Here is a 72,089-nt window from a genome sequence, read left to right as displayed (position 1 = left end):
TTGAGATATTTAATCTTACTTAGACTTCAGTTTTTGCAGTGTGACATGCACCTCAGAAAAATTTTTTACATTGCGTCAATGACAATGTGGACCGCAGAGCTGTGATTGGCCGGCTCATTTCTAGTACAGTGCAGTAGTACCTCATCTAACCAGCTCAATTGGTTCTATGACCAAGTTCATAACTCGTATCTCAGATAAATGTCTCCCATTGATACAAATTGGAATCAAATGAATTGGTGCTTGGCTCCCCCCAAAACAGCACAATTTAAACATGTAACATGCCTTTTTAAAAACATGTAACTTTTAGATAAAACAATCAGATAGAATGTACTACAAACAACTACAGTTGTTTTATGAAATAATATAATAACATTGTTTATGCAGGTGCCTCCTTTCAACTGCTTCTCTGTCATGTGACAACAGGAACTGTTAATGGTGTTTATGTTGCACACAGACGTCTTTAAGTGACGGACTAGGGATCTCAATTGACAACAAGTGATACGTACATCCGTCTACCAGAGGTAGTGCTCAATCGAATAGTTTGTAGAGACAGAATGAACTGAAACACGTCAAACACACCATCTGCAGCTTCTCAATGTCCGCTGTTTGTCATTTTTAGCTGCATGGCGCGGCCAAAATTAGTTTACTCTGTCGGGTGGCGGGGCTTTTCCTTAAAGATGGCGGGAGAAGCTCTGTTATTCAGGAAGAACTCAGAGTAAAGCCGCCGCTCCTTTACATTGAGAGGAGCCAGATGAGGTGGTTCGGGCACCTGGTCAGGATGCCCCCTGAACGCCTCCCTGTGGAGGGGTCTGGGGCACATTCGACTGGTAGGAGGTCAAGGGGAAGACCCAGGACACATTGGGGGAACTTTGTCTCCCGGCTGGCATGGAAACGCCTTGCCGGGAGGAGCTGGACGAAGTGGCTGGGGAGAGGGAAGTCTGGGCTTCTCTGTTTAGGCTGTTGCCCCCGCAACCCGACCTCGGATAAGCTGAAGAAAATGGATGGATGGCTCTTGTTTCATGTGACCAATATTCTTGCTACTCACTTGTGTTTCCAGTTATTTAGACAATAATGGATGTTCATTAGAATGTGTCATGTCATTTTTAGTTGGTAGTAAATCCATACTGCTTTACAAGCTGAGCACTGACCCTTAACTACATTTACAGCACTACATCACTACTGACATGTGAGGGGTGTACTCACTTTTGTGAGAAACCATATTTACAAAAGAGTCCTTCCCACTATGGACAATTTACATTTATGTAATTAACCTAACCTGCGTGGTTTTGGACTGTGGCATCAAACAGGAGAAACAAACACATGACATGTGCTGCCATTCTCGTTCTGATCATGTGTGGTGAGAGTCTTACCACAGAGTTGTGCCTCCATGTGAGGATGCTGACACAGTGTTGGTGCTCACTGAGCAGCTGCTTGATCTGAGGCCTCATGTGCTTCAGCTGACCCTCCAGCATCAGGATGATGATGGGCTGCTTACACAGCTCCAAGAGGTGTAGGAGGCCCTGTCTGAGAACACACACACACACACACACACACAATCAGTGGGACATTTTAGCTGCACTGTAGCCTGCTGCAAGTCTGACCTGAAGTTGTTGGCACACCATTCCTGCTCAAGGTACGCGTGAGACAGCAACACGATGAGACGGCGGGAGCGACTTATGTTCATTAACAGTTCAGCAGAGGGTTCTGGAAGGACATTTAGTTATGTTATTGAATATGATAAATCAATCATTAAAGCAGTACAACGTTTGCTACTGTACTGTCTTTACCAGTGTTTTAATACACATGGCTTTGCTACATTGTGTTAAAAAACCCTGCTAAATAATTTTATTCCCGGTTATGAAGTTATGCAAAATGCGGCCCGGGCACCATTTGCTGCCCACTGCTTGTTTTTTATTGGCTTGTGGCACATTCACAAATTTAAAGACAAAATAAAGTTCACATCCCGGTTTAGAATTCATCCATGCTGGAGCCTATCTCAGCTGCAAGGCGGGATAAACAGTCGCCACCTCATCGCAGGGCCAACACAGATAGACAAGACATTCACACACTAGGGCCAATTTAGTGTCACCAATCAACCTATCCCCAGGAGCATTCCTTTGGAGGTGGGAGGAAGCCGGACTACCCGGGGGGAACCCACGCAGTCATGGAGAGAACATGAAAACTCCACACAGAAAGACCCCGAGCCCGGGGATCGAACCCAGGACCTTCGTATTGTGAGGCACATGCACTAACCCCTGTTTCACCGTGCTGCTCCCGGTTTAGAATATTACAAAACAACAACAAAAAAAGATACTGGCCCAAATACCCCTAAAAAATTAGACCTAAAAACCAAAATGGCTGAAGATCTGTGTGTCTTACTGTATATGGTCTTTGATGATTTCCGTGCATTCTGTCATGATAAACGTGCACGCATTATTTGCAAGATATGCTAAGTATATTGGTACACTGAAGCCCTTAAAAGGTTTTAGTTGGCAGAATTATATTATGAATAATAATATGAAGAGATTAAATATCTCAAGAGGGTTGGATAAGGTATTACACTGATCTGCTCTGTTACCTATAACACAAAGCTGGGATCCCTCTATGACTATCTGTTGGCTTACCGATGGACTGGACTCCCACACTGTCTATTAATTCAATAATTATACCCGTTTAACATCCATTGCAGCCGGGTGGGTCCCTAAATCTGCAGTCCATCCTCAAGGTTTTGTCTTTTTTCACAACTGGGGTCTTTTGAGTTTTTCCTTGCCGATATGGGTTCAGAATGATCACGGGAGGATGTTGTGAGTATGGAAAGCCCTTTTAAACACGTGTTAGGTGCTGTATTAATACATTGTAATTGATTGATTGATTTATGTGGATGTGTTGTTCAGATAGTCTAGCATATATTGAGTGACCTACATTGTACAGTATTTTAATATTTTTTTGTACAAAATGTAGGGGTGCTCAAAAATCAATCAAGATTTTTATTCAATCCGATTCTAAATCCATTCATAACTTTCGAGATGAAATAATTTTTTTTTATTTAAGAATCAATTTTTGGATTAAAAACATCCATCCATCCATTTTCTACCGTTTGTCCCTTTCGGGTCGCGGGGGCTGCTGGAGCCTAACTCAGCTGCATTCGGGCGATAGGCGGAGTACACCCTGGATACCTCATCGCAGGGCCAACACAGATAGACAGACAACATTCACACACTAGGGCCAATTTAGTGTTGCCAATCAACCTATAAAACACAATTAACATCTATTATTATTTCTATTGATACTGTAATATCCGTGATATTTGTGTATGTGTACTGTGCCTTTAAGGGATTGTGACCGCACGTGCGTAAGAGTTGGCTGGGGAGGGGGAGAGTGTGGCTAACAGCAGCTCGTGTATGTATGTGTTTTTTGGGATCTATCATCGACTTACCGCTTGTCTTCTCAATTGTTTTGTCATTTCTGTCCAACGTTTTGTAAAGCTGGGATTAGGGTGGAGTTGCTTCTGAGTTTTGTAAATACAATTTTAAAAATGCATTTCTAAAAAAAAGCATTTTTTAGGCCAACATATAAGTTGTACATCAGTATCCAAGAGTAGCTTTTGTAATCTGTAACCTGTTTTGAAAAGGTTTTATCATAATTTATATACCAAATAATATACAGTATTACCATAATATTGTTGAATTGAGAATACATTTTTAATCGAATGTTCATCCCAAGGTTCGCAATTGAATCGAATCGTGATGTACTTCAAACTAAATGTATCAAATCGTCCCCCGCATTCCTCAACTTTTCTTCTATCTAGCGCTCGATGTAAAAAGCTTTGACACCCCTGCATTAATGCAAAGTTATTGCATTTAAATTTGGGTGAAAATCCACACAAAAATTTAGAAAAAAATGCTAAATCTCCTGTCATAGGTACAAATCTACTGGTAAACGGTATCCAATTATTACATTTATACAAGGTTAGAAGCTGTAAAATCAAATCAGCTCTGATCCAGATTTCCCATACAAGGAACATATTGAAAGCCATATACAGTACGTCTGACATATCTAATGATGGTTGATTGATCTTATCAATCAATCAATCTAACTATTTATAAAGCGCTTTTTTCATACATAAAAGAAATGCAACGCAAAGTGCTTTACAAACTTAAAAGCAATACCCAGATGACCTAGATCCCACATTATCACATACGCACGCACGCACGCACGGACACAAATACCAAACACACGCACACATATGCAACTATATGAACAAATGATTGCATGGCTGAGTACAGAGGAGACATGTGAGTAAACACCATCACAGGAGCCATCTGCACCAGGAGGTAACCAGACCATGGCCACCGGTACGCTGACACAAAGCACCCCCATAGCACGGCCGATAACCCCTGAAGCAGATGGTTCCCTCTGAGGAATGCTGGAAAGTAAAATTAATAAAAACGGTAAAATAGTAAGAACCATGAGTAGAGATAAAGGATAAAATACAAGTAAGACATATGAAGATAAAAAAATAATAAAGAAAAAAGAAAAAACTAAAATGAATATCCCATCCATCCATTTTCTACCGCTTGTCCCTTTTGAGGTCGCGGGGGGTGCTGGAGCCTATCTCAGCTGCATTCAGGCGGAAGGCGGGGTACACCCTGGACAAGTCGACACCTCATCACAGGGCCTACACAGATAGACAGACAACATTCACACTCACGTTCACACACTAGGGCCAATTTAGTGTTGCCAATCAACCTATCCCCAGGTGCATGAGGTGGGAGGGATAAAATGAATATATAGTAAATATATAATAAATAAATAGAACTAAATACAATCTTGCATAACTAATAAGATAAAAAGTAAAGTACGAAGGACTTCAATCAAATTAATTAATATTAGGTAAAAGCCAAAACAAAAAGGTGGGTCTTAAGCCTGCTCCTAAAAACATGAATGTTTTCCGCAGCCCTGAGGTCCTCCGGCAAGCAGTTCCATAGACGGGGGCCATAATGGTGGAAAGATGCCAAGCCGTGACTTTGTGTCCTGACTTTTGGAATAATTAGGAGATGAGAGTATCTATCCATACACCTGATAATTGATTTAGGCTGTGTGCAATACAATATGGCATTTTATTTGGGCTATGTGCAATGCTACTGTATGTGCAATGCAATAAATATACATTCCTTCTTTTTATTTTATTTTAATTGTTTTATTTTTTAAGTAATTACCTGTTTTTTTTAACTCTCTCCTTTAAATTACCTGAATGTTTCTAAGTCTGTTGTGGTGATCCTGACTTTTTTCTGTTTTGTGTGATCGTTATTGTAGTCTGGGGACTACAGGCGGAAATTAGCCTCTGGCTAAAAGCTGACATATTTACATATTGCATATATGCTCAGGGAGATGTGCTGTCCCTATTTTAAATAAAGAATTGAAAAACAAATCATTAAACATTAAGTGAGAAGATGGGAGAGTGTCAATATTTTTGACGACATGATGAAGACATTATCTTACCTGAACCAGGCAGGATGTCGTTATCATTGAGGTGCAGCTTGTGTGCATGCTTATTCTCCAGGTGAGGTTTGAGAATGAAGTTGATGAACTTCCTGTCGTAGTTATTGTTAACGTAGGAGATGTAAGCATCGTACAACTTCCCATCTAGCAGAAACACATGACACAGAAGGTTATTGCATAAATCCCCACCTCAATCTTTTCATTGCGTCACGAGAACTCTCACCGTTCATCTCGTAGTCTCCGTAAGCGTTATGGTACCACAGTTTGATGTTCAGGTGACACTTGACGTACATGACAACAGTCACAGCCAGCAGAATGAGGAGAACGAAGGCTGCGGTGACCGCAGCAGTGTGATTGGGGCTGCCTGACAAACAACCACAGAATTTAAAACACAAAACTATACAGAAATGAAACAAATACAATATTATATAAAAAAAAGTTTGCAACATCACATTATTGTCAGCGGCGTTAAAGTGGGGGGATAAGTTGGTACGTTTTACTGGGGCCCCAACCACAGTGGCTCCTTGGCTTTTGTAAAGTTTTAATATTTTTGTCTACCTTTAAATAAGTAATTTATATTTAAACAATATATACATTTAATGTAAAAATAAGATTACTTGAATCAAATTAAGAATATCCACCATACCCCCTATCAACAATACGAAATGACAAACTTAACTTGGAACACTTTACTCAAAGATGTCATAACGTCATCAGAACTCAGCTATTAGCATTCACACACAGCACCAGCATTTTGGAACATGGATGGAGTGATAGAAGAAAGGTAAAATATAGTACATCTATTTGTAGCAGCATAGGAGAAAATCATTGTACAAGTTTCACTTTTGCATCTCATTGCCCATAACTGAGGTGCGTTCAAAGACTCTTGATTTAAGTTACAGAGGCGTAACTAAGTTTTAAAGACAGGGGGAGACCTAACCCCCAGAAGATACACTAATAATACAATCATAATACCAATGATGTATTATTAATATTCATATTATCTACTGATGATAATACTACACACATCAGCTAATATCTACTTTACACTCTGTAGTAAAAGAACACTAAACAGATTTATGATTATATTTAAGTGAATATTGACAGCATATATATTTGTATTCATATTCTGGACACTTTATATGCTGGCTCTTTAGAAAATGCAACCCTTTGTTCAAAACAAAACCAAATATTTTAAAGAGCCGGTTTCAACCACACCCATGAAAGAATTAATTTTTTGGTGCATGCAAACATACCAAGTGTGTGTGTGTGTGTATGGGGCAGTGACGTTGGATTTAGGGTGGGGTAGGGTGCCCTTTAGGAGTGTATGGTGGCCCAGATCTAGGTGCTATGCCCCTGCCCACAGTTACTGTATGAAGTTATTATTGACATTATCTTGGCTGGCCCCAGTCAGAGAGGTATTTATTTAACAAAATGTTTATGAGTGAGGTTGTAGTTTCCAGTTGGGTTTCCAATATGTCGCCCCTTTTTGAGCTGATGAATCCATATATTAAAGACACATTTCACAATAATGTAGTGGAGTTCTACACCACTTCAAACTGCTTCAGACATTAATAAGTGAAGTGAATTATATTTATATAGCGCTTTTTCTCTATTGACTCAAAGCGCTTTACATAGTGAAACCCAATATCTAAGTTACATTTAAACCAGTGTGGGTGGCACTGGGAGCAGGTGGGTAAAGTGTCTTGCCCAAGGACACAACGACAGTGACTAGGATGGCGGAAGCGGGGATCGAACCTGGAACCCTCAAGTTGCTGGCACGGCCACTCTACCAACCGAGCTATACCGTCCTAATGAACACATTGTTACGTTAACACCTGTATGACAGTGTCATAAACTTTATCAAAGAGGAAAGGAAGAAACAGTTATTTTATTGGATGCCAACATATTGTGCACGTTTGTATGCGTCACATACATTTTAATATTGTAACAAATGCTGTCAAACTAATACACATATTAATCTGATCAACCACAAGGCAGCTCTGGATTAATGTCGATTAATCACGATTGAATATCATTCATTTTAATGATGTTTTATTTTGCATGAGCAAAGAGAGTCAATAATGAGAATATGTACTTAAAGAGGCAGTGCACTTTTTTCTTTTTGCCTATTGTTCCCAATCAGTATGAGAGACAAGAACACTCTTGTCTTTTTTTTTTAAAATATTTTTTTAGATGATAAAAAACGCTTGGAAAATGCGGCTAATGGGAGTCACCGTTGTAACCTTCAAAGCCCTCTAAAACAACTTTAAAACCCTCCATCAACGTTTTATATGCACACTGCAAGAATATATATGTAATGCAGTAATAGATACGTTAATAACAATAAGTTACATGTACAATATTTACCGTATTTTGGTCATTTTAAGCATTGCTGAACTAATTTCCTCAGCGAATGCTGTCTTCTTGTCTTTCATAATGACTGTGAACGTCCCTCTTCCCTTAAAAAAAAGTGCAGTTCCCCTTTAACGTGTCATGTTAACAAAAAATATGTCTGTTTTTATAAACAAACATTTATTCACATTAATGTGGACCTGTTACTCCCTTTTGTTTTTTTTGCTTTTTAAAGATGGAGGTGCTTCGGTGAAAAGAAAACATCTACCTGCAAAGTGAACATAATACTGTTCTGTCATGATTTGTTTTGTACTCAAATATTCCATCAGGAGGGCCATTAGCGTCTTCCATATTAAGTTTTTTATTCTGCAGCCTGTCACTACCGGATCAACTGCACTTTTGTACATGTGGGACAGTAACACCACTCTGACACACTGCCCAAAAACCGTTGCTAGAGATGTTTTGTGGATTTTGAGTCATTCTACAAAATTAATTTAATCAGATTAAAAATGATGATGGATCAATCCGCATTCACGCATTAATTTTGACAACCCTAGTTGTAACAAAAACTGACTCCTAAATTGATGGATCCTAGTGAAAAGCAGCTGGCACCTTAAAAATATGCAATTCAAATACAGATAATATGTGGTGCACGGGTTTGTTTTGAGTAGTAATATGTTGTGGAAATACAAACTCAGTTTTGAAATACAAAGGTGTTTTACTTGAATTCTTCAGGTGGAAGTCAGAGGAAGAGTTCCTCAATGTGCAGCTATACAGCCCAAAGTCTTCTGACTCCTGAAGACTGACCACCAGCACACTGCTCACCATCAGCTGACCCCCAGCAAGAAACCTAACATGAACACACTGTTGAATTTCAGGACGTTGAATAGCAAAATTATTTCAAATTACCATGAGGAAGTGTTTTGTAAAAGCAGGGAGTTGATGTTGAGAGGTTGGCCATCCTTTGTCCACTGCACCTTGGCGTCACATTTCTTGTCCGTTAGGTCCCAAGAAAGCAAGGCAGTGCAATTCAGAGTCTCAGTGGACCCAATCATTGCCGAGAGTTCATTCTGAATTTCATTGGATTTGAATTCTGGAGCTTGGGAGCAGACGGAGGCTGTGGAAAGACACAGAGCTGCTATCAGTGTTCACTTGGCACAATGTCGCCCTTCAGCTCTCAACCCTGAAGGGCACTAATACTTAATTCCTGCCTGTAGTGGGAGCCCTAAACATTAGACATTTACAACAATGGCGCCATTCTATTTTGAGACACACTGATTTTGGTCCTTACCCTTAACTACGAGGTGCACAGTGAACGAGGCCGAGCTGTTGCCCGGTTGCATACATGTGTAATTTCCTGCATCTCCCAAAGTGATGCTTGCAAACTGCAGGTAGGAAGTTCCCTGCTGGGTGTCCAGCTGCTGACAGTCCTTAAGCCAAGCCAGTTGGGGCTGGGTGTCATCCTGGTCATGTTGATCCAACTGCAAAGAGCAGTTCAGTCGGTATGGAGGATCCTGCTGCCCGTCGTAGACCACGTGCTCCACAAAGCGGCCCTCGTCAACACATGCTTGAGCTTGAATTGAAATTCATTATATACATTAGATATCAGACAAAAACATTGTTCCAAAAACAGTAATACCTTAAAATGCCCCAAATGTTAATTAATGCCATCCATCCATCCATTTTTCTACCGCTTGTCCCTTTCGGGGTCACGGGGGGTGCTGGAGCCTAGTTCAGTTGCACGGCGGGGTACACCATGGACAAGTCGCCACCTCATCGCAGAGCCAACACAGATAGACAGACAACATTCACACTCACATTCACACACTAGGGCCAATTTAGTGTTGCCAATCAACCTATCCCCAGGTGCATGTCTTTGGAGGTGGGAGGAAGCCGGAGTACCTGGAAGGGAACCCACGCAGTCACGGGGAGAACATGTAAACTGCACACAGAAAGACCCCGAGCCCGAGATTGAACTCAGGACCTTCGTATTGTGAGGCACATGCACTAACCCCTGTATCACCGTGCTGCCCAGTAATTCATTCATTAACCAAAAATATTTTGGAAGCATTATCTTTATCATTCAAGCAAATATTTATTATTCAAGATTGGACAAAAACTTGGAGGTCAAACAGACATTGACTGGGACATTACGTTAACAGCAATTCCACAGTATTCAGTCAATCAATTGATCAATCAATCATATCCTCTTTACAGCACACCAGGAAAAAAAAAAACACTTCTCGCCCAAAGTCAGCTGGGATAGGCTCCAACTCCCCCGTGACCCAAATGAGGATAGGATGAGGATCTGGAATTTTTTTTACACTTGTTTGACAATCAATGCTAAAAAATACAGGGCGACACAACTTTTAGTATACTGTTTTGATATGTTGGTATGAGTAAACTTGTGTTTTAAACACTACTTAAAACATTAACTGCCAGTCCAGTTAATAAAGGTTTTAATTAGGGATGTCCTAGGGATATTATCGGCCGATAATATCGGCCTGCCGATATTATCGGCAGATAAATGCGTTAAAATGTAATATCGGAAATTATCGGTATTGTTTTTTTTTGTTTTTTTAATTAAATCAACATAAAAAACACAAGATACACTTACAATTAGTGCACCAACCCAAAAAACCTCCCTTCCCCATTTACACTCATTCACACAAAAGGGTTATTTATTTCTGTTATTAATATTCTGGTTCCTACATTATATATCAATATATATCAATACAGTCTGCAAGGGGTACAGTCTGTAAGCACACATGATTGTGCGTGCTGCTGGTCCACTAATAGTACTAACCTTTAATAGTTAATTTAACAAATTTTCATTAATTACTAGGTTCTATGTAACTGTTTTTATATTGTTTCACTTTCTTTTTTATTCAAGAAAATGTTTTTAATTTATTTATCTTATTTTATTAATTTTTTTAAAAGTACCTTATCTTCACTATACCTGGTTGTCCAAATTAGGCATAATAATGTGTTAATTCGACGACTGTATATATCGGTTGATATCGGTATCGGTAATTAAAGAGTTGGACAATATCGGAATATCGGATATCGGATATCGGCAAAAAGCCATTATCGGACAACCCTAGTTTTAATGATGATTTGGACCCTGGGATAGATTATTTCTCTTAGGAACCAGTGTCCAAGAAGGATTGTGATCCACCTTTTAAGATCCCAATGAATCATTGATTTCATCTTGTCCAAACACACAAATAAGCAACATACATATTTCCTTATTTTGATCAAAGTGTCACATAAACAGTACATGTCAACACACAGGAGCCTAATGTTTCACTGATTTGGGACCTGTTTGACAGGCTATGTTGCGCATGCGCGTATCGTCATGTGGCCAAAACCCCACAAATAACCTGCATAACTGGCCCTGTCTGATTCTTCTCAGATATTTCTTCGTTTTTCACCAACTTTTGTTGTTTCTTTGAGGACATTTCTCACAATAAATGCCATTTATGCGGGTCCAAAGTGCTGCTCTAGTCCAACTGTTGCCAGGCAACAGCACGAGACTATAGTTTGACCTCGCGCACACTGACCGGTTCACCTTTTCACGCTTAAAGTATTCGACTTTTAAAAGACTACTAGGGACATAAATTATATATTGTATTGACCCGTAGCTTTAACATTTACTCCACACTTCTGTGGAAGTAAACGTAAGTAAACAAAATGTGATTTTCTGCATCCTTACCATCAGCGTGAACAGAGTTGCTCCAGAAAGACGAGCTCAGCAAAATAAAGGCGACAACGACGGCAGCCATGTCGTCGACAACACAATTCCTATTCAGGTGAGATACAAAACCTACATTCCAGCCTATAAATGTAAGTGAACCTTCTTTGGGGTTATATGAAGTGTATCGACTGAGTAAGGAGCACCACTGCGCAGCCGTCGGCCACCTGCACCTGGAAGGACCGAAGGTACTCGTTCCTATTGGCTGTGTGGTGTCACGTGATCCAAACCACAGGTTTTACCTGGTTTCCAATACTGTACACTGACACCTGGGCTGGGATGGAGAAGCTAATTACTGTACTAAACACGCCCTGCACGTAATTGTGGACTCATTAGAAAACATTGAGAAACATTCTGTGTCAATCATGAAAGAATCTGCACATATCATTTGGTCAGGAGTTCATCCAACAGCACTTCGATTCAGGGTGTTCTCAAATTTGTGAGAAGTAGTGTGTTGTAAGGAAATGGTTTTTTTTTAATAAAAAACCTAAAACCAGTGAAGTTGCCACGTTGTGTAATTCGTAGATAAAAACAGAATACAATGATTTGCAAATTATATTCAATTGAATAGACTGCAAAGACAAGATATTATTTAATGTTTCAACTGAGAAACTTATTTTTTATTTTTTGCAAATAATCATTAACTTTGAATTTAATGGCAGCAACACATTGCAAAAAAGTTGGCACAGGGGCATGTTTACCACTGTGTTACATGGCCTTTCCTTTTAACAACACTCTGTAAATGTTTGGGAACTGAGGAGACCGATTTTTAAAGCTTTTCAGGAGGAATTATTTCCCATTCTTGCTTGATGTACAGCTTAAGTTGTTTAACAGTCCGGGGTCTTCGTTGTGGTATTTTACGCTTCATATCATCCCGCAGCACTTGGTGAGCAAACTGGCCCCCCTTGGATTCAGTACCCCCCTTTGCAACTGACTGCTTGACTTCCTCACAGACAGACTCCAATCTGTGAGAGTGGGCAACAACACCTCCAGTGCCATCTCCCCTACGTCCTGAGTCCACTGCTGTTCACGTTGATGACTCACGACTGCTGCGCCAGGTCCACTACCAACCACATTGTGAAGTATGCGGACGACACGACAGTAGTGGGCCTCATCCGTGACAAAAACGACATGGACTACAGGGAGGAGGTGAAACATCTGGTTGACTGGTGCAGAACCAACAACCTGGTCCTGAATGTCAACAAGACCAAGGAGATCATCGTTGACTTCAGGAAGCACCAGTCCAGCCACGCTCCACTCTTCATCAACGGCACAGCGGTGGAGATAGTAAGCAGCACCAAGTTCCTGGGGGTGCAGATAACTGACAATATAACCTGGTCCCTACACACCGCAGCTCTTGTAAAAAGAGCAGCAGCGCATGCACTTTTTGCATCGGATGAAAAGAGCACAGCTCCCTCCCCCCATTCTCACCACGTTCTACAGAGGCACTACAGAGAGCCTACTGACCAACAGCATCTCTGTCTGGACTGGAGCCTGCAGTGCCTCAGACTGGAAGTCTCTCCAGAGAGTGGTGAGGACGGTGGAAAAGATCATCAGGACTCCTCTTCCTCCTATCCAGGAGATCGCAAAAAGCCGCTGCCTGACCAGGGCTCAGAAAATCTGCAAAGACTCCTCCCACCCCCACCAAGGACTGTTTTCACTGCTGGACTCTAGAAAGAGGTTCCGCAGCCTCCGAAGCAGAACCTCCAGGTTCTGAAACAGCTTCTTCCCTCAGGCCGTAAGACTCTTGAACGCATCATAATTAAATTATCCCCTCAACTCCCCCCAAAATGGATTAACTTGCTGGAATAAAAAAGACAATATAACATACATCCATAAACGTGGACGCATGTGAAAAAGTGCAATATATTTATCTGTACAGTAATCTATTTATTTATTTATATATATATATTTATTTTATATATATATATTTATATATTATTTATATATATTTATTTATTTATATATGCACCGTATTGCTTTTTTATCCTGCACTACCATGAGCTTATGTAATGAAATTTCGTTCTTATCTGTGCTGTAAAGTTCAAATTTGAATGACAATAAAAAGGAAGTCTAAGTCTATATTGTGCCACACATTTTCAATGGGAGACAGGTCTGGACTACAGGCAGGCCAGTGTAGTACCCGCACTCTTTTACTATGAAGCCACGCTGTTGTAACACGTGGCTTGGCATTGTCTTGCTGAAATAAGCAGGGGCGTCCATGATAACGTTGCTTGGATGGAAACATATGTCGCTCCAAAACCTGTATGTACCTTTCAGCATTAAGGGTGCCTTCACAGATGTGTAAGTTACCCATGCCTTGGGCACTAATACACCCCCATACCATCACAGATGCTGGCTTTTGAACTTTGTGCCTTTAACAATCTGGATGGCTTTTTTCCTCTTTGTTCCAGAGGACACAACGTCCACAGTTTCCAAAAACTATTTGAAATGTGGACTCGTCAGACCACAGAACACTTTTACACTTTGCATCAGTCCATTTTAGATGAGCTCAGGCGCAGCAAATTCAGCAGGGTTTCTGGGTGTTGTTGATAAATGGCTTTCGCTTTGCATAGTAAAGTTTTAACTTGCACTTACAGATGTCGCGAAGACTGTAGTTACTGACAATGGTTTTCTGAAGTGTTCCTGAGCCCATGTGGTTCCTTTACACACTGATGTCAGTTTTTGATGCAGTACCGCCTCAGGGATCAAAGGCCACGGGCATTCAATGTTGGTTTTCGGCCTTGCAGTGATTTCTCCAGATTCTCTGAACCTTTTGATGATATTACGGACCGTAGATGGTGAAATCCCTAAACTGTTTGACAAGCTGCTTTTACACCCAATAATGGCACCCACCTGTTCCCAATTAGCCTGTTCACCTGTGGGATTTTCCAAATAAGTGTTTTGATGAGCCTTCCTCAACTTTCTCAGTATTCTTTTGCCACATGTGCCAGCTTTTTCAAAAACATGTTGCAGGCATCGAATTTCAAATGAGCTAATACTTGTAAAAAATAAAGATTTCTAGAACGTTAAGTATCTTGTCTTTGCAGTCTATTCAATTGAAATTAAGTTGAAAAGGATTTGCAAATTATTGTATTCTGTTTTTATTTACGAATTACACAACATGCCAACTGGTTTTGGGTTTTGTACATACGGTAGCTCTTGTAATTGTTATTTATTATGGTCAGATTGTTTAATTCACCTATTCACTTTTTTCATACTAAGGTTATGCAAGCACAAACGGTGCCAACAAATGAAACACATACAAAAAGATAAAGATAACACAAATATGTATTCTTTTCTGAGCTCTCAGCCTTTCATTTGTTGTTGAATTCGACTGATGATTAGAATATTCTAGACCAATGTAGGCTGGTTATTAAGCAAGAGTAAGAAGTGCTCACTATAATAGATGGCATTAAAGGTTAGCATCATTAAGAAAACCCAATTAAATAACACTGACAAACAATTGTAAACATCATTTAAAAAAAAGAAAAAGAAGCTCAGATAAAAGTACTTACAGCACAGTACATGTAACATTTTGTAGTCAAACATTTTGACTACATTTACTACATTAACTGCCACATTCAAAGATAACTTTAAATATAAAGACATTCCTCTTATCTGTATAAAACATGAAAATGCAAAACTTTCTCCTGCCTTCTGTCAGTCAGTCAGCAACAATGGCAATAACCACTTTTCACAATATAAGGCAACATTGTAAAACAATTGATAGCAGTAAAAATTACCATGAGGCTTGACCGACAAATAAAAGTCACAAATACTGAGATCAATCAGGAAACTGAGCACATTCTCAGAATAGAACACACATAATATCATGAAAGACAGTAAAATTAGTGACTGCATACTTGTCCATGCAGGAATGTGTTATTCATATGTATTTACACGAGCCATCTTCTAATGGCTGACTGTATAATAACACAATGATAGCAAAAGTAAAAGAGTCAGACTCCTCTAGTATTTGAACGCTTCAAAGTGATGATCGATGGCTTGGAAGTTGACTCAACATTGATCGTTGGGACAATTGAATCCACAAGGCAACACTGGGTTCACATTCCATTTTGAGAAAATTCACTCCATTAAAGTGTCAGCGCCCACTCTCAAACGACCTGCAAAATAATCCAAAAAAGAGGCAACTTTATTTTCATTGTGCAGGTGTTAGATACACAGGATACAAGTACAGGGTCAATTAAATGCACTTTGCGTGACACATTTACAGTGTAATATCAAACGCAATGCATCCATCCTTCAATTTTCTACCGCTTGTCCCTTTCGGGGTTGCGGGAGCCTATCTCAGCTGCATTCAGGCGGTAGGCGGGGTACACCCTGGACAAGTCGCCACCTCATCACAGGGCCAACACAGATAGACAGACAACATTCACACCCACATTCACACACTAGGGCCAATGCAAACGGTCTTCAAATGTAGATCCTAAACACAGTACAACACTATTTGTTGCATTGCATCACTGCAATGAGTCATTGTCAGTTCTGTTAGGTGAGATGTTAATACATTAGCAGAGAAAAATAAGAATGTGATTTAGAAAGAAGTTTGCTCTGGTATTGGCCCAATTGTATGCAGTTTCCGCAGACCGCAACAATGAGTTCTGGACTTGGGTTTGAACTGAACTGAGCTTTATTTGGTTTGGTCTGATGTCATTTTTTTAACATTCTACTTGCACTACAAGATCACAATTTGTTTTATTTTCTATGTAATCTATTCTATTACCAATAACCAATATTATTTATAACCTACTCTATTCATATTATATCACATTTACATTGTTATGTACCATATTTTCAGAAATGTAAGCGCTACTTTTTCCCCAAACTTTGAACCCCGCAGCCTATACAAATGTGTGACTGATCTATAGATGTTTCTTTGCTAATGGCTAAATTATGGAATGGATTAAGCAAAAAAATAAAATTAAATACTAAAATGATCCACTTTAAGAAATGGTTCCATCTCAAAGTGTTTACAAAGTACAAGGAAGAAGAATCCTGATAAAACCTTATTAAAATGAGAAAAATCTTATTAATCTTATAAAGGATGAATAAAGACATCAATGACTTTTCTGTTTTGTTTGATTAACCGTTTTACTGCCGTGTTACAAGCACTGTTTGGAAACAGTTAAGGAATGTAAATAAACATTTACAAAATCTTTCTATGTAAATATCTCATTTCACAATGTACGTGCCGCTTACAGTCCAGTTCGGATTATACATGAAAAAAAAAATTAAAAATTCTCAAATTTAGTGGGTGCAGCTAATATACCCATGCAGTTTCTAGTCTGGAAAATATGGTACATACTATTTTTCCTGTGGTACTCATTGGGATAAATCTGGGACCTCAGGTACTACCTTTCGTGCCATCTCATGTGTGTCGGTATGACAATAAAGTTCCTTAAATTCTTGAAAACATTTCAACAAAATCTCCTCCTAACACATTATGGGAATCTCACCTGAGTTCTTCTTTTAGTCTTTTAAGCTTATCAAGGAGTCTGTCATTTTTGACCGCCATGGTGGCGGCTGGGACAAACCAGGCTGCGATGAATTTGCATATTACCACAATGTGCTGCAAGTAAAGATGACACCATTAGTGATGTACAGTAATTCTAACTGTGACAACAAGATTCCTCCTCAATGATTATAATGCCATTGTAGCTAGTTTTACATCAAGGTGGACAACATATACAGTATTTAGTTAATCTTACCTCAAACAAGATGACAAATGCAAAGCGCAGAGCCAAAATATGCCAGAATTGTGGTGTGAGGTTATAATCCTCGTTGTCCCTGTAGTCTTTATAGCTGTGAAAAGAAGCTAATATTATCTCACTAATCATTACATTCGTAAGTTTGACAAAATAACTTTGTCTGCAATATATGCCACACTTTCTGGAGAAAAGGCCTCCATTTAGGGTTGCTCGTAGACACAATAATGTCCAGGTTAAAAAAGGACCTTTGGGTGAAATGTAAACAGCAGCAGTGACGTTCTGTCTCTTTATATGTGGAGGTGACTCACAATATATTAAAAATAACAAACCTGCAGGAGGAGACATTCAATCCAGTAGGAGTGACCATCTGTTGAGGTGAAAACTCCTCGCGGATGTCTCGGTTATCCATCTTTGCAATGGAAAGAGTGTTGTTTATGTAGCCGACCATGCAACTTGGACAAAAAGAAAAACACAATTCAAAAATAGTGTTTTAGCAGAACCATGATATATTTCAATTTTCAAGAGAAAATGTGGCTCACTCCAAATCTGTCTTGGTGCCGTTGGAACACGGACCGTAAAGGAAACGATATGCCAATCGAGGGATGAAGTCTGAAGAAACGCCGATGACTAGCCCATTCGCAATGACTGCTAATACCCCAATAGCCTCCAACAAATTGATCCACACACCTAAGAAAAAACATACACATAATATACAATAGTGATTACATTTATAATAGGACTGATTTTTTCCCCCCTCGAACAGGTGTCGGCAACCCGCGGCTCCGGAGCCGCATGCGCCTCTTTGACCACTCTGATGCGGCTCAGCTGCATACTTGCCGTCCTCCGATTTTCCCGGGAGACTTCCGAATTTCAGTGCCTCTCCCAGAAACCTCCCGGGGCTAATATTCTCCGATTTTCACCCTAACAATAATAATAAGGGCTTGCCGTGATGGCAGAGCATTTAACGCCCTCCCACAACCTGTACAAACAACGTGCCAGTCCAGCCACACGTTGTATGCAGCTTCTGCTTGCACACGTAAGTGACAGCAAGGCATATTTGGTCAACAGCCACACAGGTTACTCTGACGGTGGCCATATAAAACAACTTTAACACTCTTACTAATATACGCCACACTGTGAACCCACACCAAACAAGAATGACAAACACATTTCGGGAGAACATCTGCAACGTAACACAACATAAACACAACAGAACAAATACCCAGAATCCAATGCAGCCCTAACTCTTCCGGGCTACATTATACACCCCCGCTACCACCAAACCCTGCCCCCCCACACATCCACTCCCCCGCCCCTCCGTGCGTCGGTTGAGATGGGCGGAGTTTGGTGGTAGCGGGGGTGTATAATGTAGCCCGCAAGAGTTAGGGCTGCATGGGATTCTGGGTATTTGTTCTGTTGTGTTTATGTTGTGTTACGGTGCAGATGTTCTCCCAAAATGTGTTTGTCATACTTGTTTGGTTTTGGTTCACAGTGTGGCGCATATTAGTAAGCGTGTTAAAGTTGTTTTATACGGCCACCGTCAGTGTAACCTGTGTGGCTGTTGACCAAATATGCCTTGCTGTTACTTACGTGTGCAAGCAGAAGCTGCATACAACATGTGACTGGGCTAGCACGCTGTTTGTACAGGTTGTAGAGGGCGTTAAATGCTCTGCCATCACGGCATGCCCTTATTATTGTTGTTAGGGTGAAAATCAGCAGACGTTCGAGAGAATAGTTGCCCTGAAACTCGGGAGTCTCCCGGAAAAATCGGGAGGGTTGGCAAGTATGACGCTGTCAAGCGCCATTCATATAAAACTCGCGGGCCGCACTAACATTACATTTTCATATTAAGGTGCGGGCCGCGTGTCTGAGACCCCTGGTTTATACATAGCACAAAGCAAAAAAAAAAACATTGTATGCAGTGTTATTTCATTTTAAATTTCAAAAGAATTTTGTGGCTCCCATTGTTTTCTTTATTTTGTGAAACTGGTCAAAATGGCTCTTTGAGTGGTAAAGGTTGCCGACCCCTGCCCTAGAAACAAGTGTGGAAAAAGACATGGTCTTCTGGGCCCATTTGTTCATGGGTAATCTGATTGGATTTTGGATAATGGATGGGATCAAATCTTGAAAATCGATTGTTCAAATCTAAAAATGAATTTTTAAATCGAATTTGATCACATAATACCATTTTTTGTTTTAAATTGAATTAAACCCTCAGTTTTTGTTGTTAAAAACTTTTTAGTACGATTGGGATAACTGATCAAAAACATCTGGATTATTTCGATCCCAGCAGTTCGGTGGATTCAGGGCGGATGTCAGGAACAAAACATCATTTAACCCAAATTCAAACCGGTCAAATTAATATAATTTTTCGTGCAGTAGATACACTTATTGATAATCTTTCAACTCATTTTCATACAGTTGAAATGATAGACTAACACTAAATACCATTAAGGTATAAATAATATAATAATTTCAAAAACTGTCAACATCAAACCATCCATCCATCCATCCATCTTCTTCCGCTTATCCGAGGTCGGGTCGCGGGGGCAGCAGCTTAAGCAGGGAAGCCCAGACTTCCCTCTCCCCAGCCACTTCGTCCAGCTCCTCCCGGGGGATCCCGAGGCGTTCCCAGGCCAGCCGGGAGAGATAGTCTTCCCAGCGTGTCCTGGGTCTTCCCCGTGGCCTCCTACCGGTCGGACGTGCCCGAAACACCTTCCTAGGGAGGCGTTCGGGTGGCATCCTGACCAGATGCCCGAACCACTTCATCTGGCTCCTCTCGATGTGGAGGAGCAGCGGCTTTACTTTGAGCTCCCCCCGAATGACAGAGCTTCTCACCCTATCTCTAAGGGAGAGCCCCGCCACTCGGCGGAGGAAACTCATTTCAGCCGCTTGTACCCGTGATCTTGTCCTTTCGGTCATGACCCAAAGCTCATGACCATAGGTGAGGATGGGAACGTAGATCGGCCGGTAAATCGAGAGCTTTGCCTTCCGGCTCAGCTCCTTCTTCACCACAACGGATCGATACAGCGTCCGCATTACTGAAGACGCCGCACCGATCCGCCTGTCGATCTCACGATCCACTCCTCCCCCACTCGTGAACAAGACTCCGAGGTACTTGAACTCCTCCACTTGGGGCAAGATCTCCTCCCCAACCCGGAGATGGCACTCCACCCTTTTCCGGGAGAGAACCATGGACTCGGACTTGGAGGTGCTGATTCCCATCCCAGTCGCTTCACACTCGGCTGCGAACCGATCCAGTGAGAGCTGAAGATCTTGGCCGGAGGAAGCCATCAGGACCACATCATCTGCAAATAGCAGAGACCTAATCCTGCAGCCACCAAACCAGATCCCCTCAACGCCCTGGCTGCGCCTAGAAATTCTGTCCATAAAGGTTATGAACAGAATCGGTGACAAAGGGCAGCCTTGGCGGAGTCCAACCCTCACTGGAAACGTGTCCGACTTACTGCCGGCAATGCGGACCAAGCTCTGACACTGATTATACAGGGAGCGAACTGCCACAATAAGACAGTCCGTTACCCCATACTCTCTGAGCACTCCCCACAGGACTTCCCGGGGTACACGGTCGAATGCCTTCTCCAAGTCCACAAAGCACATGTAGACTGGTTGGGCAAACTCCCATGCACCCTCAAGGACCCTGCCGAGAGAATATAAACAATAAAGGCAAAATTAAATTCTAATTCTAATTGGACACTTAATATTTACAGACACATCCAAAATAGTTCAAAAATGATTTCTGACAATGGCTTTTCTGTGTTGTTTTCTATGTTTAAAGGTTGGAATTTGAATGTTTGAATTTAAAGCAAATGGAATGTATATTTGCTTTAAAAAAAAATTGTGAGACAGATATGGTCTGGCTGGTCAAAATATCTTGAAAATAGGGTATATCTACTTTCTGTGTTTTCTTTTTGTTTCTTAAAACTATTACATTTTGAGTGACCTCATGCTGGCTGTTCTTGCAGCTTTTTGCACACCTACAATGTAGCAGCCTTCAGAGTGGAATACAGTCTAATTGGAGAGCGCATTAACCGGATTTGGTAATCTTTAAGGGCCAGTTGTTCAAACGTAATATGATCGCATTTTGGTTATCGGATTGGATCTTGAAAATTGGTTGTTCAAAAGGGAAATAAGAATTCTGAAATCGGATTAGATCACGGAATCCAATCCTAGTTTTATCTGGCTCAAACCTTCAACTTGTGTTTTAATAGAACGTTTTAATAACATTTGGTTAACTTTGATCAAAAATAACAAGATTAACCTGATCCCAACTTCTTCTGCTTTTTTCAAAATGTTGCACTTGACTTGTTTAACCATTACAGTGATCAAGTAAATACAGTAGACATAGACGACCAAATACGCCTTTCGGTATAGTAAAGCCAAAATAAAATAAAAATGATCTTGTAAAAACAATGAAACTGTGAAACAATCCCCCCAAACATATTTCAATAACAAACAAAATACTAAATGTTTCTGTCATCACTGTATATTTATTTCAAAGGAACAATCATTAGAGATTAAACTGCCAAAAAATAATGTCTTATAATTGAATGCCTGGCCAGACCAGTCAGTCCCTCATTCTGACAGAATGCCAGAGTTTGGTATGATTCTTCAACAGGCTCAGGTGCACCATAAACACCATCAGAGTGTGACATTGCACCTGGTAGCGATGCTGTGCAGGACAATACACGCAAGTATTATGTTGCATGTTCCTTGTGGTTCCGCCTGCAAGTAGCTAAGGCATGCAAAGCGTCGCTTCCGTTTAAACGCTCAATTGCGCATCTTGTTTTGCAATGAGCAGTGCTGAAGCATCCTTTGCCAAATAATAATGATGATGCCTAATAATTACTTCTCAAACGGGAAACTGACAGAGCCGAAGCACACAAATCAAGCTGAACAAACTGCAGCAAACAAAAGTAAAACTTCAGAGCCGCCTGCTGAATGCATGGCTTGAAAATACTGGTCTCTCCTCCTCAGATGAGGAAGAACCCTGAACATTCTTTATTTTGTACCTGATGGACAATTGCCCTTTTTTATTTAAGAAATGTTTTAATAAACTATGAATGGAAGTAGATGTTTGCTATTTTTGTGTTGTCTCAAAATAAAAAACACTAAAAGTGACCCCACGTTGGTCGTTCCTTACATACTGTAGCTGTAACCCGTATAGTGATTTGTTGTCTCATTTAAAAAGGACTTGTAAATCGGATTTGGCAATTTTGAAAAAAACTTTATCTTAAGCAGGTTGATCCAATCAAATGTTGCTCTGGAAAACCGGCATAAAACAAAGACGAATTACCTGATCCTGGGTAGCAAAACATGGGATTTCTAAAGCATTTCCATCTTTTAAGTTTAAACATTTTGTACTCCCTCATCCCAGAAAGAATGCTTAGCAGAAATCTTTTATTTACACATCTGTATCGCTCTAGAATAACCTGCCTCAAATTCTCCCCGGCATTAAAAGTAAACAGGTTTTTAAAAAGAAAGTAATATTTTATCTGAGTCTTTAAATTAGTTTGCTTGTTGATGATTTTGTTTGGTTTTATATTGTGTAATTATATTTATATGGTAATTATTATTCTGTGACTGTAAATTGTTTGCTTGTTTTCTTATTGATGCTTTTATTTTTTTCTGTATTGTGTAGTTATAATTATATGCTTTTAATTGTAATTGTATTGAGTTTGTGGACCCCAGAAGACTAGTGGGTTGTTGTGGCAACCAGCTAATGGGGATCCTTAATAAAAATCAAAAATCAAATCAAAAAGCTTGGACTGATCCAATCTAATTTAGCTTTGAGCAACTGGGATATGTGATTCTGGACGGCAAAAAAGGGGATTTCAAAATCCGAATCATTTGGATCCATGGACCAGTTTTTCAAAACATTACATTTGAATCAAAATTATCCAGATTTGGAAATCCCATTTTTTTGCTCCCAACTGTAGAATCAGGTAATCCGTTTATCTTTCATGCCGCCTTTTCAAAGCACATTGGATTGAATCAAACTGATCCAGATACACAGTTTTCAAGATTAACACGTCCGGTGTATACAGTGCTCTGCATGGGACAACACATCACAATGTAGCCTACAGCTATGTAAAGAACAACAGGTAGAAGAGGCAACTTGGGGTCACTGTGTTTTTTTTATCTTGAGACAAAACACAAAAATAACAAAAATCCATTTCCATTCTTAATTTTGTTCATGACCCCTCATACATTAATACACAGTAACAAAAACATTGTGGCATTCTGTCAGAATAATATTTCTTTGAAATGAATATACAGTGATGACAAAAACATTCAATGTATGTGCAAAATATAAATTAAAGTATATACACTAAATGATAAAAATGTATAATTTGCCCAATTTGAAAATTATACTACATTGTCTTCCTGAAGTCCACCTCGAAGTCCTACCCCCCTGTTGGGATCAGGATAATCATGTTATTTTGGGTCAAAGTTATCCAAATTCTACTGAAACGTTTTGAACGACACAAACTGAAGGTTTCCTCCAGATTAAAACTAGAATTGGATTCTGTGATCTAATCCGATTTCTGAATCCCTCTTTCGCTTTTTAACAGCCCGTTTTCAAGATTTTGATCCAATCTGAACAGAGTACCTTTGAACAACTCAGCCCAGGCCCTCATATACTGCACATGTATACATGTAAACCAACAGGTGGCGCCCAGTGACTTCTCTCAAAGCAAGTCAGAGCTTTTCTTCCTGTCACTTACACACGCACACACAGCAGTGACTTGCAGAGAAACAGCCGCATCAGAGACGCACTCAAAAATGCAAAAAACAAGACAGGAGCCATATTCAAATTTTAAGATAAGATAATAATGATAGCAAACGTACCCTTAGAATACCCTTTGAAAAATTGTCGAGCAGCTAAGAAATAAGGTGAGCAAGTTATTTCACAGATATTAAAATTCTCAAAAAAGAAAATACTGTTATCTTATTGTCATTTAAAAAAATATATATTACGAAAACAGGTCTGGAAAAAGAAGGGTGGTCTTGTACAGTCCTGTAATGTTCAATTATGTGGAGCCAAAACGGAGTGCATTAATACACAAACAAGCATGTTTTGAATTAGACTCATTCATACAATTTGCATATATACTGCGAGTAAGTACTGTAACTTACCAATATCATTTGTCTTCTTGGGAACCATTCTGCGCTCCAGGGTGACCATCTTAATTGCATCCAAGCGAATCTCAACCACGTTATTGATTAGGGCCAACAGAGGAGCGAGTGGAAACGCTGCCACAAATATTGTGGTGAAGCTGAACTGGATCACTACATAAGAGGAAACCGTTACTGATCCAAAACAACCACGGAATGGCTTTACTTACATTCCTGAGAATAAAGCATGTACCCATCTCCAGGAACTCTTTAAAGAGGCTGAAGGAGTCTACATCACTGAGGCGGTAGTTGCTGAGCCAGTCTCGCAGCTTGCAGTTCTCGCACAGCTCGCCGTGTCTAGAGTCGTCTTTAAGGTAGCAGTAGGCACACTTCCTGCGAAGCTTGGGAGTTCTTTTCCTCTTCAACCACTTGCTAAACCACCTGATGGCCACAAGAGAAGAAAACAGATTATTTTGTATATTGTATATTGTATAATGCACACTTACGGGCCGGTGAACTCAAAGACGTTGCTGACGGTTTGCTTGAGTACCATTATGATGGCCATTTGGGTAAAGAGGTCTGTGAGGCAACCACTGGGGTGACACTACATGAAAAACACAGATTTTATTCTCAATGCAAAATGTTAATTATTATTTAAAAAAAAAAAAAAAATATATATATATATATATATATATATATATATATATATATATACTGTATATTGTTGTGCTTATTTACCTCTTCTAACCTCCATTTACTTGCAATGCGCACGTAATTACCAGGACGACCGTTAATCCTGTTTATTTAAGCAACGACAATAAACATGTAAGTCCTGCGTGAAAACAGTGGTTTCTCTGTCTTACCTGCCGAGGAAAAAGGCCACATAGAAGAGCGAGGAAAAATAGGTGAAGAACTGAAAGGTGAACATCTTAACGGTGAAACTCCTTTCCGTGGCGGCAAATGATCTAGTTTTCTCTGCAAAAGACAACATGCATGTATAATTCAAGCAAAGTGATTTTTATTGTGTTTTACAATACATACTTGGATGAGGCACACTAGTTTATAATCAGGCTTTTAAAAAATTCCACATTTGAAATTGCAATTCAGTTCATTTGAAAGAATGTGTGTGAATATGATTGTAAATGTTGTCTATCTGTGTTGGCCCTGTGATGAGCTGGCGACTTGTCCAGGGTGTACTCCGCCTTCCGCCCGAGTGCAGCTGGGATAGGCTTCAGCACCCCCCGTGACCCAGAGAGGGACAAGCGGTATAAAATGGATGGATGGAATTTGAATTGAATTGGCTGCACCCCACAGGATGTTAAAGTGGAATTACAGGAAGTGGAATTACACATTCATTGTAATTCAAATAAATTCCTTACAGCCAGGAATAATTTGTCATGTTTAATTAAAATACTGTACTAAAAAAAATACTTAACAAATCCTCAAAGTAATTCCATCTGTTTTGAATACTTGGATAAAGTAAAGCATTCTGGGAAATGACGTATTTTGCATCATGGCTTTTAATCTTTGCTTTTCAATGATTAGTTGTTTTCTGCTTTTAAGTGAATAGCTGATATTTTCTGTAATTATTGCTTCTTTTTTTTTTTTTTACATTCATTTTACTTTTATCGCTTATCGTACAGAACAAAAAGTTTATTATTATCATTAAAAAGTATAAAACATCAAATTAAACTAGCTATTTTACAGTAGATCATTTTACTGTAATTGTCGATCTGCTGTAATCATAATCAATATGTGTAAATGACGTTCAAAGCAATACTTTATGAAATATGTAAAAAATTAAACCAGCATGTATTGAATTTACTGTAAAACATGACTCTGGAATACACTAAAATTATCGCAATTTCAATTATACTTATTCTTTCAATTCGAATTGAAATTGCAATTCCACTTCTTGTTTGCAACCAAAATTCAATTTAAAATCATGGATTTACTTAAAAATTTGGGAGACACTTTGAATTGAATGTTTTTTAAAACCGTATTGACCCGAATGTAAGACAACCTTGAATATAAAATGACACTATATATTAGGGCTGCAAATCTTTGGGTGTCCCACGATTCGATTGAATATCGATTCTTGGGGTCACGATTCGATTCAAAATCGATCTTTTTCAATTCAATACAATTCTCGATTCAAAAACGATAATTTCCCGATTCAAAACGATTCTCTATTCATTCAATACATAAGATTTCAGCAGGATCTACCCCAGTCTGCTGACATGCAAGCAGAGTAGTAGATTTTTGTAAAAAGCTTTTATAATTGTAAAGGACAATGTTTTATCAACTGATTGCAATAATGTAAATTTGTTTAAACTATTAAATGAACCAAAAATATGACTTATTTTATCTTTGTGAAAATATTGGACACAGTGTGTTGTCAAGCTTATGAGATGCAATGCAAGTGTAAGCCACTGTGACACTATTGTTCATTTTTTTTTAATTTTTTATAGATGTCTAATGATAATGGGGATTTTTAATCACTGCTATGTTGAAATTGTAACTAATATTGATACTGTTGTTGATAATATTCATTTTTGTTTCACTACTTTTGGTTTGTTCTGTGTCGTGTTTGTGTCTCCTCTCAATTGCTCTGTTTATTGCAGTTCTGAGTGTTGCCGCGTCGGGTTTGGTTTTGGAATTGGATTGCATTGTTGTGGTATTGCTGTGTATTGTTTTGTTGGATTGATTAATAAAAAAATAAAAAATAAAATAACAAAAAAAAAATAAAGAGATTTAAAAAAAAAAGAGAATCGATTCTGAATCGCACAACTTGAGAATCGCGATTCGAATTCAATACTATATATCTATTTTAAGACCCCTCTTCGCAAAATAAAAAATAAAAAAATACAAATAAAATAAATAAAAAAGAGTGCTTTCACAATTGCCATTTAGTGTTCAGTTAAAACAAACTACAGTAGTTTGGGTCATTTGGTCAATTGTAAACACATTCTACTGAACACTGATGCGCACCAAACAAGCAAGTGATGGTGTAGTGCGGCTCACTTGGGCTCAAATGTGAACGCTATATACCATATGTTAAAATCACCACAAAGAGCCCGCAGAAATGACAGATAATTAAGACAAAATGTGTCGCAATAGTATCTTTCTGCTCCTCTCTCTCCATCTGTGGTGTGCAGCAACAGCCTGTTGGTTTGCATTCGAATCAATATGCTACTTTTCAGCTGTTATAAATACACATATGAAGTGTGTCTGTGTCGCTCTATATTCTACTTCTACCGCTGATTAAATTTGTTGGGCATCTTTTTTTAATCTTTATAATAATGATAAATGTATTGCAGCTATCCTCTGGTAGTCTGCAGTGAGGCGGAGGTGACCTGGTGTGTCATCTCTTTAGTACGTGATGGCCAGTTCCAAAGTTCACCCATAGCTGTAAAGCAATTTTTTTTGCTTGTGGCCACACCTTCGTTTAAGAATGACACTTTGCTCTCTGGCATGAAAATGATAGAAATGTTTTTGGCTAAACTGTGGCTGCCACATAACACAAATAAATGGTTCAAAAACCAAAACCTGCACACCAAAATACAGTGCCATATGACAATAAAATGAAAATTTGCGGCACCTCCATGAGTTACGCTCAAATGCTTAGTAAGACATTCTATCTTCAATATCCTCAATAATCATTAGACATACATTTATAATTTAATGACCCTGCAAAAACAGTCTGTGTTATGTTGTCTAACCAATCTTGCTCACATTTTACAGACATGTGTTTGTATCCATCCATCCATTTTCTACCGCTTGTCCCTTTTGGGGTCGCTGGAGCCTATCTCAGCTGCATTCGGGCGGTAGGCAGGGTACACCCTGGACAAGTCGCCCCCTCATCGCAGGGCCAACACAGATAGACAACATTCACACTCACATTAACACACTAGGGCCAATTTAGCGTTGCCAATCAACTTATCCCCAGGTGCATGTCTTTGGAGGTGGGAGGAAGCCGGAGTACCCGGAGGGAACCCACGCAGTCACGGGGAGAACATGCAAATTCCACACAGAAAGATCCTGAGCCCGGGATTGAACTCCGGACTACGTATTGTGAGGCAGATGCACTAACCCCTCCTCCACCGTGCTGCCCAGACATGTGTTTGTAATGTGTCCCAATTTGTGTGGCTATTCAGCAGTTGGTCTTTTGTATATCACATAGAGCAGTGTACGAAATTTTAAGTCAATCTAACTTGTGGTGTCAAACTTTGGTGATTAAAACCAGCGCCACCAACTGATGTATTTGTCAGAAAAATAATAGTAAGTACTAGTAGTAAGTAGTTGATGTTTTGCCAGATTTTCCCTATTTTGTTAGTCGAGTAGAAGAGTTGTCCTATTTTATTCACATATTTGTGTAATACTGGATCAGGGCCACATGGATCTGGGACTTTAGGGCCAAACATCCCGCCTGTTCCACTGCAGGTTATCAGAGTGTCAGCTGCATGTTTGATTGACAGCCCTCCTACGAAGGTGACTTGAGAATAAGTACAATACAGTGTTAGACTGTGGTGATCACTTTACTGTTACACTAGACTATTTTTCCGCCATCGTTTGCATACCAATTATTATACAACTTTGTAACTTAATATACTTGCATTGTTTCTTATACATTTAGAGAGTGAAGCTCTCTGCAGAAATGTGTGCAACACGACTTTGGCTTGGTCTCAACACATTACTCTTGAAACCTGTTTGGACGTTCACCTGTTTATAAACACATCTTCTAATCCTGACAACAATGTAGCCTAGAACATACAGTATAAAATATGCAAAAGTCTTACACCACCACTAACTTAGGTGAACTTTTCCCTGAAAGTATTTTTACATCATACTTAGAATAGTTAGCAGGATTGTGCAAAAAAAAGAATACAAATAATTTTAAGAAAAATTGTGGATGAATGATTATTAAATGATCATGAGATAAAAATCAAATCTAGTTCAGCATAGTACTGTATGGTAAAGTGGCAGTAGAATCCAACATTCATTTGACATGTGACAACAAAGGAAGGCGGACTAATATACTGTACCTATTCGGCAGAGTTTCCCGGCCACGTACTTGTTGACCTGCAACCGTAAAGACGTGGTCAAACTCATAGAGGGCACTCGTGAAACAAATCCAAGAAAAAAGCTATTTGGCTTTCTTTTTAGACGTCTGTACCCGCGTCATGACAGTGATGATCAGGTAATGGAGGACTGCGCCCAGCATCATGGCTGCACTGTTGGCGTGCGTACTCAGGAATTCCCATGATCCCTTAGCCAACTCTACTGCTGCAATCACCCTGAACACCACCAGTGCGTGTGTCAGACCGATTATCACCAGTATCTGTGTGAAAACAACAGTGTGGTCTATCAATAACACACAAAACCAATTCATACAAATAATTCTGGCAACATACGGCTGACTTTCATACAAAAGTGCCCACCATTAGTGTGACACAGATCAAAACCAGAGTGCTGCGTAGATAGGAGTGCTTGTATTGTTTGGGTTCACAGTTTGCGTTGTTGACAATCTCCAAGATTAGTTCCTCCTAAGAAGACACACGTGTAAAAAAATACACATCCAACAATTTCAGGATCATTAACTGCTGATAAACATTTGATGCATACTGTACCTCCTCCTCACACCAATCAGACACCTTCCATTTACACACATAGGTTGTTCGATGTCTTTTCCAGAACTCCAAAAACAGTGTGGCTGTAATAAAAACGTATACTTTTAAAATCTTGTTTTATGTTTTTATTTTCTACAATTTCTTGGATATTTTAATATTGTATTCATTTGTTTACTATATTTTTCAACGGCAACCTATTTTCAACTATAATATTTAACATAATAACATTTGTTATAAGATGTTACTTTTTGTTTTTTTGTTGCAAAAATTAAAATGCACCTATGTTTGGGTAAAATTTAACCGATTTGTTCAAATCATAAGGCAAAAGTTACAAAGGACTTAAGGTTAGTAGTAGTTGCAGACAACACCACTGCGTTTTGTTCAGGGGAGAACACACAGAATCTAATACAAATAATAACAGGAGAAATTAACACATTAAAGAGATAGTTTGACAGAAGCCAGACTATCTTAGAAACTCAGAAAAATTAAATAATAATTACTGACCACAGTATAAGAGAACATCAAACACAAATACAAATAGAGTAGACATTGAAAGGTAAAGGTTTTTGGGTGTAATAACAGATTTTTAAATGAACTGGAAATATGATATACAAATATACAACATAAAGTGGCAAGAAATACAGTACGTCATTATGAATAAAGCAAAATATGTACTGGACCAAAAATCACTCCATATTCTCTACTCCTTGCTGGTTTTACCATATCCGAATTATTGTGTAGAAATAACTACAAAAGTACACTTCATTCACTCATCGTGTTACATAACAGGTCAGTTAGAATAATACATAATGCTAAGTTAAAGTACCAATGATTGTCACACACACACTAGGTGTGGTGAAATTATTCTCTGCATTTGACCCATCACCCTTGATCACCCCCTGGGAGGTGAGGGGAGCAGTGAGCAGCAGCGGTGGTTGGATATAGAGAACACTCAAACCCTTTATCTATTTATTCAATAATATTGAAATTCATTGATTTGGTGCATATACAAACAACTAAAATTATGTACGAAGCCAACTATAACCTGCTATCCAAGAATGTACAACAATTCTTCTCAACAAAAGACAAAAAAAAACTTCAGAGGAAAATCTAAATTAAAATATTTGTATGCACGAACAGCACTTAAAACATTCAGTAATCAGTATGTGGAATTAAATTATGGAATGGATTAAGCAAATAAGTAAAATACTAATATGATCCAGTTTAAGAAACTGTTCAAACTGCAAGAGTTCCCAAAGTACAAAGAAGAAGAATCCTGATAAACATTTTGAACTTTATTGTAAAATTAGATCATCTTATTCCTCTCATGGTGTGATTTACAACTTATTTAACTGTTTAATGAAACTGTATCATTTACGGATTAAATTGTGTACCAATTGAGAACAGGAACAAATGCATTAGTAATTGCTATGAAATGCAAAAAAGGCTTGGGTTAAATAAGCTTCTTCCTACTCCTTTTTTGACATGTTGCTTGTAATGAGAAACTGGAAATATGTGATGTAGCATACTGCAACTGTATGCATGTTCAAAATAAACTTAAACCATAAAATCTGACTAAAAAGGGTGCTATTTCATAGTGCAAACTAAAAAAAGCTACACCTAACCTGACCCACTTTTTATACCCTCTTCACATTGATTATCTCTCTAGCTCACGCCGGCCTTTAATGGACAGCCATATAGTTACTTTCTTTCCTTTGAAGAGTCAATTGGCCTTACGTTGTGTCATAATCGTTCAGAATGGAAAAAAAACTTTTTGTGACCTTCAAAGTCTCCCATGGTCAGGTGCATTGGGGCCCTCAGCAACTAGCCATAGATATACAGTATACACGTAGATGACCCATTAAGCTTGTCAGACAAATCACAATGGCTCCATCTTGGGCAAGGGTTTCTGATCATAGATACAGAATTAATATACCCTGCGGTCTCTGTGTCTGCACTAGCTTTCTCACCACCTCACGGCAGTCCAGACCGCCCCGTCAACCAGTACAAGTCAATGCGACAGCGATGTGTTTTACGAAGAAATCACTAATTTATGTGCCTGTCAACAATTGTAGTAGTTATCGGTGATACAATGGAGAGAAAGTTAGTTTTTTTTTTAATAAATGGTCTCCTTTAGGAGCCATTACATGTTGTAGTTATGTCAAAAATGTGAACAACTATTAATTTAAATTAGTGATACAGCATAAAATTATACTATATTGCTGCAGAAGTCTTGACAAGTTACTGCCGCAAGATGGCGGACAGCTTGACATAGACGTGAGGTGTCTAGTGCAGTAGTTTTTCACCAAGTACCACCTCAGAAAACACTTGGCTCTCCAAGTACTACCATATATATATATATATATATATATATATATATATATGTATATATATATATATATATATACATATATATATATATATATATATATATAGACATACATATACATATAGACATACATATGATATATATATATATATATATATATATATATATATATATATATATATATATATATATATATATATATATATGTATACACATACACATATATATATATACATACATACATACATATGATTATATATATATTATATATATATATATAATATTCAAAACCCAAAACCAGTGAAGTTGGCACATTGTGTAATTTGTAAACAAAAACAGAATTCATTGATTTGCAAATCATTTTCAACCTATATTCAGTTGAATAGACTGCAAAGACAATATATTTAATGTTCGAACTGAGAAACGTAATTTTTTTTGCCAAATAAATACCTTGGAATTGAAAGGCAACAAAAAGTTGGCACAGGGGCATTTTTACCACTGTGTTACATGGCCTTTCTCTTTAACAACACGTAATAAACGTTTGGGAACTGAGGAGACCAATTTTTTAAACTTTTTAGGTGGAATTCTTTCCCATTCTTGCTTGATGTACAGCTTAAGTTGTTCAACAGTCCAGGGGTCTCTGTTGTGGTATTTTAGGCTTCATAATGCGCCACACATTTTCAATGGGAGACAGGTCTGGACTAGAGGCAGGCCAGTCTAGTACCCACACTCTTTTACTATGAAGCCACACTGTTGTAACACGTGGCTTGGCATTGTCTTGCTGAAATAAGCAGGGGTGTCCATGATAACGTTGCTTGGATGGAAACATATGTTGCTCCAAAACCTGTATGTACATTAATGGTGCCTTCACAGATGTATGTGTAAGTTACCCATGCCTTGGGCACTAATACACCCCATACCACCACAGATGCTGGCTTTTGAACTTTGCGCCTAAAACAATCCGGATGGTTCTTTTCCTCTTTGTTCTGGAGGACACAACGTCCACAGTTTCCAAAAACAATTTGAAATGTGGACTCATCAGACCACAGAACACTTTGCATCAGTCCATCTTAGATGAGCTCGGGCCCAGCGAAGCCGGAGGCGTTTCTGGTTGTTGTTGATGAATGGCTTTCGCTTTGCATAGTAGAGTTTTAACTTGCACTTACAGATGTAGCGACAAACTGTAGTTACTGACCGTGTTCTGAAGTGTTTCTGAGCCCATGTGGTGATATCCTTTACACACTGATGTCGCTTTTTGATGCAGTACCGCCTGAGGGATCAAATGTCCGTCATATCATTGCTTACGTGCAGTGATTTCTCCAGATTCTCTGACCCTTTTGATGATTACGGACCGTAGATGGGGAAATCTCTAAATTCCTTGCAATATCTCGTTGAGAAATGTTGTTCTTAAACTGTTCGACAATTTGCTCACGCATTTGTTCACAAAGTGGTGACCCTCGCCCCATCCTTGTTTGTGAATGACTGAGCATTTCATGGAAGCTGCCAGCTTTTTTTAAACATGTTGCAGGCATAAAATTCCAAATGAGCTAATATTTGCAAAAAAATGAAGTTTTCCAGTTCGAACTTTAAGTATCTTGTCTTTGCAGTGGAAAATGATTTTCAAATCATTGTGTTCTGTTTTTATTTACGATTTACAACAACGTGCCAACTTCACTGGTTTTGGGGTTTGTATAATATATATATAATTATATATACATCTATATATAATATATCTATATATGTTTGGATTAAAATAAAAGTGCTTCTATGGTATTTTTAAGGGCGCTAAGATTCAATTATAGTTGAGCCTTTGGATAAATCATACTGGTCAGGAAATGTTGTTTCAAAGTTTTTTACTAACCATAAAAGGAACTCTCAACTCACCCCAAACTGCCATAAACATGGCAAAGAAGACTGTGCTGTTATTGTCAAACAGTAAGCTCACCTGTGGACAGCCCAAAACCAGCAGTAAGCACATAAAAAGACCATTTTTTTAAAACTTTACTAACCACTGCTCCAACCTACTTTGGCATAGGTGCACGTGTCTGAGAGCATCCACACTTTGCATTTGTCACAAAGCGGGCACATGACTGTGTCGGCCTTGCAGACCTCCGTTCTGCAAGACAACATGCGCTTGGGTTGATCATTAAAGACATTAATGACACCTTATGACCCGAGAGAGGGGAGTAATCTTACATGAGGGGCGACGTGTTGAAGAATTTGATGCCATAGAGGAAGATAAGGATTCCGATGACAGCAGGCGGGATGAGCATGATTGTGTACCAGCCCAGCCACAGGTAGTACAAGGCCACCTTCTCCCCAAAGTAGTTCCTGACACACAAAAGGTGAAAAACAGAATTTTAAACCTTGGCCCTAAATCATATAATTTCCTTTGTTCCTATGTGACATATATTGTGTTACAGCAAGGCTATTCAACTAGCAGCACAGGGGCCATATCCGGCCTGGGAATGACACCATACCGCCCCCTGAGTTGAACTTGGAAGCCAAGCATTTTTGCAGCAAATTCCTAAAAACAGGAAAATGTTCCTGTTGTATAAAGGAACTTGGACCACTGTAAACACTTTGGCAGATCCTTTGCATTGACAGTTCAACCTTGCTAGAAAACATCGAACACTGGGGTCCAAACTTGTGATTTACATAACTAAGGCGTTCCTCAAGGCACCCCTTTAAGTCCTGTCCTTTTTTGCAGTTACTATTAATTTGTAAGGTGGTTCATGTACCTAAGGTGTTGCCGCAGCTTGTTTACTTCAGATACAGTCAGTAGTTATTTGTTCAACTTCTTAAATTATATTAGTAGTGTTCCTCAAGGTTCCATTTTAGGTCCTCGTTTATTCATCATTTGGGCTATTCAACTGTTGGCCTGTGAGTTCAATTCGAAGAACTTGTGAGAGACTCACATTTTTGCAAAACACTAAATGCTGTCATAGAGATGATCGTTGACTATACTTATTGCAGAAGGTCTTTACAAACTGCAGAGCGCACCTGTAACTCTGACAAAATAATTTACTACTGTAGAGGACATTGGTAATATACAAAACAAAACAAATACTGGAGACAGAAGTCCCGCTCCAGATCCTTAGCTTTCTGAAAATCTGCCCCCCGGCCCAAAACAATTTAGTTGAATATCCCTTCTACAGCCAGCGTCAGGTAACAAAAAATACGACTCTTATGTGTATATCTACAAAATGAGCTACAAAAGCTAGTATGATAACGTTAACATGTTAACATACACACATTAGCATGCTAACACTTAGCATGTATCACGTACCTTAATATATGACTCTGAGGTGTATAACTGTAAAATTAGCTTAACTAAAAGCTATCATGCCAACATTAGCATGTTAGCATGCACCATGAACCAAAATATATGACTCTGAGGTGTATACCTGTAAAATTAGATTTAAAAAAGCTAGCATGCGAACAGGTAGCAAGCGTCAAATAGTACTGTAGAGCAGGAGTCCCCAACCTTTTTTGCACCACGGACCAGTTTAATGTAGGCTTTGTTATCACGGACCGACTTTCCACGTGTGGCAGATAAATACAGCAAAAATAAATGCATGAAAAATATAACCTCTGAATTAGTGGGAGCCCTGGGCTTGTTTCTTTGCGATGAGATCCCCAGCAGGTTGTTGGTATATACTACAATCAACGTGCTTTGTTCATAAGGGTATATACTACAATCAACCTGCTTTGTTTTTAAGGGTATATACTACTTCAACCTGCTTTGTTCATAAGGGTATATACTACTATCAACCTGCTTTGTTCATAAGGGTATATAGTACCATCAACCTGCTTTGTTCTTAAGGGTATATACTACTATCAACCTGCTTTGTTCATAAGGGTATATAGTACCATCAACCTGCTTTGTTCTTAAGGGTATATACTACTATCAACCTGCTTTGTTCATAAGGGTATATACTACCATCAACCTGCTGAGGACTGCAGGTTGTGACAGATTGTAGCGGTGGGGAGACGAGGAAAGGCTGTTGTGTTGTTCCCTTTATTGTTAATAACCTTACAATGTTATGCCGAGGTAAAGTAACAATGTTATAGACAAATTGTACAATTTTTAGACACGGTGGAGAGTGTGGGGGCGCAGAAAATTTCACCGTAGTTTGTTTACATGTAGAACTTTCTCCGACGCTGCCACAGAAAGACGTGTTTTATGCCACTACTTCTTTGTCTCATTTTGTCCACCAAACTTGTTGTGGACATGAACATCAACAAAGCTCACCTTTGTTGATGTTATTGAATTGTTGGAAAGCTAATCAGTCATATTTTGTCAATGCATGCAAGGTAATTGATGCTAACATGCTATTTAGGCTAGCTGTATGTACATATTGCATCATTATGCAACGTTTGTAGGTACATTTGATCTAATTTAATTTCCTTTACTTATGTCCTCTGTGTATTTAATTTATATGTGCATGTCTCATGACACAATATCTGTATGTAATATTGCCTGCATTTCTGATAGTTGTGTATGTGCCGGTATAGACCACTGCAAAATGTACCCAGCTTGCAAATATTGTAATAAAACCATTAGATTCTAGTAACCAGAAGAAGACAGCCTGTCGTTTCCTTTAACTTGGACACACACATCTATACCTTTGGCCATTTTAAGCTAGTCATTTCCAGGAGTTATCTCACCCTTTGAGAAGCCTCCATTTTGCTAATGTTTTCCAATGTTGTAAAAATGTGTAGAATAAATATTACATTTCAACATTTCTGACAACGAAGATTTGCGTCAGCCTACGACACATAGTAATTTTGATAGTAGGCTAATATTGCTAATATAGACACATCATGTGTTGCCTTCATTCTAACACTTATATAAGGCTTTTAGTTTTTTGCGGCTCAGTCTAATTTAGCTCTTTTAACATTTTGGGTTGCCGACCCCTGGTCTAGTGGGACAGGCGAAAGTTAAGGGAGTCGTTTATAAATTATTTCATGTTTCTGTGCGACCCGGTAGCAAATGCATCACAGACCGGTACAGGTCCCCGGACCGGTGGTTGAGGACCCCTGCTGTAGAGGACGCTGGTAATATTTTTACTGCCTTCTCGGTTTCACCCTAAATGTGTAAGTTAGTTCAAGGACATGCAGTTTAATTTGTTCAATTTCAGCATGAAGCTCAAACATGGCATCTCACAATACAGAGATACATACTGCATGTTGCCTGTTACAAAAGCTTCTAACTCCAGAGACATGTGACACAATTTTTTTTCTCAACAATCATTCCAAACAATGTGCGTGTCATGTGTGCTGCCGTCAGAGAAACACTTGAAACCTACTTCACAGCAGTATTGAAATGCTTAAACATCACAGCAGCAAGGGCTGCATTTGTAGACAGAAAGCTGCTGTGTGTGTGTGTGTGTGTGTGTGTGTGTGTGTGTGTGTGTGTGTGTGTGTGTGTGTGTGTGTGTGTGTGTGTGTGTGTGTGTGTGTGTGTGTGTGTGTGTGTGTGTGTGTGTTGCAATCCCAACCTGATATCAGTTATGGGTTGCCGTTGGAAACAAGCGGTCCATCGAGCCCAGCTTTTTGTCAGCTCATGCTGTTTCTTTTTCTGCAAAGCCAATTGACAACATGAAGAGAAAAGAAGGCGTAACATCGATCAACACTGATTCTAACGATTTTCAATGATTTATCAGCTATATAACAACATGTGTTACATTGTACGGGCTTCCACTTCCCTAGCGGGGAGTCTTGTGAGAAGAAAAACCTGCTGACGTGAAGACGCTCGAAGCCTCACATTTACAAACGGTGGCATGACTCACATGAATGACTCACGAAAAGCCACTGTGGGTAAACTTCATAGCACCACTGTATCGTTTGGAAAGGCCTTTGCCAAGTTGTGCTTCACACCTCTCTATAGGAAAGTAAAACACTTAGGTGGCTTGTGATACCCTGATATTTAACAGTTACCGTATTTTTCTGCACTATAAGGCGCACCTAAAAACCTCCAATTTTCTCAAAAGCTGACAGTGCGCCTTATAATCCGGTGCGCCTTATGTATGGACCAATATTGAGCCACAACAGGTCTCGCAACTACGGTAAGCAGCCGCCGACTTAATTTTCCCCCGTAGAAGAAGAAGCGCGCGGTGCATGCTGGGATATAGGACTGTGCGAAGTGTGACGTTTCCTTTCCATTTGTGTGTTTATGTAAAGACCCCAAAATGGCTCCTATTAAGAGACACGCTTACGACGCAGAGTTTAAACTCAAGGCGATCAGTCACGCAATAGAACACGGGAATAGAGCAGCAGCGAGAGAATTTAACATGGATGACAGAAGGCGAACACACATTCACCAAGAAAGGGAGACAGCGCCGGACGACATACGCCACTATCTGCCAGTGGATCGTAAATGCCTGGGCTGATATGTCAGTCTCAACTGTGGTCCGAGCTTTCAGGAAGGCAGGAATTGTCACTGAACTGCTAGACAACAGCAGCGACACTGACTCCATTAATGACTGTTTAATTCAGACACTAAAGAAGAAGAATTCGAGGGATTTGTGGATGATGAATAACTTAATAAAGTGAGCTTTACATGTTTATTTTATGTGTTGTGTTGTGTAACATTAACATTTGAGCAACGTTGATATATTGTTATTGCTTTGCACTATTTCGAGTGTTACTATATTGTGATTGCACTAACGTTTGATTTACCGTAACAGTATCAGACTGTTTTTTAGTGTTTATTGAATCGAGGAAAAGTTCCCCTCCACTGTGTGATATAAATGTTGCACTACATGTTATACCTTGCTGTTGTTAAAAGATAAACGAAATACCACGTCACTGACTTTACCTCGGGGAAAATAATAAAACAGCTGTTTATTCATTTTGGGAGTGAACAGAGTTGTCAGAACGCTGGTTTGTAATCTACTAATAAAGTTTGACTGACCTATCTGACTGTTTTGTTGACATTCCCTTTAGCGCAGCTCCATCCAATGGATGCATAACGTAACCCCAGCCTCTACTGTAGCGTCTATTCTATGCGCTTTATAATGTGGTGCGCCTTATATATGAACAAAGTTTTAAAATAGGCCATTCATTGAAGGTGCGCCTTATAAACCGGTGCGCCTTATAATGCGGAAAATACGGTACTTTACAATGTCAGTATTTCCCTCACTCTAATATATGTTTTATTGGACCCTTCACAGGCGACCGTGTCCATAGAAACATTTACCATACAAACCCCCGTTGAACTTGGGGTTCCTGCTCCTACAAATTCAAGATTATGTTGACCTGCTAACAATTTAACGTCATCCATACATGCCTTTTTATTCCAATGATGATTTTTTTTTTCCTTCACCAATTTATTTCAAAAACAACAAACCATTTACATCAGGGGAAACAAAAACGTCGATCGCGAGCTACCGGTCGATCGCGCAGGGTGTGTCAGTCAATCGCCAGCCAGGCATTAAAAAAATAGTCCTAAAAATCACTTTATCGAACTGTGCATGCAAGTGACATAGAGGCTACTTTGGGGGCACACTGGGGCCTGTGTGCGTAGAGTCTGATAAAGTAAAAGTAAAATCACATTTTACTTCAAGTGTAAACAGTCAGCTGGGGAAAAAAAAATGATTTTGAAAAAATATGATTTGGGACACTTTGGCCTTCAGTGTAAACGTAGTCCAATGTGGTCTGAATCTGATGTGAAAAGATCAGATTTCAATCACTTTGAAGCGTTTAGACTCGGAAAAAAACCCCATCAAATCTGTGACACTTGAGGGCAAACAAAAAACTGATTTGGTATGCCAGTGTGCAAGTGTTTCTGTTGTCAAGATTGCGATCTAGAAAAGGTGTTACAGATTATAGATGTGTGCTGCGGGTTCAAAACAGGAGCATGATAACAAGAATGTGCAGTAAAAGATGATTGTCTGTCTGTGGTAAAAGCCCCATATAGTACACGCAAAATCCTCATTTAAATAAAGCGGTCTGCACAACTTTTCAATTGTACACGCAGTATTAATAGATCCCACGCAACACGCCCACTAATACTAAATGCTTTTTTTTCCACACACTGTTGAGTGAGTGGTATTTGGATTCAAGCAAATCTAGCCCTAAGTGTTTTAACAGGATATATATCACATTTAATTTCATTCATACATAATCACAATAATAGACCCACTTATAATTTCATCAAATGCACAGAACAGGCCAAAAGTTTGGACACACCAATGCATTTTCATGACTATTTACATTGTATATTGTCACTGAAGGCATCAAAACTATGAATGAACACATGTAAAGGTGAAATAGCTGAAAACATGTTTTATATTCTAGTTTCTTCAAAATAGCCACCCTTTGCTCTGATTACTACTTTGCATACTTTTGGCATTCTCTCAAAGAGCTTCAATAGGTCGTCACCTGAAATTGTATCATTCATAGTTTTGTTGCCTTCAGTGACAATCTACAATGTACATAGTCATTAAAATAAAGAAAACGCATTGAATGAGGAGAAGGTGTGTCCAAACGTTTGGCCTGTACTGTAGCCGATAAACTAGTCCTGTCAAATGATTCATTTTTTTTAAATTTCATTAATCACACTTTTGAATTTGAATTAATCATGATTGATCACAGTAAATTAGAGAAACAAAAGACCCCAATTGTATGACACAAATGCAATTTCATTGTGGTCAGAGTGTCATCCAGAAACATTTTTTGAATGTTTTTACTTGAATGCACTACATTTATTTTTTTCTGTTTCATAGGTAACAGTTTAAATTAAAATACAGTTGGGGTTTATTCCAAAGTGAAATTTGCTGGGGAGCACACAAGTACTGCTCACTCATCTTTGCACCGACGTATGCATTGACCTAATCACTGACTTCATAACAACCTGATTCACCTCTCATGTAACCATCCGTGGATAAGGTAAAGGAGCTGTGCGCTCAAAATAAATTGCGTGATTGATCTGAAACTATACATGTTATAATATTTTGTAATCAATCATGTTTGACAGTCCTAATAAATCCATTCTTAAACACTCTTAAAGGGGAAATGCACTTTTTTTGGAATGTCGTTCACAATCATTATGAAAGACATGACGACAGATTGATTTTTTTTAATGCATTTCAAAAATGTAATATATTTGATCAAAATTCCGCTTACAATGGAGCCTATGGGAGCTGTTCAATTCTGCCAATATAGCCCCTAAAAAACACCCGAACACCTCCATTAGGGTTTTATGTACATGATGTAAGAATATATGTAATGTAGTAACAGGTACATTTACAATAACATTTAATATTTATGTACTTTGATCATTTTAAGCATACACGGCGGATTAATTTAAAAAACGCATCACGTTTGCTTTTTTTTTTCTTCATCATTTGAGAGCCAACAAACATAATAAAACATCACTTACTGTGCAAGGTCTGCTGTCATTAGGATTCTCACCAGTTCCAGGTCCTAAATGGCTGTCAATGTGTCCAAAGTTGTCGGAATATTATCTCAGCCACCTTCTGTCCAGGTGAGATGGATGATTTATGATATACAATAAACTTCCAGGGAGCAGGGAAGCGAGGAAACAGCAGACCACTCGATGATGTAAACATATCGACACAGGAAGTGATCACATTGCCGCTATAAATAGTTTGTCTCTGTTAGTGCTTATAATAACAATATCACTAATACTTCGTTAATATTCAAATAACGAAATGTAAATGGAGTATTGTTGGCACATATTGAATGGTTATTTATCGGATTTTATGGGCAGAATAGTGGCGCTCCCATTGGCTCCGCTGTAAGCTGACCTTTATTTACGTTTATTCAATATTTAGAATGCATTAAAAAAAATCCATCTGTCGTCATGTCTTTCATATTGATTTTGAACGATAGGCAAAATAAAAAATAAAAACAGAAGTTCCCCTTTTAAGATATTTTCGTGTTTCCTCCTATTTTGTTTGTATTTTTAATTAAATGACGTTGTTAAAGCAATAACATCGTTCAGTTAATTTCCTCTTCTAATTGATTCCATTGATTCACCCCACAAACAAAAGTTTCCGCTCTGTCTCTGAACATTTTTTGGATATTGGATGGTAGCAGATTATTTCTTGCTTTAAACATTACTGGAGCAGTTTCTCACCTCATGTAGGCAGAATTTCGCCTCAAATACTTTCATCCTCATGAGTTCTCGAAGACCCTCTGGTAAAATAAAGAGTATTATATTTTTAAAGAGGACTGCGAGAGCATTAAACGCCTCTTACCTCCTGAATGAATAGGTGTATGATTCAAGATGAAGTGGACCACCCTGATCCTGAGGGAAGAACATGACATCTCAACAAGTGCAGCCATGAATTCAACATTACTACAATAGAACTTTTTAAGTCAAATGTCCCTAAACATTGACGCATGATGCCAAAAAAACTCAAGAGTTCAAACTGCTGTCATTTAGACGCCAATAGATCACACAAGACCGTGTGTAACTAGCATGTTTTACGATTCCTCTACATTATTTGAAAAAAAAAAAAAAAAAGCATGAGCACTTTACAAGACTTTTGAAGAGAAGAAGAGCAAGAGAAGAGAAGAAAAAGAAGAATAACATACACGATGGAAGTTATATGAAATAAGCACACTCACATTCAACACTGCAAAAAGTCAGTGTTCAAAAACAAGAAAATAAAAATACAAATATTAGGGGTATTTTATTTGAACTAAGCAAAATTATCTGCCAATAGAACAAGAACATTCGGTTAGTCAAGACTTTCCAAAACAAGTAAAATTAGCTAACCTCAATGAACCCAAAAATACCTTAAAATAAGTATATTCTCACTAATAAGTGCACTTTTCTTGGTAGAAAAAAAAGAGACCTTTTTGCTCAATATGTTGAAAAATAGTCTTAAATTAAGCAAATGCTAGTGCCATTGTCTTGACATAATGATATGCGCTCAGCATCATGATTTTTTTTCATGTTTGAAGTCAGAAATTATTACTTTAAAAAAGTAGTTTTATACTTGTGAGTGTTGATGACACTGCTTTGCAACAGTTGATATTCTAGTTTCAAGCATGTTTTACTCATTATAGGTCATAAAATCTCAGCAACAAGCTGTACTATCTTACTGAGATCATTTAGGACCAAAACCCTTAAAACAAGTAAAACAAGTAAAACACTAAAATAAAATCTGCTTAGTGAGAAGAATTATCTTATCAGACAGAAAATAAAGAAATATCACCCTTATTTTAGATATTTAATCTTATTTAGATTTCAGTTTTTGCAGTGAAAGCAGTAAGACATTATCGTTACACTAGTGTTCATTAGGGAAAAATAGGTTAATGTAGATTGTTGTTTGTACATTTTACAGTGGAAAACTTATTTTTACACTTGTATGACTGACTGGAATCTTAAAAATTGAGATGCGTGAGGGACATTTGTAATGTGATTCACCTTGACATGTCACTACAAAAACAGAATTTAAAGTTTTATTATATTAGAATCAACTAACAATATATATTTTTTGACTAACAATATATATTTTTAATTTAACAGGCAGTTATTATGTTACAAAAGTATGCAACACACTTCTGATATTCAGTTAGAATAAGCATAGTATTTTGAAGAACAAGTGATCATTTGAAAAAAAAAATATTGCTAATTTAACAAATTATTACGCCAGTTTTGCTTATAATTAAAAATAAATATGGGGTTTATCTCAGACTGTAGTACACATTACTCAAAATAAGCAAATTTGACAAACACAATATGAATATTTTTGATATAATTCACTTCACTTCACTACGATTAGATTGGAATTGACGAGATTAAATTTTATTCGATTACATTTTTTAATTTTGAACTATTTTTTACACTTTTATGAAAATGAAGCATTGGCGTATTCAATCATCTAGGGGCCCAAAACAAAACTAGTCACTAGGGCCCTTCACACAACAAAAACAACATGGTAAATTGAGTATCAGTGATTCTAACACTTTTACTGTAATTGATAGGAAGTTAGGAACATTGATCAACGTTTAATTAAGTGTAAGCCATTTTTCCGAGATCTTTATTTTGTTTGTGCAATTGGACCGGATGTGACGTGCAGTGCTAATATTGTGAAGGCCAAAGGTGTGTAACTGGTGGGGAAAAGAGAGCTTTTGAGAGTTGGACAGTGGCCTTGTTAGAATGAGACCAGACTGTACACTTAAAAAAAAAAAGCCTCTTGAGTTTTTACCTGCCAAGCTTGCAATACATCTTACCAGACCACCGTTTACAATAGTTTACCATTTGGATCGCTTTAATACTCATGTATTTGTGATGGAAAGCATCACTTTAAGAAATGGGATCAATGGTTCTTTGAAGGTGGCCAGATCTTGAGGAGTCGTTCCTTTCAAAGAGCCACTTAAAAGACTGGCTCATTATTATAATTATTTGTATTTACTTATTTTTTAATCATAGTAGCCGTTATAAGATAAGATGTGGATCATAATAATTTAAATCTATGCAAATATTAGTCTATTGGTAATAATTATTCTGAAAATCTGACTATGATTTTGACATCACTATTTTGAATGTTTTACTCACCAAAAAATACTGTAGCACAAGATCCTTTTAACAATATAATTAATAAAAATACATACATATTAAGTACGGCAAGTATAAAATAATAAAACACTTAAACTTGAGCTACATCAGAACAATGAACCAAAAAATATAAAAATGACAAATAAATAATAAAAACAATTAAAAATAAAAATAATAAAAATGCTGCTATGCTTTCCTTGACTCTGACTCATTTCCTAGTGCAGTTGCCAGTTGGGTGATGCTATAACTGCATGTGCATTAGAAACGGCTCCCAAACAAACAGCTTGCAACAGCGAATCGGTACTCATTGTTTACTTAAAAGAGCCGTTCAAGGGATTCGATTTATTTGTGAACACCACATCTATACTGCCCCTCACTGCAAATCGCTATCATTAGCAGACAAAAAGCATAGCTAATACGTGTGTGTGTGTGTGTGCTACGTGGCGGGTGTACTTCAAGTACTTAAAGCTGATAGAACCCGGGATATACCTGTAATGCTAACACTAAGTGCCCTCTAACCAGCTTAAGGTTTATAACAACGCCTTTAATGACGCTTTATGATGGCCACGGTTTGACCCTGAAACAGACTCATTCTGCTTCTATTATTACATACAAGAGAAAAGGTTTTGACATCGGATCTAACATCTGGAAGAAATGCTATATGACTTAAAGGGGAACTGCATTTTTCCTGGAATTTTTGGAATTATTCACTATACTTATGAGAGACAAAAAGACAAAAGTTTTTAGGGTTTTTTTGCATTCTAACATATATAAATCGGCTCGTTCTTGGTGGCTAGCAATGCAGCTAATGGAAGCAATCCATTCTCCCTCTAAATCACTTTAAAAATGCATTCAAAAACCATTTACGTTCCGTAACCTGTACAATAACCAAGCTGTAGCGACATTGTTATTGTAAGTGTGAACACTGAGGAACTGGTTTGCCAGTGTACTAACACAATGCCATGCTGCGGTTTTAGCCGTGAGCTTGCTACAGCGAGAGATAAGCAAGCTTCTACGACAGCACCCGAATCGCGTTGTTTGTAGTGTACAACACAATGCGATAGGACACCAATCTGTACTGACTGAAAAACGTGAACAATCATATTACAGTATCTGTAAAGTATTAGCCCACATTTCATGTTTTGTTTGTACACAACTAGCTTGACAGCGTATGCACTGTAGTTGTACTAACATGCATGACATGCTGCGTGTATCATGATCAATAGTATAGTGACTCACTCGATGGACAGCTGTTTGTTTAGTCCCGCTGGTCAGCAATGTTTCCAGTTTATTTTGGGTAAGCAATCCGTTTGTCAAAATAGCTTGCCTATAAGCTCCACATTTATAGCGTCAAAGTCACACCGACTTTACTCTTTCGGCTTCCGTCTGCTCCAACGTTTCAGCCTCTTCTTCTTCTATAAACAGTAGTTCATCCTCTGTATATTCAGCTTCAAAAAGATAAGGTTGTGAATACTCATTTGCCCAAAACAAGTTGTCTTCATTGTCTGTTAATAAGTATGCCATGATTAAAACACACTCGCGCTTCTTTCCGGAAGTAGGAACACACATTTGTTGCCGGAAGTCGGAAGTGTGCTGCTATGGAAACGGAAATAAATGCGCAGAGAAATTAGGTTTGGCAATGCATAAAATGACCAAAATGCGGTAAATATTGTACATATTACATATTGTTATGACCATGTCTGTTATTACATTATATATACAAAACTTTGATGGAGGGTTTTGAAGTTGTTTTACAGGGCCTTGAAGACTACAACTGTGACTCCCATTAGCCGCATCTTGCAAGCGTTTATCATAAGAAAAAACGGCACATGTGTTCTTGTCTCTCGTAATGAAAAAGTGCAAAAGAGGTTCCACTGTGTCAGTCAAGGAGGACAAGCAACAGACAAACTTGTATTACATGTGTATTGTCAAAACAGACTGATGTAGGCGGTGTTGTACAAGTACACTCATAAACTCTTACACACATAAATATAAGTTAATTACTTTTATGTTGACTTTACAGTACTGCTTGGTCAACATGCAAACACAGTTACAGTGACAGTTTTACCTGATGCTGAGAGGCACGTGGTTCTGGTCTGAGCTCCAATTACAGGCGTCAGAAACTTTGAGCAGGTATCGGTACTTGTCAAAAATCTCATTAGGAGCTTGCATGCCAAAGAAGACCAGGTCCTCGTCTATGATTTTCTATGAGGAAACATTTAAAGATGAGATGACTGAATGGTTTAATCTTGCAAGTGATTATCTCAAGGGATATGCCAGTTAAATGCCACACTCACTTTGACTTTGAAATGTTTCTTTTTCAGTTCCTCAATGAATTCGTTTTGCTTTTTGACGGCCTCTCGATCATGGGGCTCTCTCGTTTTCGCCACCAAAATGTAGTCGTACGACAGTGGCGTACCCTGTTCCTCAGAAACAAATATCTATCAATTGTACTTAATATAAACACTTAATTGAAAGACAGTAGATAGAGACAAACTACATGGTTTCTTTATGTAAACAATCTGAACAACTTTATTTCCTTTGGGTCACACCATTAGGTACACATACACATTTAACTGAGATCCAATACTAAACTGTATCAAAAAACAATAATAATGTGCAGTATTATATGTATTTTTTAGGGTTACAGTTTGTATTGCCGTAAACTAAAAGCACATTATTTTTCCTCATGTATCTAACAGGGATGTGCCGATCAATCGATCAGTATCAACCGATTTTCATGAAAAAGTATATGATCCCCATGCATTTTATTACCGATCATAAACGCTGATATCCTCTGGCTGATACTGTATTTATTTTTAGTCCCTTGGCTGACAAGCAGCTAGCAGCTAAATACCTCTCCATACAGTGTGGAGCTGCTCCTCTGAGCTAATAATAATCACCCCCATTACGGCAAAGAAACTGCCTTTCTTTGTAACTTAAAGGGGTCCTATTATGCAAAACCTTCTTACCTGTTGGCACCAGTTTTTGTGTATTTGAGATCCCCATGAGTCTCAGAAAATTTTAAATATAGATAGATGTTATTAAAACAATCTTGCCTTCTTCCAAATTTGCTCTTATTGAGCCGTTTAGAATTTGAGATCATTGTCACGTCAGCGGATGTCTCCATATATAGAAGACGTTTACCCGAAGAGCTTTGCGCGAGTCCACCATTTTTATTCAGTTGTAGTTCATAGTTGTTGTCAAAAAGTTCCGTATTTTCTCTGTCCTCTTGTTGTGGGGCAGACTGGCTCGTACATGAACATGCATGCTAAAATCCTCCACTGTTGCCATTTCTAATAAAAAGTAGCGTACTTAAATTTGTCAGTAGACTCAATATGGGAGCGCTAAAAACTACAACATGGCTGAGTGGGTGGAGACGCAGTCGAAGGGGGCTTCGCCTGGATCAGGACATGGGCACGTGCACCGCTGCTGCCCACTGCTCCCCTCACCTCCCAGTTGGTGACCAATGGGATGGGTCAAATGCAGAGGAAAAATTTCACCACACCTAGTGTGTGTGTGACAATCATTGGTACTTTAACTTTAACTTTAAATAAGACCGCCTACAAAACAGCGCATTCTGAAGAAACAATCAAAAAGTGGCTTAAAGACAGTCTGTAAAACTAATTGTATGCATAATGTTGACCAAATAACCACTATTACATGTTATGTAGACCACAAGGAGGTGTTTATATGTAGAAATAAATCATAATATGACCCCTTTAAGTATTATTATCACGTAGCATTATCACTGGAAGACAAGGCTGAACATGTTACACAACGAGAAAGAGAATAAGGAACTAGTTTCAATATTGTCTTGATAATTTTCAACTGTCAATAGCATTTACCATAAATAAATAGAAAAATGTGTTATTACATTGTGATTAGTATCGATATTGGCATCGGCAAATGTCACTCATGGATGATTGGTATCGGAACCAGCAGCATAAAAGCCTGATCGGAACATCCCTAGTTTCTAGACAACCAAAAATGTTAACACCAAGATGCAGTAGAATTCTACACAACCACAATGTTGTTAAATGAATACCTCTGACAGTGTCAATCCAGATTCAGTCACTTTTGATCTCTTAATAAAGTGTCATGAAGCTTATGTAACGAAATGTTGTTCTTATCTGTGCTGTAAAGTTCAAATTTGAATGACAATAAAAAGGAAGTCTAAGTCTAAGTCTAAGTCTAAGCCTAAGTCTGAAGGGCAAAGATAAACTTGTCCTTGCAATTAATCATATCTAAGTAATAGGGTTGATGACTATTAAATGAGACTAAATATCACTTTGTTGCCCAAACAAACCACAAAATATCATATTGTGACAAAACCTATCATTTACATACCACAGGAGGAAGTGACTTCTGATCATTGCCATTCTCTCTCACGACTCCCATTAATTCCAGTAGCTCAATGCTGGGCTGTTGGTAGAGAAGAGTGACGGAGGTCATGCAACAGATAGCGGCCATTTTAGCATTTTCAACATGGCACAAAGTACGAGTAACACATGGTGGTTTTGAGTTAATGTGTTGATATACAGATCAAATATACAGGAAGATTGCAATCTAGTCAAGAATCCAGTCCAACTCTGTTGTGGGCGGGTGTGGGAGAGAAATGCCACAGTGTCTGTGGTGAGTCACAATCACTGTTTAGGTTCATCTATTTAATGTGACTAAGAAGCATGACATGTGGTGGCACTCACAAACTGTCCACACACACACACACACACACACACACACACACACACACACACACACACACACACACACACACACACACACACACACACACACACACACACACACACACACAGGTCATGAGTGCGGGCATGAAGTCAAAAAACAACATGACACCATAATGTACCTAAACATGGTATTCACCAGAATCATATTCAACATACTGAACATAATACCAAAAACAATGTGCACTGGTTGACTGATTAATTGTGCCCCTTCTCATTTTCTGAAAACATTTTTTACAGTATATTTTCTCAAGCGACAATATTATTTACCATACTTTCATGTGTTTGTGGTGGCCCACCAAAAAGAACATTTGGACCGCCACAGTTAGATTTGATGTAAGGATCTCACTTATTAACAAATTATTCAGTGCCTCCAGGATTTTGCAGATTTTTTTTTGTGACAGTTGGGGCCTTAAATGCCTGATTTTCGCCTGAAATTAGTGGCAGCTTTTTCAGAAAGTTGCGGCAAAAGTGCGGCTTATTTTACATTGAATCAACTTGTGATTTTATGAAATTGATTTCAATGTTTTAAGTGTTTCTTGTAACATGAACTTTAAAAGCAATTTCAACAATATTTGGTAAAATATACTCTCTTGAAGTTTTACTTGTTTTATACCATACAGACCTAAAAGTAGACAGATAGTAGTTTGTTGTTAAACTACTGTTTTGTTTAATAATAATTACAATTAATTATAAATTACAGAAAAAAACATCGCCAAAGGCTTCCGTATCGTCCGCTGTCTGTTTTGTCGTCCACATGTTGCAGACATTCTCTGTGTATGTTTTACGCTTGAAGAGTTTTTGTCAGTCTTAAACATACATTTTTGTTGGAAAAAAATGAACCCCCGCATATGCATATTTGTTACCTGTAGAGAGAGATCTATCGCGCTAGTTGGTAAATGAGAGACGATGAGAAATTATCATCACATTTCAACATCTCTAAAATGTAAATGCTGCCTCTTTGCTAGGTCAGAATTGCAAATGAAAAGTGGTTCTTCATTGCCTTACCCTGGATAAATAAATGTTAAATCCATATATAAATACATGTAAACTAGGGAGTAATTGTTTATTACCGGGAAGGCTTAGCGCTACTGACAGGAACAGGAAGTAGGTTTGAGCTACGCGGCAGGATGTCATTTGTGCCATTTGAGCAAAGAGCTGATATATTGATACACGTTGTTCCTGGGTAATCTAAACAAGAAACAAACATTTTCAGCGCAGTTTGGATAAATTTGATCGGCACAAAATATGCGGGGATGTTGCAGCATTGGACAAAGTTGCGAGGCCGCGCAGAATTCGCAGTGATTGTTTAAATTTGCCTGAATTGGTTTGATTGCATCACTTTTTTTTAAATCCAGCAGATGGCGGATGACATTTAACACTAACACAGTGTCAGTCCAGTGTCGATTCCGGTAGTGAGTGTGTCATACACTCACTAGGGCATCATTTACCCATCAATACCTATAACTAATTGAGCATCTGTGAGGCATCCCCAAGCGGAAGGAGGGCGGACAAGCGCAAGACACAATAGACTTAGAATTAGACAAACTTTAATGATCCACAAGGGAAATATGGACATGTTGACTGAGAGCTGTACTCACTTGTGCTGCCAGCTATTTAGACAATAATGGCCGACTTGACTTTGTTGTACATTGAGTACTCCAAAGTAAATCCAAGTTTCAGTTCTATAGTATTGTTGCCTGAGAAGGTATAACAAAATGGTTGCTGGAATTTGAGGGATGTACTCACTCGTGTCAAGATATGTTTATAAACTCAGGTAGTGTATTCAGTCTAATAAGATCCAATATAAAAGCTGTAATAAAACTTGAAACAGATAACTAGTAGGGGTGTAATGATTAATCGGTGTATCGATTTATATTACTTAGATTTAACTACATTGATCTGTGCTTGGCAAGTTTGCCTTCTGGAAGATAGGTATCAATCCAATATCATTTTAAAAAGCAATCGATCAATATTATCGATACTAGAAAAAGGAAAACATTGGATTTTAGCACGGTGGACATTAAATGAAGTCTAACACTGAGGCCTTCAATGTTATTCAAGTCTATGCGGTTATCTCCATCAATCTACAAAACAAAAATTGTGGATAGCTACGGTTGCCGAGAAAGGTCACAACAAATGTAAACGCCTCAAGACTATCATTAAACCACAACACAACAACTTTCAGCTACAGCACAATTGTAAAAGCCACAACACAATAATATAAAGTCGTAACATGAATTGATTAACGTGGACCCCGACTTAAACAAGTTGAAAAACTTATTTGGGTGTTACCATTTAGTGGTCAATTGTACGAAATATGTACTGTACTGTGCAAACTACTAATAAAAGTTTTAATCAATCAATCAGCACGGTTCCGGTTCACCGTGCGTGACTGCTCGCTGACTGCTCGCTGTTTCGAAAAAGCTAAGTATCGTTCTATTTATGTGCTTTTAAATTGTTTTGCAGCTTTCTTTATTACTTTCTCAACATATTTAGTAGTACTATTTAACTTGCAAATCACCCGATCTCTGTCTCTCCACCCCTCCCGCAGCTAGCTAGCAGCTAGCTGCTAAGCTAACGAAGCTAGCGCGGAGAAAGGCGTCGCCGGGCGCCGGTCAGAAGGAGTCTACTCCTGCACACCGTGACCAGGACTTCTCGGAAGACAGCAGGAACTTCACTCGGTGACAGAAAACACCGTGAGTATGGCTTCCTGCGCGTCTTGCACCTTACTCACGGAGAGGCTGGCTCTGCTAGAGGGCCGTGTCCGCCAGTTAGAGCAGAGTAATCTCGTAACTTTAGATGTTGCGGACACATCTGCTAGCGTTAGCTGTAGCGAGCTAACTAGCCCAGCCTGTAGCAGTCCTAAGCGGCCTACAAGCTACGGTGTACCGGTTGAGACGCATAATAGATTTAGCTCTTTAGCTAGTCCTACACCCCAGTCTACCGGGCACCACACCTTAGTCATAGGGGACTCCATCACCCGAAACATAAAGCTTAGCAAACCAGCCACAATTAAGTGCATCCCGGGGGCCCGAGCACCTGACATTGAGGCTAATCTTAGGGAGCTAACTCGCAACAGGCCTAGTAAACACGTACGACAGGCTAATCGCACCACTAGTTATGCGAATATAGTTGTACACGTTGGCTCCAATGACACTAGAATGAGACAGTCAGAGATTACAAAGAGAAACATAGCCAGGACTTGTGATCTCGCTAGAAAGATGTCCAGGCATCGAGTAATTGTCTCTGGCCCCCTGCCTGCGAGAGGCAATGAGGAGAGATATAGCAGATTAGTCTCGCTTAACAAGTGGCTGGCTAGCTTCTGTAGACAACAGGGACTAACGTTTATTGATAATTGGCCCTCTTTCTGGGGCAAACCAGGCTTGCTGATGAGGGACGGCCTTCACCCTAACCAGGAAGGCGCCATCATCCTGTCTAAAAATATAGACTACTGTTTAAGTCACATTTGACTAACTACACTAGAGCAAGCCCGGTCACAGGCAATTACAGAGCCTGCTAGTCCGGGTGAGGAGTCAGTTAAGCTAGAACTAGCCAGCGCCAGGCTGGATAATTCCTGTACGCATAGCAATTCTCTTAGAATAAGACACAACTCACATAATGTGTTTTCTGTTGTGAATGTGTTAGAGGTAGATATGCATTCTACTGAGGTGGCAAATCATGATGCGTTCAGTCTATCGCAGCATCAAACAAACAATCTGAAAATTCCCGTCGTATCAATTCCTAGATATGGTCGAAACTATTTAAAGTGCACTACGTATAATAAACGCAACATTATTAATATTTCTACTACGGATGATTTAAACAAAAACTCGTCAAAACAGCCCAATACTTATAATATGGGCTTTTTAAACATAAGATCATTGTCTCCCAAAACGTTATTAGTTAATGAGGTCATTAAAGACAACAATCTTAACGTCATTGGTCTTAGCGAAACCTGGCTCAAACCAGACGAATTTTTTGCGCTAAATGAGGCATCTCCTCCTAACTATACGAATGCGCATATTGCCCGTCCCCTTAAAAGGGGTGGGGGGGTCGCACTAATATACAATGAAAACTTTAACCTTACCCCTAACCTAAATAATAAATACAAATCGTTTGAGGTGCTTACTATGAGGTCTGTCGCACCGCTGCCTCTCGATATGGCTGTTATCTACCGCCCCCCAGGGCCCTACTCGGACTTTATTAATGAATTCTCAGAGTTCGTTGCTGATCTAGTGACGTACGCAGACAATATAATCATAATGGGGGACTTTAATATCCATATGAATACCCCATCGGACCCTCAGTGCGTGGCGCTCCAGACTATAATTGATAGCTGTGGTCTTACACAAATAATAAATGAACCTACGCATCGCAACGGCAATACGATAGATCTAGTGCTGGTCAGGGGTGTCACCACCTCCAAAGTTATGGTACTCCCGTATACTAAAGTAATGTCCGATCATTACCTTATAAAATTCGAAGTTCTGACTCATTGTCAACAAACTAATAATAATAATAACTGCTATAGCAGCCGCAACATTAATGCCGCCACAACGATGACTCTCGCTGACCTACTGCCTTCGGTAATGGCACCATTCCCAAATTATGTCGGCTCTATTGATAACCTCACTAACAACTTTGACAATGCCCTGCGCAAAACCATTGATAGTATAGCACCGCTAAAACAAAAAAGGGCCCCTAAAAGGCGCACCCCATGGTTTACAGAGGAAACCAGAGCTCATAAATTATCATGTAGAAAGTTGGAACGCAAATGGCGCGCGACCAAGCTTGAGGTTTTCCATCAAGCATGGAGTGATAGTTTAATATCGTATAAACGCATGCTTACCTTAGCTAAAGCTAAATATTACTCAAATCTCATCCGCCTCAACAAAAACGACCCTAAATTTTTGTTTAGTACAGTAGCATCGCTAACCCAACAAGGGACTCCTCCCAATAGCTCCACCCACTCGGCAGATGACTTTATGAATTTCTTTAATAAGAAAATTGAACTCATTAGAAAGGAGATTAAAGACAACGCATCCCAGCTACAACTGGGTTCTATGAACACAGATACAACTGTATATACGACGGATACTGCAATACAAAATAGTCTCTCTCTTTTTGATGAAATAACATTAGAGGAACTATTACAGCGTGTAAGTGGGATAAAACAAACAACATGTTTACTTGACCCACTTCCTGGGAAACTTATCAAGGAGCTTTTTGTATTATTAGGTCCATCAGTGCTAAATATTATAAACTTATCACTTTCCTCTGGCACTGTTCCCCTAGCATTCAAGAAAGCGGTTATTCATCCTCTGCTCAAAAGACCTAACCTTGATCCTGACCTCATGGTAAACTACCGACCGGTGTCCCACCTTCCCTTTATTTCGAAAATCCTCGAAAAAATTGTCGCACAGCAGCTAAATGAACACTTAGTGTCTAACAATCTCTGTGAACCTTTTCAATCCGGTTTCAGGGCAAATCACTCTACGGAGACAGCCCTCGCAAAAATGACTAATGATCTACTGCTAACGATGGATTCTGATGCGTCATCTATGTTGCTGCTTCTTGATCTTAGCGCTGCTTTCGATACCGTCGATCATAATATTTTATTAGAGCGTATCAAAACACGTATTGGTATGTCAGACTTAGCTTTGTTGTGGTTTAACTCTTATCTTACTGACAGGATGCAATGCGTCTCCCATAATAATGTGACCTCGGACTATGTTAAGGTAACGTGCGGAGTTCCTCAGGGTTCGGTTCTTGGCCCTGCACTCTTTAGTATTTACATGCTGCCGCTAGGCGACATCATACGCAAATACGGTGTTAGCTTTCATTGTTATGCTGATGACACCCAACTCTACATGCCCCTAAAGCTGACCAACACGCCGGATTGTAGTCAGCTGGAGGCGTGTCTTAATGAAATTAAACAATGGATGTCCGCTAACTTCTTGCAACTCAACGCCAAGAAAACGGAAATGCTGATTATCGGTCCTGCTAAACACCGACATTTATTTAATAATACCACCTTAACATTTGACAACCAAACAATTACACAAGGCGAATCAGTAAAGAATCTGGGTATTACCTTCGACCCAACTCTCTCGTTTGAGTCACACATTAAGAGTGTTACTAAAACGGCCTTCTTTCATCTCCGTAATATCGCTAAAATTCGTTCTATTTTATCCACTAGCGACGCTGAGATCATTATTCATGCGTTCGTTACGTCTCGTCTCGATTACTGTAACGTATTATTTTCGGGGCTCCCTATGTCTAGCATTAAAAAATTACAGTTGGTACAAAATGCGGCTGCTAGACTTTTGACAAGAACAAGAAAGTTTGATCATATTACGCCTATACTGGCTCACCTGTACTGGCTTCCTGTGCACTTAAGATGTGACTTTAAGGTTTTACTACTTACGTATAAAATACTACACGGTCTAGCTCCGTCCTATCTTGTGGATTGCATTGTACCATATGTCCCGGCAAGAAATCTGCGTTCAAAGAACTCCGGCTTATTAGTGATTCCCAGAGCCCAAAAAAAGTCTGCGGGCTATAGAGCGTTTTCTATTCGGGCTCCAGTACTATGGAATGCCCTCCCGGTAACAATTAGAGATGCTACCTCAGTAGAAGCATTTAAGTCCCATCTTAAAACTCATTTGTATACTCTAGCCTTTAAATAGCCCCACTGTTAGACCAGTTGATCTGCCGTTTCTTTTCTTTTCTCCTCTGCTCCCCTTTTCCTTGAGGGGGGGGGGGGGGGGGGGGGGGCACAGGTCCGGTGGCCATGGATGAAGTGCTGGCTATCCAGAGTCGGGACCCGGGGTGGACCGCTCGCCTGTGCATCGGCAGGGAACATCTCTGCGCTGCTGACCCGTCTCCGCTCGGGATGGTGTCCTGCTGGCCCCACTATGGACTGGACTCTTACTATTATGTTGGATCCACTATGGACTGGACTCTCACAATATTATGTCAGACCCACTCGACATCCATTGCTTTCGGTCTCCCCTAGAGGGGGGGGGTTACCCACATATGCGGTCCTCTCCAAGGTTTCTCATAGTCATTCACATCGACGTCCCACTGGGGTGAGTTTTTCCTTGCCCGTATGTGGGCTTTGTACCGAGGATGTCGTTGTGGCTTGTGCAGCCCTTTGAGACACTTGTGATTTAGGGCTATATAAATAAAGATTGATTGATTGATTGAAAAAAACACAACTTTAAGCCACAAAGGACACGACGGACAAAACAGAATAGTCAGCGGAGCAAGTTCCAGGGACAGAGCAACTTCCCGAGGTGGAAGGTTAAAAACAGTGCAATGAACATAGTATATCAGTAGTATTGAAAAAGTTATTTATTACTGAAAAAGTAACACTTTTCTTACTATTCCAACTTTGTTCATTACACCGTTTCCAACTCTCCGCCTCAGGATGTCCGTGAGTCGACGAAACTTGTCCGCTGTCACTTGCGTTAAGTCTTTATATTGTTGTGTTTTGGCTTATAGTTGTTGTGTCATGATTTTATGTTATTGTGCTGTGGCATTTGCATTTTTTCTGGGTTTTTGCAATCATGCTATAGCTGGAAGTTGTTCGTGTTGTGGCTTCATGTTGTTGTTTTGTGGCGTTTGCATTTGTTGTGACATTCTCTGCTATCATAGCTATTTATTAAAATGAGAGTAGTAGCAGGTCAAACCACTGCTCATTTAATCTGAAGAAATTTGATTGCACTTTTAATTTTTTATATTAATTTCATTTTGTATAGTATTTGTATTATTTATATGTCAAAAAACAACATTAACTGTAGCAGGTAAACCTACTGTTGATTCAACCTGAATACTTTTAGGTTGTATTCTTATTTTTGAAACTGATATTGTAATATATTATGTTGGAATAACAACAGCAAACGTAGCAGATAAATATACTGTTAAAATGTTGGTTACTGTACTTTTATTGAACATTTCTTGAATATTGAAAATGTGAGCAGGAAGTATTTCCTCTTGTTGATTCAACCTAAAGTGTTGGTTGCACTTTATTCAAATAAGATGTGAATGTATTGCCCATTAATTGTTGTTTACTTGCTTGTTTAGATCCATAATTCATTTATACCTAATTTGCTTACAAGAAATAACAGGACAATAGGAAACTTCACCTACAGTGTCTTGTATCCAATATTTGTTTCAGTCACATTGGTTGATTTTTTTTGCAAAAAAGTTACTGAATTGATTTCAATTCAAAATCGGTTTGGATCGTATCGTTCTAAAGAATCATATCTTCCGTGAACCGTATTGGCAACCACAAATTCGAAATCAGATCGTTGTTAAAAGGAATCTTTACACCCCTAACCTGCACAGTGGCCTTGTGGTCAGAGTGTCCGCCCTGAGACTGGAAGGCCGTGAGTTCAAACCCCGGCCGAGTCATACCAAAGACTATAAAAATGGGACCCGTTACCTCCCTGCTTGGCACTCAGCATCAAGGGTTGGAATTGGGGGTTAAATCACCAAAATGATTCCCGAGCGCTGCCACCGTTGCTGCTCACTGCTCCCCTCACCTCCCAGGGGGTGGAACAAGGGGATGGGTCAAATGCAGAGGGTAATTTCACCACACCTAGTGTGTGTGTGACTATCAGTGGTACTTCAACTTTAACTTTAACTAATAAATAGAAATGCATTGTTGTGAACGACCATGTCATATCCCAGCGGGCATCCTTCAATAGTTCATGATACTATTTATGTACCACATAAGCAAAAAATGGTTGTCTTTTAAATTTGCATATGAATGTTTAGGGGGAAATATATCAAATTGAAGAAAAAATATTCCATATTAGTAGAAGTAATCCAAATTACTCTGCATCTAATCTCTGTAGTGTCTACTGAGCATCTATTATATTGATCCGTTTTGATTGACACCGTCAAAGGACTAATTTGACAAAATTATCCGTGGACATTACATGTAGCTATACATAGGGTAAACAAAACATTACAAAACCGCAGTGAGAATGATGCACCACTGCAAACTACACCCACATACTGAGAGTGTCAATCAAAACTGAACATTGTTATTGTTATTCAGAGACAACATTTTAAATACAGCTTTCATAAGCCAAAAGATGGCTCTTTTGATTATTGAAAGGGGTATGAATAATTTTGGACATGCCACTTTTTGTTCAAATGTAAAATAAACATGACAAACTTCTTTTTTTTCACAATGTCTCCTGTACATCGTTTTGTTATTATGACACATGAATCTTTTCCAATCGAGAAAAAACTTGATGGTTTTATACAATTAACTTTATGTCAAAATTTGCCAGGAGTATGAATCATTTTGGACTTGACTGCATATATAATGAATATTTGTTTTACATATCTATATATACAAAAACTGAGCATTGTTATTATTCAGAGACAACATTTTAAAATACAGCTTTTGTATTGGATCTCATTGGACTGTAAAGGGGCACTGTACCTAATTTTGTGTCAGTTAATACTTAATGGCCATGTGGACATTGTGTGGTGTTATTGAGTGTCATGGTGTTGGTTAAATTTGTAGTAAAAGCTACAGGCCTGTCCGTGAACGCAACACCATACTTTCATACTTTGCTAATGCTATACATATGATAGGAATTCGCAAATGAACACATTTACTTACCTGTCTCCTGTGGCCAGACATGATTAAAGCAGCTCTGGAAAGCCAATCCGATTTAGTGTAAAAAATGTAAATACAAAACGTAAAAAAAATTAAAAAAAGAAGCAGATTCCACGTCTTCTCGAGCCTGCGATGATTTCCTGTCTTCGGGCAGGTAACTTCCGTAGTCTTCCTTGGAACGAAGGCGACGTTGTTTACCCAAAGAATGTAGGGCTACTCTACCTATTGCTGCCGTCACAGTCCGTCACTGTTGTCGCGTCTCTACAAGTCAGTAAACAGCGTTAAAAACGAGCAGTGCGGCGGGTTAGCCCCTCAAAGGGAGAGCTGGTGTCGATGAGGTCCTCTCAGGTGCGATGGAATGATATTTTAGTGTTGCCTTCTCCTTGTCAATTGATGAGGAGTGACTCACGTCGGCCGCTAGGTGGCAGCAAACGCAACTAAATACCAGAGTCGTGTATAGCTGGTGCGCCTCTCATTATGACACATTCACTCAACCACTCAGCATATGTGGTTGAGTGAATTTAACTAATACATAGAAATGCATTGTTGTGAACGACCATGTTATATCTCAGTGGGCATCCTTCAATAGTTCATGATACTATTTATGTACCACATAAGCAAAAAATAAATAAATCAATTAAACTGGCTGTCTTTTAAATTTGCATATGAACATTTAAAGGGAAATATATCAAAATGAAGAAAAAATATTCCATATTAGTAGAAGTAATCCAAATTACTCTGCATCTAATCTCTGTAATGTCTACTAAGCATCTATTATATTGATCCGTTTTGATTGACACCGTCAAAGAACTAGTTTGACAAAATGATCCGTGAACATTACATGTAGCGTAGGGTAAACACAACATTACAAATGTTTTGTTCCCCCTACCCTATTCAACAAAATTCAATTTTGTTGAATTTTTTGTCAACAAAATTGACAAAGAATTGCTTTTTTGTCAATTTTGTAGATTAATAATAAAGAAACACGCATTCACCCTACATTGAATGAAGTACAAATTGACAAAAAAGCAATTTTGGTAGAACTTGTGAGTGAATGCTGAAAAGCCAAAGCCAAAGTGAAATGCTAAAAAGTATCTCTCCATCCATCGATCCATTTTCTACCGCTTGTCCCTTTTTGGGGTCGCGGGGGGTGCTGGAGCCTATCTTAGCTGCATTCGGGCAGAAGGCGGGGTACACCCAAGTCGCCACCTCATCACAGGGCCAACACAGATAGACAGGCAACATTCACACTCACATTCACACACTAGGGCCAATTTAGTGTTGCCAATCAACCTATCCCCAGGTGCATGTTTTTGGCGGTGGGAGGACGCCGGAGTACCCAGAGGAAACCCACTCAGTCACGGGAAGAACATGCAAACTCCACACAGAAAGATCCCGAGCCCGGATTTTGAACTCAGGACTTCTCAGGACCTTCGTATTGTGAGGCACATGCACTAACCCATCTTCCACCATGCTGCCTGGTATCTCTCCAGCTCAGGGCTATTCAACTGGCAGCCCACGTGCCAAGGAATGACACCATACCGGCCCCTGAGTTCAGTTCAAAACTTGGAAGACAAACATTTTTGCAGAAAAATCCTTAAAAACAGTAGAGTGCTCCTGTTGTACTGAGGAGGTACACTGTAAACTAGGGGTGTCAAACGTACGGTTTTAATCCGGCCCGCTTGATGAGTTTGCCAAGTATAAAAATGTGCTTCTTTTTTTTTAAGGAAAGAAACTGCTGTTGTAAATGCGTCCACTCGATGTCACAATAGCAATTCTGTTAGGCAAGCAAACAAGGCCAAGCAAGAGGCACACAGTAAAGGGTGACTGTGGCTCCTCCCCCTCGATGTCTTCTGCTTCGAACACATTGTCATTTGGCACTTTACTTCCCCAAAATGTCTCTGTCAAATACGAGAAAAGTGAACTTAATCCTTTTGAATAGTTTTTACCTCCGTTTCTTACGGTTTCTTGAGTTAGCGCTGGATTGATACGCGGACATGACAAAGGAGGTGTTTGATACCTCGAAGAGTTTATATGTTGTGTTTTTGTTCAATCCCAGGAAGACTGTGACTTAAAGTTTAATCCTGGCTTTGTAGATACACTGAGACAAAGTCTAAGCTCCTTGTGTTTTTGAAGCTGCACCAATTTCCTCAGAATTTTCAACAAACTTGAAGTGTTTTGTCCAGAGGATTATTTGTGATTTGTACGTTTTCAGAATGTGCTTGTTCTATTTTTGGCCAAAGTAAAACAACGTGGAGTTGTCTTTATTTTTAAGTTATCATGCCATGATTTTACCACTCCGGCCCACTTGGGAATAGATTTTCCTCCATGCGGCCCCTGAGCTAAAATGAGTTTGACATCCCTGCTGTTAACACATTGGCAGATCCTTGTATTGACATTTTAACCTTGCTACCAAAACTTGTGATTTACATAAATGAGGCTGTGTAGCACATTCACACAGATAAATACCACACTGACACAAATATAAGATTTGTTTTTACATTTACTGATGTAAAAATGAGGCTTCTGGGTCTGATTGGTGTTTCTATGCATTTGTGTGTGTGTGTGTGTGTGTCTGTGTGTGTGTGTTCTTGTATTTCTTTATTTTTTTTATTTTTTTGTCCTGTCCAGCTTCTCAGGCAAATCATATAGTTGATGTCGATGCCCATATCGGCTGTTCAAATTTACTTTACAAAAGAGAAGTGTAGGATACTTCTCTTGTTGCCTTATTTGTATTTGACTTTATTAAATGTATTTATATTATCATTTGGTGCAGCCGGGCCGGAGCAGGAGGGGATAGAAAGAGAAAAAAAAGGAAGACAGAGGGGGAAATTGTGGGGACAAGAGGGGGATTAGACAGAGAGACAAAAACGACAACAGCAAACACAACAACAACAACAATAGAGCAACATCAGCAAATACAACATGTACAAATATGATGGTAAAAGTGATAGCAAATACGCAGTTAGCGAAATAAAAAATAATACAGAAATGACAATGAGCATTATTACACTACAAATGGAACAATACAAATACCAATAGAAATAGCGCTATTGATAATGAACAATACCAATAATTTACCTCTATTATCAACAATACAGTTGTTCAAATGCAACAATACATATACGTAATGATAACTAGAGATACGAAAGAATGCAGAAAAATGGAGGGGAAGAAAGTGTCAGGCTTGTCCCTGACAGTTTGGTCATGTTGTTGATGGTGTCCTGCTGGCCCCACTATGGACTGGACTCTTACTATTATGTTGGATCCACTATGGACTGGACTCTCACAATATTATGTCAGACCCACTCGACATCCATTGCTTTCGGTCTCCCCTAGAGGGGGGGGGGTTACCCACATATGCGGTCCTCTCCAAGGTTTCTCATAGTCATTCACATCGACGTCCCACTGGGGTGAGTTTTTCCTTGCCCGTATGTGGGCTTTGTACCGAGGATGTCGTTGTGGCTTGTGCAGCCCTTTGAGACACTTGTGATTTAGGGCTATATAAATAAAGATTGATTGATTGATTGATTGATGTTTTAGTTTTTCCTCTGTGTCTGTCTTTATTTCCTGTCAGCGCTCTTATTTTGTCTTTATTTCCTGCTTGTATCCCTGAGTGCTTTTTCCCCTCAGCTGTGGCTGATTGGCACCTGGCCACACCTGGTGTCAATCAGCCAGCTACCATTTAGTCCTGCTTTGCCCTCCAGTCAGTGTTGGAGTATTGTCATTATGATTGTCAATGTCATTAATACTTGTCGTTGTAGCTGTGTCTACTTCTGTTCACTCTGCTCATGTCATAGTTCCTTCGTGTCACAGTAAGTGTTTTTGTTTCTTGTCCACAGTTAGCCTTTGTGCTAGTTTTTGTTCATAGCCAAGTTTGTTCTGCGCCTTGTGCGCGCCTTTAGTTTGTACCTTTTGGTTTGTTCTTGTTTTAGTGTTAAATTAAATCATGTTTTCCTGCACCACGCCTGCCATCTCTGCATCTTGGGGTTCGTCACCAAAACCCTGTGACAGAAAGAGAAGCAACCTATATTAACCTTGTAGATTTTTATAGTAACAATAGGTTAAGCTTTGTCAGTGTGCCATGTGTTACCCAGTTTACTCTAGGGCAACAACGTTATATGTTTGATGAAAAGTGATTATGTGCATGAGTGTATGTTTGTATATGTACTTGTATATGTACAGAATGTGTATATGTGTTTGTACAGTTAATGTATATGTACAGTATGTGTATGTTTGTACAGTGAATGTGTGTGTGGATGTACGAACTTTGAGTATGTAGGTATGTACTGTATTTGTGTATGTACAAACCCCGTTTCCATATGAGTTGGGAAATTGTGTTGGATGTAAATATAAACGGAATACAATGATTTGCAAATCCTTTTCAACCCATATTCAATTGAAGGCACTACAAAGACAAGATATTTGATCTTCAAACTCATAAACTTTATTTTTTTTGCAAATAATAATTAACTTAGAATTTCATGGCTGCAACACATGCCAAAGTAGTTAGGAAAGGGCATGTTCACCACTGTGTTACATCACCTTTTCTTTTAACACTCAATAAACGATTGGGAACTGAGGAAACTAATTGTTGAAGCTTTGAAAGTGGAATTATTTCCCATTCTTTTATGTAGAGCTTCAGTCGTTCAACAGTCCGGGGTCTCCGCTGTCGTATTTTACGCTTCATAATGCGCCACACATTTTCGATGGGAAGCCACGATGTTGTAACACGTGCTAAATGTGGCTTGGCATTGTCTTGCTGAAATAAGCAGGGGCATCAATGAAAAAGACGGCGCTGAGATGCAAAATGGTGACATTTGTCATAAAAAAATCTGACTTTTATCACAATATTACCAATTTTTTTGTTGTTCTTGTAAAATTATGATTTTTGTCATAATTTTACAGAGTAAAATTCAGATTATTATTATAGTATTCTTAAAAAATGGTGACTTTCGTCGAGTAAAATTATGATTATTTTCATAAAATTGCCAAATTAAGCTTTTCTTGTAAAATTGCGACTGTTATTGAGTAAAATTCCAACGTTTATCATATTATTGCACAAATGTTCAGTTTTTCTTGTAACATTTTGACTTGCGTTGAGTAAAATTTTGACTTTCATTATAATACTGCCAAAATTCTAAGTTTTTCTTGTGACATTTTTCACAACAAGCTTTTTTATATTTGCATAGTCTGTATATATTATTATTGTTGTAAATACAAATCTTTACATATCTAGAAAGGGTGGTCCTAAAGAGGTAGGTGTTTTCTGAGGTCTCAAGAAGGTAACAAATACAACAATGTGTGTGTAGAAAGCAAAAGAGTATAAAGGGCATGGCTTATTGGTTGGTCTGCTTGTCACAATGTTGCCAAAATAATGTTTGCAGAGTTATTTTTAAACCATGAATTTCTAGATTGTACATTGTTCAATGTCAGTGTGACATTATTCTTGATAATCGGATTATAAATAAAGAAAAGAGACGGTGTAGCCAATATTAATAATTCTTTTTAACTTGGGACTTCCCGCGGGCCGGATTTTGGTCGCTGGCGGGCTGTTTCCGGCCCGCCGGCCATAGTTTGGGACCCCAGTTCTGGAGAGTCCAGACCACCACCTGAAACCTGCAAGTCCCTTTAAGTCACGTGATTGCAAATCAGCTATAGTGCACATCTTAATACAGCAGAAGGTAAGAAAGATTCCGAATGTTTTTATTTTTTTTATTTTATCAACGCAAAAAAATTAGACTAACAAATATTTGCTAACAACATTTTTATGAAAGTAAATGACTATCTTAATTTTCTTGTTGTCATCTTAATGAGCAGCCTGTATTAAGAATGATGAGAGAACATGAATTCCAGTTAAAAAAAAAAAGAAAATCCTCACCTGCCTTTAAACTCGCCACACTTGACATAACCTAATACAGCCTATGGCCCATCGAATCTAAGCTGGAACGTCTCTGCGTGTGAAGTTCGAATTGTCTCTCCAGTCCTCGCTTGCATGGATATGGGTAAAGCCCCAAAATAACAGCATAACAGGAAAACCCGATATAGCAGGGGAGCCATGACATTCTCAGATGCTTTAAAAATATTTTAACCAAACAAACAAACTCGCATTGCATAACACTTGATCATGATTGTGAATTTTTGCTCTGTCCTATTTGTACTACAAACGTTTATATTAAAATGCATGCTGTACATGCACTATAATTGATACTCCTCCTTCAAACAGGTGGTCCTGCTTGTCTTGTTATTACTTACGGCTATTAAAATCTGGCAGTGCACACCCAAGAAGACCCATATGTTGAGAATGGACAATATGAGACTAAAGAAAAAGTGGTGAGGAAAATGAGTGGCTGTGTTTCTATGTATGCTGACACACCCATCAGAGACGGCCAGCATAATTACACAAGTACATACTGTGGAAGCCACATTAAGGGGCGACAAGAAGGCCCTGAAACTAAATTTAAACCAGAAGAAAACACACGAGTGACGTTAGGAAAGGGGAAGGTTGGAGGGAGAGGCTTCTGTGAATGGGGGGATGGGATGCGGAGTGGGAAGATGATGGTTAAAAGAGTCAAAATATTGCTGCATTAAAAAAAGTTAAATACTTTAAACTATTCATATAAGCTCACATGGAGCCTAACCATGTCACTGCTTTGTCCAGGAAACCACATTTCTGGGTAGTGTGACACTGAGCTTTATCTAACTACAGCTAACTAAATCTACAAAACCCAAAACCAGTGGAGTTGGCACGTTGTGTAAATCGTAAATAAAAACAGAATACAATGATTTGCAAATCTTTTTCAATTTATATTCAATTGAATAGACTGCAAAGACAAGATACTTAACATTCCAAATGGAAAACGCTAATTGGGAACAGGTGGGTGTCATGATTGGGTATAAAAGCAGCTTCCATGAAATGCTCAGTCATTCACAAACAAGGATGGGGTGAGTGTCACCACTTTGTGAACAAATGCATGAGCAAATTGTCGAACAGTTTAAGAACAGCTATTGCAAGGAATTTAGGGATTTCATCTATGGTCCATGATATCATCAAAAGGTTCAGAGAATCTGGAGAAATCACTGCACGTAAGCAATGATATTACGGACCTTCAATCACTCAGGCGCTACTGCATCAAAAAGCGACATTAGTGTGTGAAGGATATCACCACATGGGCTCAGGAACACTTCAGAAAACCACTGTCAGTAACTACAGTTGGTCGTTACATCTGTAAGTGCAAGTTAAAACTCTACTATGCAAAACGAAAGCCATGTATCAACAACACCCAGAAACGCCGCCGGCTTTGCTGGGCCCGAGCTGATCTAAGATGGACTGATGCAAAGTGGGAAAGTGTTCTGTGGTCTGACGAGTCCACATTTCAAATTGTTTTTGGAAACTTCTGACGTCGTGTCCTCCGGAACAAAGAGGAAAAGAACCATCCGGATTGTTATAGGCGCAAAGTTCAAAAGCCAGCATCTGTGATGGTATGGGGGTGTATTAGTGCCCAAGGCATAGGTAACTTCAGGTTTTGGAGCAACATATGTTGCCATCCAAGCAACGTTATCATGGACGCCCCTGCTTGTTTCAGCAAGACAATACCAAGCCACGTGTTACATCAACGTGGCTTCATAATAAAAGAGCGCAGGTACTAGACTGGCCTGCCTGTAGTCCAGACCTGTCTCCCATTGAAAATGTGTGGCACAATATAAAGCCTAAAATACCACAACAGAGACCCCGGACTGTTGAACAACTTAAGCTGTACATCAAGCAAGAATGGGAAAGAATTCCACCTGAGAAGCTTATAAAATGTGTCTCCTCAGTTCCCAAACGTTTACTGAGTGTTGTTAAAAGGAAAGGCCATGTAACACAGTGTTAAAAATGCCCCTGTGCCAACTTTTTTGCAAAGTGTTGCTGCCATTACATTTTAAGTTAATGATTATTTGCAAAAAAAAATTAAGTTTCCCAGTTCGAACATTAAATATCTTGTCTTTGCAGTCTATTCAATTGAATATAAGTTGAAAAGTATTTACAAATCATTGTATTCTGTTTTTATTTACGACTTACACAACGTGCCAACTTCATTGGTTTTGGGTTTTGTAGTAGCCATCAGAAAAAGATGCCATCCATGTGATGAATTCCGTACTCCTTAAGTTCATCATGTGGTGGTATGTGCAGGACCATGAGAGAAGCTGGCCAGCGAGTGCAGCCAAACCAGTTCAGTGGTGTCCTCAACGAGAGGGGAGTCAGGGCAACCAGGCAAGCCCAAGATGTTGTCATTTGGAATAATGTGAGCTACGCACTAGGTTCAACGCCTACCTCAAGTTCAGCATCTTTTTTTAACACGACATACTCCCCTTTTCTGAATGCAATTGAAGATTTTTCTCTCAGCATAGCAGACCGCAACCTAAAGACACAGCACAATCTCCTGGAGACATGGCTGAATGCCTGTGAAAATAGACGTGGCTGGATACAATCCACATAGGGTTATTTCCCACAACGTTCCCATAAGGTGTGATGTTGATGAAATAGTATGGCCTGACCCTGACCTGAGACAAGTTGTTGCTGATGCTGTCAATGCTGATGAACTTGTATGTGTGCTACATATGGAAATACTACGAATGAACTCTATCCTGGACTTTTTGGTACAAATGTGTTGAATCAACTCCTCCAGTTCACATATAGTCTGGGTTTTGACCAATTATTTCCATTGCCTGAGGGTAAAAAATTGATCAGAACCCAGAAGTTAGATGTTTGTACTTTTGAGTGTGAGTTTTTAGAATTGTGTGTGAAGATTTGAGAAAATTGTGAATTGTTCCAACATTTGTATAAGCAGTTGAGAAAAACTGTCACATTTAACATCATGTTCATGTTAACAACAAAACTGTTTTGCTTCACTTATTTCTGTTTTTCTATACAAACCTTTATGTTTAGTCGTTGGTACTTTTATTGTATGACTTTGTTTTTTAAGATGGAAGTGCTTTGGAGAACATAAAAGTCAACCCTCTGAGACTCTTGTGATTAAGGGCTGTATAAATAAACTTTGATTGATTGATTGATGATTGATCATGTATATAGAACGTGCATAATACTTAAAGTTTTGTCGATTGTGCCTACATTTTTTTCGTACTCAAAATTCCAATCAAGACTGAGTAAGAAGCTACTTAGCCAACAATCATGAAGCTCAGTGAAAATATTTCAACAATACTAAAAATATCTTACGGCTTACCTCAGGATCAATGGCTATCAAAGTGTTCAATCACTGTATAAATGACATTTGTAAATTTACAAAAGACTTAAATTTAGTATTATTTGAAGACAACACAACACACAGAAGCTAACACAAGCTAATACAAAGAACAGAAGAAATGAACACATTAAAGAGATGGTTTGACAAAAACAGACTATATTTGAATCTCAGTAAAACTAAAATAATGCTATTTGGTAACAGCAGGAGAGAAAGTCAAACACAAATACAAATAGAGGGAGTAGAAATTGAAAGAGAAAATAAACAACATTTTTGGGTGTAATAATAGATGATTAAATTAACTGGAAATCTCATACAAAAATATACAACATATGGCAGCAATAAATAATTATATAATGAAAAAAGCTAAATACAAACCCCGTTTCCATATGAGTTGGGAAATTGTGTTAGATGTAAATATAAACGGAATACAATGATTTGCACATCATTTTCAACCCATATTCAATTGAATGCACTACAAAGACAATATATTTGATGTTCAAACTCATAAACTTTATTTATTTTTGCAAATAATAATTAACTTAGAATTTCATGGCTGCAACACGTGCCAAAGTAGTTGGGAAAGGGCATGTTCACCACTGTGTTACATGGCCTTTCCTTTTAGCAACACTCAGTAAATGTTTGGGAACTGAGGAGACACATTTTTTAAGCTTCTCAGGTGGAATTCTTTCCCATTCTTGCTTGATGTACAGCTTGTGGTATTTTACGCTTCATAATGCGCCACCCATTTTCAATGGGAGACAGGTCTGGACTACAGGCAGGCCAGTCTAGTACCCGCACTCTTTTACTATGAAGCCCCGTTGATGTAACACATGGCTTGGCATTGTCTTGCTGAAATAAGCAGGGGCGTCCATGGTAATGTTGCTTTGATGGCAACATATGTTGCTCCAAAACCTGTATGTACCTTTCAGCATTAATGGCGCCTTCACAGATGTGTAAGTTACCTATGTCTTGGGCACTAATACACCCCCATACCATCACAGATGCTGGCCTTTCAACTTTGCGCCTATAACAATCCGGATGGTTCTTTTCCTCTTTGATCCGGAGGAGACAACGTCCACAGTTTCCAAAAACAATTTGAAATGTGGACTTGGCAGACCACAGAACACTTTTCCACATTGTATCAGTCCATCTTAGATGAGCTCAGGCCCAGCGAAGCCGACGGCGTTTCTGGGTGTTGTTGATAAACAGTTTTCACCTTGCATAGGAGAGTTTTAACTTGCACTTACAGATGTAGCGACCAACTGTAGTTACTGACAGTGGTTTTCTGAAGTGTTCTTGAGCCCATGTGGTGATATCCTTTACACACTGATGTCGCTTGTTGATGCAGTACAGCCTGAGGGATCGAAGGTCACGGGCTTAGCTGCTTACGTGCAGTGATTTCTCCAGTTTCTCTGAACCCTTTGATGATATTACGGACCGTAGATGGTGAAATCCCTAAATTCCTTGCAATAGCTGGTTGAGAAAGGTTTTTCTTCAACTGTTCAACAATTTGCTCACGCATTTGTTGACAAAGTGGTGACCCTCGCCCCATCCTTGTTTGTGAATGACTGAGCATATCATGGAATCTACTTTTATACCCAATCATGGCACCCACCTGTTCCCAATTTGCCTGTTCACCTGTGGGATGTTCCAAATAAGTGTTTGATGAGCATTCCTCAACTTTATCAGTATTTATTGCCACCTTTCCCAACTTCTTTGTCACGTGTTGCTGCCATCAAATTCTAAAGTTAATGATTATTTGCAGAAAAAAAAAACGTTTATCAGTTTGAACATCAAATATGTTGTGTTTGCAGCATATTCAACTGAATATGGGTTGAAAATGATTTGCAAATCATAGTATTCCGTTTATATTTACATCTAACACAATTTCCCAACTCATATGGAAACAGGGTTTTTATATTTCAGACCAAAAATCACTTCTTATTCTCTACTGCTTGCAAGTGTTACCATATCTAAGTTATTGTGTAGAAATATGGTAACATAACTACAAAAGTACATTACATTCACAAATTTTGTTACAAATATGGTCAGTTACTATAATTCATAATGTTGGATATGGATAACATACAAATTTTTTATTTTTTAAATCAAAAATATTGAAATTCAACGATTTGGGGAATTTATAAACAGCTAGAATTATGCACAACGCAAACTATAATCTGCTACCCAAAAATCTGCAACTATTAGTAAGAGAGTCAAAGAGGATAAATATAAAATGTAACTTAAAGGGGAAATACACTTTTGCATATTGTTCACAATCATTATGAATGACGTGAAAAGCGGTAGAAAATCATGGGTGGATGGAAGTTTCTTTTAAGCAATATATGAATTTAAGCAATGTTATTAAACACGTTTTGAGATTGAATCGAGAATCGTTACCCCCAAGAATCGAATTTAATTGAAACGTGTGGTGCCCAAAGATTTACAGGCCTATTGAATATTAACGAAGTATTAGTGATATTGGTATTATAAGCGCTAACGCAGACAAACTATTTGTAGCGGTGATCACTACCGTGTGTGCCAATGTTTACATCATTGAGTGGTCTGCTGTTTCCTTGCATCCCAGCTACCTGGAAGTTTACAGAAGATCATAAATCATGACTCTCACCTGGATAGAAGAAGGTTGAGGATGTATTCCGACATGCTGGTACACTTTGACAGCCAAATTATACCTGGAAATGGTGAGATCGACACGAAAAGAGGATTGGTCCCACCCTTCGTCTCTTTGTGAGGATTTTAAATCATTCTTCATCTAAATGGGAATATATGAACATCCTAGCTGCTGGCATCCTAATGACAGCAAACCTTATACAGTAAGTGGTGATTAATTATGTTTGTTGGCTCTCATAAAGTCTGCAGTGAGCAGTAATCAGTGATGTTAAAAAAAACTTAATGTTAACTTCGCATGCTTAAACTGATCAACATACGTAAATATTACATGTTATTTTATATGTGCCTGTTAATACATTGCATATATACTTACAGCATATACATAAAACCTTAATGGAGGTGTTTGGATGTTATTTATGGGCTTTATAGGCAGAATAGAGCGGCACCCGAAGGCCCCCTATAAGCGGACTATTGATTGAATTTATTCAATATTTATAATGCATAAAAAAATATGTACACCATCATGTCTTTCATAACAATTGTGAAAAATGGGCAATATTCCCCAAAAAGTGCAGTTCCCCTTTAAAACATTTGTATGCACTTAAAACCTTTAGTATATCAGTATGCGGAATTAAATTGTGAAATGGTTTAAGCAAAGAAGTCAAACCATGTACTACTATGATCCAGTTTAAGAAACTGTTCAAACTCAAAGTGTTTACAAAGTACAAGGAGGAAGAATTATGACAGAAGTCTTGAACTTATTGAAAATAAGATATTATTCATCTCATTAAGTGAATCATAACTGACTTAACTATGTATGAAAAGAACAGTTGTGTTTAGGA

General features: G+C 38.7%; 2 protein-coding genes across 2 annotated transcripts in view; both read right to left on the bottom strand.

The window, feature by feature from the left end:
- sigirr (single immunoglobulin and toll-interleukin 1 receptor (TIR) domain) overlaps nt 1-11,800 on the bottom strand; it is a 21,750-nt gene extending 9,950 nt beyond the window's left edge. Inside the window, exons 1-8 of the mRNA XM_061969669.2 lie at nt 11,573-11,800; nt 9,149-9,430; nt 8,767-8,974; nt 8,580-8,707; nt 5,726-5,866; nt 5,503-5,646; nt 1,602-1,704; nt 1,371-1,524 (exon numbers count right to left, since the gene is read on the bottom strand). Coding sequence (XP_061825653.2) covers nt 1,371-1,524; nt 1,602-1,704; nt 5,503-5,646; nt 5,726-5,866; nt 8,580-8,707; nt 8,767-8,974; nt 9,149-9,430; nt 11,573-11,642 — 1,230 coding nt within the window. The 5' untranslated portion in view covers nt 11,643-11,800. The remainder of the gene's footprint in view (nt 1-1,370; nt 1,525-1,601; nt 1,705-5,502; nt 5,647-5,725; nt 5,867-8,579; nt 8,708-8,766; nt 8,975-9,148; nt 9,431-11,572) is intronic.
- Nucleotides 11,801-14,934: 3,134 nt separating this feature from the next.
- Nucleotides 14,935-59,764, bottom strand: LOC133612341 (anoctamin-9). Its single transcript, XM_061969673.2, has 24 exons — nt 59,375-59,764; nt 49,331-49,405; nt 47,278-47,400; nt 47,049-47,185; nt 42,669-42,718; nt 42,548-42,606; nt 37,944-38,023; nt 34,636-34,770; nt 34,465-34,555; nt 34,324-34,384; nt 30,111-30,193; nt 29,922-30,026; nt 29,657-29,821; nt 29,526-29,562; nt 25,344-25,455; nt 25,219-25,276; nt 24,987-25,084; nt 24,734-24,921; nt 24,502-24,654; nt 17,883-18,030; nt 17,673-17,795; nt 17,344-17,437; nt 17,092-17,204; nt 14,935-15,738 (listed from the first exon to the last, which is right to left on the bottom strand). The coding sequence occupies exons 1-24, from the start codon at nt 59,393-59,395 to the stop codon at nt 15,717-15,719; spliced, it is 2,331 nt and encodes a 776-aa protein (XP_061825657.2). The 5' UTR covers nt 59,396-59,764; the 3' UTR covers nt 14,935-15,716.
- Nucleotides 59,765-72,089: the final 12,325 nt, after the last annotated feature.

This window comes from Nerophis lumbriciformis, linkage group LG10, assembly GCF_033978685.3.
Source record: "Nerophis lumbriciformis linkage group LG10, RoL_Nlum_v2.1, whole genome shotgun sequence".
NCBI lineage: Eukaryota > Metazoa > Chordata > Actinopteri > Syngnathiformes > Syngnathidae > Nerophis > Nerophis lumbriciformis.
This window is presented reverse-complemented; position numbering and strand designations above follow the sequence as displayed.

Excerpts from the sequence above, each read along its gene's own strand:
- LOC133612341 (XM_061969673.2), bottom strand. The coding sequence starts at position 59,395 with ATGTCTGGCCACAGGAGACAG. Across the intron at positions 34,385-34,464 it reads ACACGTGCACCTATGCCAAA|GTGAGCTTACTGTTTGACAA; the intron begins GTAGGTTGGAGC and ends GGCTGTCCACAG. Across the intron at positions 29,563-29,656 it reads TCATCACTGTCATGACGCGG|GTCAACAAGTACGTGGCCGG; the intron begins GTACAGACGTCT and ends TTACGGTTGCAG.